Source organism: Protopterus annectens, chromosome 5.part1, assembly GCF_019279795.1.
Source record: "Protopterus annectens isolate FY-2018-M chromosome 5.part1, PAN1.0, whole genome shotgun sequence".
Lineage (NCBI taxonomy): Eukaryota > Metazoa > Chordata > Ceratodontiformes > Protopteridae > Protopterus > Protopterus annectens.
Genome location: NC_056736.1, coordinates 302,705,253 through 302,777,341, shown reverse-complemented (window position 1 = coordinate 302,777,341; position 72,089 = coordinate 302,705,253).

Sequence of the window (72,089 nt, the reverse complement as noted above, 5' to 3'; positions counted from 1 at the left end):
AGCCTCATCCACCTCACCTGTGGTAGTGGTTTGATATGAGAGCAAAGGATTATTGGCTTCAGACACCATGCTGAAAAACCTTTCATAGGAGTTAGAACTTATATCTTGTATGTGTTGACTTGATTCGGCTCTGCTGTTCAGCTCAGAACCCATCTGTATAACCTCAGGTCTGTAGTTCAATTCAACTACAGTAGTTGAACCTTCTGCCATGTCCCCGTGGAAAGATGCAGCCACCAAAAAGTAAAGGGAATATACAACAAAAAAGCAGGCTAAAATCCAGGGGGTAGAAGCTGTGCTTAAGAAAATAGGAAATATCAGTCCATACCTAAGTGTACCACTTCAATGACCACAAACTCAAATACGTGTTTGTGAAAGCGCTAACCTACTGAGTGCACTAATAAACAATAATTTTTATTTTTACTACGGACTGGTTATTCCTTGGATTTTATGTAATTTTGCAACATTTCCTGGACTGAACTCTGCATGGTAGCTGTTGCTTTATACTGTGTTTTGGTGATCCCAGGCCTTCCTTACAGTTTTAGCATTTTAGTAACCATGGCTAAGAATGTTTGGCCTTAGCATGTGTTGATGTGTTCTCCTTGTACAATTCATCCCAGAATCTTATTTGCCTTTTGCATTGCCTATTCACACTGCATGGTATGACTGAATTTAAGTTATCAGCTCCTAACTATTTTATCAGGCACATCTGTCCTAAGTGCTGCTGGCCCTTGAATTGAATGGAGTGGCAATCCACTGCTTACTGATTTTTTAGTCATTATTTACCTTTAGCAGCTGTATTCTTTTTCTGATCTAATAGCCAGTTTCCAGTCAAGTCTACACATTGCTGTAAGTTTTAACCTTCCCACTAGCTGCCTGGGAGATATATTGTCAAAGGCCTCATTGAAGTTAGTATTAATCACATACGCAATATTTCCTCGCACAAGTGAAAAGAGGATGGTCAGCAGGACTTTGGTTATGTTGTCTATTACCACTCAGTGACTTACAATTCCCAAATTACACCAATCTGTCATGCAGAATCTTCCCTGTGACCTTTCCTGTAATGGAAATGAGCTTAACATATCTGTAAATACTATATTAATTGGCACCGAGGAAGTACTAATCCAAAGAGCTGCAGTCTAATGTAATTACTTAGACAAATACTGCAAACATTAGAATATCAGAGAAAGATGATAACATAAACAAACCTTGTTTTTTCCTTTAGCCATCATAGACAAGGAGTCACCTTGTACTGCCTTTCATCAGGAACTGTTTTTCTGTTTATTTTTGGAGCCAGTCACCAGTTCAGAATGTGCAGAATGTACATAATAGGTGGTAATGCAATATTATATTTAAACTGGTTTGTCTATGGAAACACCTGTTTGGATTTTTTTTTTTTTTTAGTACAATTCACTCTGTGCCAAATAGTGGCATTTCTTGTCATTTAGCTGCCAAGTGCATATGACTGGGATTGTCTACCCTGTTTCTTCAAGATTACAGTGGAGGTTAATCTAAAGCCACTGTGTCACTATTTCCTCCTTAATTACTTTAACGCTGCTGTGGATGCAGCTCTAACTACTGGGTCATCACCTGTTGCTGCTCAATGTGGCAAAAGTTCTGCCTCTTGCTATACCTTTCAAAAGGTGTACTGTAATAAAGGACATTTCCAAAGTCCATAGAGAACCTAAGTTTAGAAGGTAGCCATATGCTATATTATTTTTATAATACACTGTATCTTCTAATTATCTCAGGCAAGCATGGCAAGATTTACAAACTAAAACAAAAACAAATCAAACCTAGCTCAGTAAATGATGAGTGTAGACTGCAAACGATCATTGCAGAAATGAAGTATAGCTCACCCCCTAAAAAAAATATTAAAATGCAGAGTTTGTATAATGGTTGATGTCTATGTCTCTCATGGTTCAAGAAGCCTGGCCTATGGCCAAAATGTTTGTGTATAGTGTGCATGTGCTCACTATGTCTCTGAAGGCCCCCCCCCAAATCTGGATGTTTCCACCACAACGTTATCCCAATGAAACAGTTGGCTTCGCAGTATAAACCCCTGGTGGCCACAGTCAGCTGCATGCATTGGTCGCAGGAGACGCTAAGGTCAGCAGTGACAAGGCTGAAAATCTGGAAGTTGACTGGAGTGAAAGTACAAAAGTTCAAAGAAATACTCAGAGCTCTAGCACCTCAGGAAGAAAAATAAAAAGGTAGAGTTGAAAAAGAATTGCAGTGTCTCAAACCAGCATGTGTGAGGGGCGTAGAAACATATGTGGCTGAGCGAAGCATTATTTATTTATTTATTGCCTTTTGTCTACTGGGATGGTCCAACTAGGCATTCAGGCCCATTTTCAGTGGAGGCCCAGGGAGAAAAGGTCCATTATCATTCAAAAAGTACACTCCATTAGCTCCATTAGCATTACAAAAATTGCAATGAATTTACAGAGAAAAAAGAATCAATTTCTTAACAGAAGGAATGAGTTTTTGGAATCATCCAATGAGTAATACAATCACGACAAAGGTTAATACAATTTGATTTCTGTAGGTGTGTTTTACAATAATAAACAAGTTGCATTTACATATACAGCAATGTGCACATTTTATTTAAATAGGAGTGATGAAAAGCAGTATACAGTTATAAACATAGATAGGATTTATTTATATTTACAGGATAATGCAGGAGAGTGGTAAAGTCAGTCTAGAGGTCTCGGAGAGAGAGAGAGAGTTAGTCAGGGTGTGAACAAAAATGTAGTCAGGAAGAGTGTAGGTGCTGTTTTATGTTGTGCTTAAAGCTGTATGCACAGCTGCCCTGTTTTAGTGGGATAGGCAGGGAGTTCCATTGTTTGGTGACATAGGATGAGTATAGTAAGTTTCCAGATGTATTATGGAATCTGGAAGTTCTAAGTAGGATCTGATTAGTTGTCTGGAAGTTCTAAGTAGGATCTGATTACTTGTCTGGAAGTTCTAAGTAGGATCTGATTACTTGAGCGAAGGCAATGTGGTGCAAAGAAGCACTTGAGAATGTTTTGTAAAAAGCAGGACCAGTATGGTCTGTGCATTATTTTGAAGCTTTGTGAATGTAAGGTGATTAGGTAGTTCTAGCCAGTTGAACTTCTGTACTTTTAAGCAGTGATGTCTATGGTAGGATGAATTGGCTGCAAAATTGGCTATTTTGTTAAAGCTACCTCTAATTTATTTAGTAGCGTGGATTAAATGTTGGTTACAATTATAGAGATAGAATAAGACACATAAGGAAAGTGGTTTACTATCATTAATTCAGCAGAGGCATTTGAGTCCACTTGCATAAGGTCCACATTGCAAACATCAGAATGTCTAAAACTGACATGACCAACTGTCCAAACTTGCCCCCTTCTGGACCCATGGTAATGCTTATTCCTGGATCCACAGTGGTGGGGAGTTTCGGTGTTTGGTGTTTGTGTGGGTATACCAGTATTCAGTATTCTGACATTCATAAAATTATTTTGGCCATTGGTGGACTCGCCCTCCTGTATGTCGAGGTAATGATAGTAAACCAAGGAAAACTGATGGCACTAGGCAGAAGTGTAGGAAGTTATGAAAAAATGGGATATAGAAAAGATGGACCAGTGCTAAATGGAATATTGGTTGGCTAACAAAGAGCTAAATGAGCAGCTTCTTGAAAGGGACTCAATGACTCACACAAAGAAACTTTATCAGGTTGCAAGGCAAAGACTGAAAGATGCCTTTTATAAGGGATGCCAGCAGTGCCCTACTCAATAGTCCTCAGGACATTAAAGGCGGATGGAAGGAGTAATTGCAACAGCCCCACAGAAACTGAACTGCCACAGACACAGCCTATGATGAAAGAGGAAGAAGAACCCAGCCAATAAGAGGGACGGACAGCACTAATAAAATAATGTCAGGGAAAGCAGCTGGCTCAGATGATCAAGATATGATCAAGATACTGGGTGAGTAAGGAATGAAATGAGTCCGGAGGCCCTCACAGAAATATGGAGAGAAAGGCATATCCAAGATATCTTAAGAATAAGCATTCTAGTGTCAGTGTGAAATCACAAAGGGGAAATTCACAATTGTGGGCAGTATAGAGGTATCAAACTCCTGTTACACTGCATGAAAGTGCTGGAGAGGGTGATTGAAAAATGAATACACAGAGTAAGGGAAAGCAAGACGAGAGATGAGCAGTTCTAATTCAGATCATTATGCAGCACAACTGACCCAATGTTTGCAGAGAGACAGATAGTTGAGAAAAAGTCCAAGTGGGCATTTCGAGCCTTGGAGAAAGCATATGACAAGGTCCCAAGAAAGCTGATTTGGGCAATCCTGTGGTGATTTGAAGTCCCAAAAATGTTGATAGATTTAGTGCAAGTTATGTACAAGGATCCAATGACTAAAGTATGAACAGTGCTCATTGTCACAGAGGGATTCCAGGTGGGAGTGAGGATTCATCAGGGTTTAGTTATGAGTGCACTGCTTTTCATACTGGTGATAAACTACATTACCAAACAAACCCTCAAATGATCTGTACTGGCACAGATCCGAAACCACACAAACTGGTATAAAAACACCAAATTTTATTGTGTGCGTCAAGTGCTTTCATCCATGTAGGATTTCATCAGAACTAAATTTAAGCACCCACAGTTAGTGAATTTATGCTAAGTGACATCATTCAATTAAATATTTAAAGTGACATACTTTCCCTTTAAATACATATCCAATAAATCTTAATCTCTAAAACTCAATAAATATAACAAAGGTTGCTAATAAAAATGCAAAATAGATAAATATTCTTAAGAAATGTTGAAGTTCATTGTAAAACTTAACATTTGCATTTGCATGAATGCCATTATAACTTTTCACTCTGCCTTTTCAAAACAGGAACAATTGAAATATGATCATTTAAACTAGGGTAAAGACCCAGCATCTAGAAGTATTTGCCACACTAATTCCTGATATTCCCCCCAGCAGCCACCCCTACGATCAAAGGGGACTAGCTCTAATATACGAAATAAAAATTTTATAAACCCTTTACAAGTCAAAGTATGTCTATACAGGGCATTGTTTTTGCATTTTTTCTCAATGTTGTGATGGTGTTTGTACATTCTTTTGTTAAGTGTGTTCTCAGTTTTTCCTGCATAAAAACAGAAGCAGGTGGAACAGGTTGCCAGATACACAACTCCCTTCCTTCTGCAATTTCCTTTTTTGAGTGTAATGATATATAACCCACCAGAAAATCTCAAATTATCAATGTCTGAATCTGTAATAAGAACAAAATTTAAATGCATCACATTCTGTGATGCCCTTAGACTGCCCTGTTGATGCTGCACTGCTGTTCAGGAGACACCCAACCATTTGTTCTCTTTGGCATTTGGGATTCCATCTTGTGAGCTGTTCGAGCTATTGCAGTTGTCAGTGAGTCACTCCAAGTCTTTTCTTCATCGGAAGTGTCTTTCTTAATTACATCTCCAGAACTTACAGGCTGTTGCTCCCTCTTTGAATCAGAGATATCTTTGATGACTTTTCTCACAGCTGATAGATGTTCCATTTCATCTTCATCATCACTGAACTTGAATTTACCTGAATAGTCCACCTCTTCATGGAGACCTGCCCAGCCATTCTCTGCTTCATTGTTTAGTTCATCTAATTCCTTTAAGTTAACTCGATTAATAATAGCTGGTCGACGTGTTCCATCTCCTGGTGGCCTTATCTGACAATAGGGTTGAGCTACCATATGAGGATATCTACTTTCCCTTCTGCTATCCCCACCACTGCATTTGCTGGGTACAAGTACCAAAATGAAACTTGGGGTTCAACCCTTGATAAGTCTGGAGTAGGGCCTTGTTCTGTTGATACTGTGGCCTCACTAGGTTGTGTCTGACACATAAATACTGGCAACATGTCATGGTGCAATGGTAGATGGTATCTATTCCCCATGAACTGGGAAATACCGATCCCTTTTTCTGGTGGCTGAGATGGGTGGAGAGATGGCTCCTTAGGTTCGGCTGCAGGTGCTGATGTTGTGGACCATCTCTAGGGATAGGGGATTTGCTGTCCAGCTCAGTAGGGGAGGTGGATGGTGGTGATGATGTTGGATTAAGATTCCTACCACTGCCCTCCCTCCAGCTCTTTACATTCTGTGGGTGGAGGCTTGGTCCTGGCCCATACGACAGATCTAAGATGCCCTTTTCTTTGCCAACCTTGTCCTACTATCCAGTTGCTTTCAGTGTCAGAAATTCCTCAGGAGAGAAGGCCGACAGTTGGTTTGAGCCCTCTAAACCACCATCTTGTCTTGCTGGCTTTCCATTCACTTGTGCCAATGACTTTGGTCCAGCTTGCACTAAATGTGCGTTCTCCTGGCTGGCTGGCTGGCTATATCTGTTTCTGGAGCCTGGAGATAGATTTATGTGAAAGCAGCTGTTGCTGCAACTCCTGCTGCTGTGCAGCTAACATACTGGAACTCTTTTGATCTGGCAGATCCTGCTTGTTTGCCCATCCTGTCCCGTCCTTGGGTACAATAATTATATTTGGATCATTTCCCTTATTTTCAGATTTTAAACTTGGCAGATTTGCAGGGGGTGGCATACGCCAGGCTGCAATAACTTTCCCAAGACTCTGTAAGGCATATCAAGGAACAAGTGAAGTTCTGATAACTTCTACTGACTTTCCCTTATATTTCTCAAAGAGACTGCATGTGGCATACTTGCTTTTCCCATCCGTTCCCTTGCTTATTTGCCCCAAACTATTGGACATTGCGATAAACTGTCATTGAGTATGGAAATTTCTTAACACCACTCCCAATGTACCTAGTCTTTTATCAAGAGATTGTCCTTTTGAATACAGTAAGTTAAACCTTGGAGTACAATCTATGTTAAACAAATGGATACAGATTGTTTGGAGCTTTCTTTTCGACTCTCCCCACTTGTCCTGCTTGGTCTGCCAATCCCCGGTCTAGCTTGAACTACTCAGCCTTCCTAGCTATTCCTTAAGTGTGAGAATGACACCTGATGGAGCCCCACAAAGTTGCCGCTGAATGTGAGTAGGGGGTTTAAACACCCATAATTCTATCATTCTACCTGTTATCAAATCTAGTCCCTTTTTACAATAAGTTCTTCAAGATACTCTCTGTTTTATATATGAATAATTGTTTTTCAACAATAATTTCAGAATCTGGATCACAAACATTTAAAATAGTGCAGCACTTTTTGATAATGTTTTCTACCTATTTCATTCTTGTGTTGTATTCTAACACCGATGCATTATTGAACATTTTATTTTTGTATTCTGTCTTATCTTGAATCTCTTCTTTGTTATTCCCTTCAAAGGTCCCATTCCTTATACTTCATTTATCGGTGGGTAATTGACCTCCAAGAAGGGGTTTGAAATCTGTTGCCCTTCTTCTTTTTACTTCAACAATTACATCTAAAATTAATTTCCTAGGATAACACAAAATCAGCTTAGCAGTAAAAACAAAGAACCAACAAAAAATCTGCTAACCACAGCAATTTAAATGAATAAAAACATTGATTTTAATATATTAATAACTTTTATTGTTAAAACAAGAAATAAGAAATAAATTAAGCGTTTTCATCCTCACATATTAGGATTTCATCAGAACTGAGCATCCACAGTTAAATGTTTAAATAATAAAAACTATATGATATGATATCCTGTCTAACCAAAGTTAAAAACTAATTAACATGTGTATAGAATCATAAATGAACAGGCAATAGGAAGTAAATGGAAATGAGTCTTACTTTGATTGGTAAGTACAAGCTGATTTTGACCAATAACTTCAGCAGATGATGGGGCAATGGAATGCAAAGCTGAAGGCACATGGGATGAAACCTGGCAGCATGCAAGACAGCTGTCGTTGCAGCAAATAATGAAAATCAGAAGAAGCTGAAAACTGAGATCGCAGGGAAAATAGTGGCACATCTTAACAGCTTTAGGTATCTGAGTGGGGTGGCTGAGGAGAGGACAAGTCTGGATGAGGGGGTCAAAGCTAGAATCAAAGGGATGGCAGCCAAATGGCACCGAGTTTTTGGGGGAAGTGTATGTCAGAAGAATGCTAAAGAATCTGAACAGTGAGGTCTACAAGACAGTGGTGTGACCAGTTATGTTGTATGGTACAGAAACCTGGGCAGTGAAGACAAAGCAGATGAGGAAGATAGAAGTGATGGAGATGAAGTGCCTGAGATGTGTAGTAGGATGCATGCTGTGGGACAGGCAAGGAAATGAGAACACCAGAGAATAATCCCAAGTAGCTCTGATTGCGGGAAAGGTCAAAGTGAACAGATTATAGTAGTTCAGGCATATGTGCAGGAAAGCAGAAGACAATCTGGGAAAGAAGATTACGGACAGACAGGAAGAAGGGAAGAGAAAATAAGGACAGCCAGCAAAGAAATGGATGGATTGAATGAAAGAAGACCTCCGACAATCAGGCATGACTGTTGAAGAATGTAGATGAGTGGCAATGAATTGAGAGAGATGGTGATAGTTGATGCAACACCTTGATTCCATGTAATAATGAGAAAAAAGGGGTTGATGATTATGATGATGATGATAAAGGTAAAATATTTAGTGCATTTATAAAAAAGAAAAACATTTTAACAGTAGTTCAAGCGATTAGCACTTTCATACTCTTTATATTTGGACTTGTCTATATTTTTTGGATTCACTCATTGCATGTATCTAGAGGCATAATGTACTAAGTTCTGGTACATAATTTAACATTTTTTAAAGGCACTAACCACACCTTGCCACTGTTAAGTGGAGTGAGGCTTCCCAGGGAATCTCTGAGCTGTTGCTACCTCACCCGTTCTGAAAGCCAGCTATGTGGAAATCACCTTGGATTAGATACAGTGACATTCCAAGCAGCTGGGTCAAGCTTGTATGAAAGCCTGAATATGCAGTGTTAAGACTTGTAAAAAAGCAGATTACTCTTTATTTAGATAGCGTAGAACAATGCAGGAGTTACGTGTTTGTAGGGCACACTAGAATTATTAACATTGAGCATCCCTCCCTCTATAGGAACTCCTGATCCATTTCCCATACTTTCCAGGTGTTATGGCCAATATACTGTTATTCATATGTGTTAATACATGCTGCAGATTGCATTTTGAATAGAGTTGCCTTTCCTTACATTATTATTTTACACACTTAAGCTGACACTTACCCTATACGCAGCATGCCTTTCCATTGGCACCATTTCCTATCTATCTATCTATCTATCTATCTATCTATCTATCTATCTATCTATCTATCTATCTATCTATCTATCTATCTATCTATGTATTTATCTATATGTGTGCGTGTGTGTGTGTGTGTGTGTGTGTGTGTGTGTGTGTGTGTGTGTGTGTGTGCATGATATATATATATATATATATATATATATATATATATATATATATATATATATATATATATATATATATATATATGTGTGTGTGTGTGTGTGTGTGTGTGTGTGTATGTGTATAAGCCAGTCCTGTGTCAGACTTTCCAATTAACACTCAGAACACTCCCAGCACTAAATACCTAAACATCAAGCTACTAATGTTTGTCAGATCATCCTCCAACAGGGCCTTAACCAAAGTAATGTCTGGTGCCAGAAGCATGACCTCAAACTGAATGCCAAGAAATACATCATTATCCCTTTGGGGAATATGGTGTCCCCACTAATTATCACATTGATAACAATGTACTAAGCATGTAATTAGTCATGAGGGACTTGGGCACCCAGGTTGATTGTAACCTGGCTTTTGACAGCAATGTTGCCTCTGTTGTACTCAAGGCTTTCTACATGGCCTCTCCTCATAAGTAAGGGTATTTTATCCAGGAACAAGGAGGTCATAACATCCCTGTACTCTTCCCTTATCAGACCCATTATCAAGTACAATGCCCCTTTTGGCATGTACCTTGCTAAGCACATGCAGTAGTTGGAGAGACCACAGAGGTTACTGACTAGGAAAATCCAGGGTCTCAAACACCTGTCCTATACAGATAGGTTAAAAGCCCTGTCACTCTACTCAGTCTTGTACAGACTGCTCAGAGGTGAACTGCATCTGGCATACAAGGCCATCTCAGATTCAGCCTTGATGGAGTTACTGCATATCTGAAAGAAACTTCACTCGCGCTTATAAGAGCCTCCGGGCATTGTCCTATGAACCTATGCACCTATGAACCTAAGATAAATAATGTATTTGACTAAGTTCACCTTTTTGCCCCAGCATAACCTAGACTTATGTGTTTTCATTGAAACATGGTTTAAACCACACACTATCAACCATTAAACTCACTTTCCCTAGTACATCTTTATATGGTTAGATGGACCAGGCTCGTAAATTAAAGGGAACTGCGTGCTGCTAGGTAAATCCTTCCTAATTACCAAATCATAGCCAATTCTTCAACTATTGATAAACTCAGTCCTAAATGACCACTGTTAGATATCTTACTCCCTAAGTATATTAAGCTTTCTATTTTTACTGTACACCCCCCCCCCGGTCTCTTACTCAACATTTTCAAGTTTAATACAAACTATATACCACCGGGCAACCGAGCATGACAATAATAACATTCCTATTTTCACTTTCCTTATTATCAACTTTCTAGGCCTGCAGAATCACAACCTTAAAAGTGTCCTCCCAGATGGTAGCTTAGATCAATTTATGATTGAACCTCCTAGACCAAATCTTCATTAGTTGACAATACAGTTACAAAGCAACATATCAAAGCCAACGCCAAAATGGCCAGTCCTCCAAATAACAATGATCCTGTGTTATGCACTTCAGGTACTTTTTTCAGGAAACATAAAACTGTTCTATAACACTTAGTCACTGTACAAAATATCTATAAAACATTTCTAATGTTATACTGACCAGTGTTTTACCAATTAAAGAGTATTTATGATGCTGCTGCTTTCCTCACTAGTGCTGTCTCAAGCACACAAGGACAATTTTAGCCTCAAACTGTTTGACTATATAAAGCTGGGCATTTGCCTTGGATGGCATCTGACCTTAAAATGCTACTCATGGAAAAAAGACAACACATGGAAAACTTGATAACAATCTCTGCCTGTAACTGACCACAATTAGCATTGCAAAAAATGCACATATAAAGGGGAAGCCATCAGGTGACTAAATGCAAATTACCACTGTAACAGACAAACCTCAACTTTCTTCAACCATTAGCAGTTTTGGAAAGAAGTAAGTAAAATGATAGGCTGTCTTAAAGCAAATAAATTCTCTCTTACCACTTCTGAAGAGTTTGCTAAGGAATTCCATAAACTCCCCTAATCCATCTCACTTGGAGTCATATATCTTATATTGCTAAATGATCTCCCCTTTAAAAACCACCCATGTACTACTCTCTTTACAAAAACACATATCGTCTCGATCTGCTGGACCCTTTTTCTGGTTTCTGAAAGTATCAGCAAAATATTGTCTCTATTTATATGTTATTCATTTAACCTGTCCCAAATAAATCCCAAGTATGTGGAAGAAAGTCATAATAACTCCAATAATGTCCCAATGTCACCAAACCTCTTATTTGTACAGTACTGCTCTTATACATCACCTAGGATAACTCCTACAAGTAGTTGTATAGAATTCACTTAAAGATTTTATGAACAAATACAACATACTTTTACAATATCTGCATGGGTTCTTAAAATATATAAGCACATAGACTAACCTACATATAGTCTCTAAACAATCCTGTCTTGGTTTGTGATTAACTGTGGTATTGCCAGGCAAGATAAATTTTATTTGATTTATATTTTATTTAGCTGTTTGTAGGCTGGAAGAGTTAGCTTGTAGACAAAAAGATTTACTTTGATTTCTATTTTGTTATTTTACCTTTAACGTTTCACTATTTGGTATTAGAAATTGATAGGTTTAAGACACCCAAACTCTAGCCATTCTAAGGGACCTAGTCAACTATAAAGTCACAATAAACTGCAGAGAGGAAAATCCAGAGCTCATCTAAACAACCCTGCTTTGGTTTGTGATTTTTTTTTATCTTTACTGTCAAAAAGAAGTATGACTGCGAGCAATAAAGGAATTCAAAATTTTGTCTGACTTTCAGAACTTATACAGAGTAACAACATTGCTGTACCTAATTTAATATTTAGTTGTATATTATTTCTCTGGTTTTTCTCATAGCAGTTGATTTACTTTCTCTTGGAATTCTGCGGTAAATGAATTTTATTATTATTATCTTTTAGAATTTTTTATTCATTTGTAGTTAAATATGGATTCCTTAAATGAGTATGCCATTAACAATGTGCTAAAGTACAAATATCTTGCACAGTATAATAAACGCTATGTATATTTAAGGGTAACCGCTGCTAACAGTGGTGATCTGTGTTCCTCGTGTCAAAAGCTGGATGATTTTCTTATCATTAGTAGTAAATCTAGACTTACTGATGACAATTTCACTTGTGCAATTGGCACGGCTTGGAGAATATTTGTTACATACAATAATGACTGGAGTGGTGAGATAAATAATGTTAGGCAAAAAGCAAACAAAACACATTTAGGAAAGGATGCGTATAGTGTCTGTAAAGATCACATCCTCTGACAACGTTGGAATTCTGAATGCAAGTATTCAGCAATCTCAGGATTCAGAACATTTAGAAGGAAATAAAAAAAAACAAAGAAAGGAAATAATTTACAAAAAAATAACAAGGAAGGAAAAGAAACTGATAAATGTCTGTAAAGCAAAGACAATACATACTAAAAAGGACACTGCTTTGTTATGGAACGCATTAGACTACAGGGAATGATAACATTTTTCTAACAGAAAACCTACAGCCTACATAAGAAAGGCAGCATTTTCCTAAAAGAAGAGGTAGAAAAAAAGAGGCAAGGGGCAGGTAAAAAGGAAGAAAATCAAAATTTAACATGGAAGGGTTGAAGAACATTACTGTCAGGAAAAGAAAATATGATAAAGACAGGTGTTCACAATGTGGCTCAAGCTGTGAATGTACAAAATCAGCTGGATGAGAACTGTATGCTGGCAAATGTAATACACAATGAAAACAGTGGATTAATAAGACTAATGGTGAAGGAGATCATTCCTTTGTAACAACTGATAGAGCAGATATTACTGAATTAGAAGTTTAAATTCTTCAAATCTGGTCAGAAAAGATATTCTTGTAATTGGAGATTTAATTATTAGAGGAATTGATACTTACATTTGCAGAGAAGAGAATGAACATCAAATAGTGTTATGGTTGCCAGGAACAAAACTCGAGGATGTGAGGCAAGCCTTAGAATGCCTTATTATAAGAAAGCATGGATCTGTTTTCAGTCATATCGGTACAACTTATCTCATCTGCAAGGACTCTCTGACTGTTAGTAGGGAGCTTACAGCCCTCTTAGACAGCACAGCTTGTAGAAGTGTTAGGACATATTCTTCACAAATCACATATAGAAAGGAAATGCAGATAATCATGAATAAAAAGATTGGGTAAATACCTACATGAAAAAATGTCCTGTTTTATAAAATGGAAATGTGTAGAGCATCCAAGCTTAATTTTAGGCACACATGGTCAGAAAAGATGGTGTGCACTTGTCAAGATCAGGGAAGAGAATTTTTGCAGCAGATATTTTGTAGTATTTGACAAACACAAGGCAGGAGTTTTGACAGGTCAAAAATTTAACAGTTCAGAGATAGCAACATCTGATGCATCTCTGATGGGTGTTAATGCTAGGTGTATTAATAATAAAGTTTTTTTTTGAAAATTCAAGGGAAGGAACAGGAAACTGTGGCAACTCTAATGCAGTCAACATTGTGAAGTGATGGGCCAGTGAGTTCCCATATGAAAGAGCAATGGATGACACAGGATGAAACTGAAGAGAATGTGGCAAAGGAAGATGCTCTGAAACTTTCTGTAGAATGCCTGCAGGAAATGGAGAACAATGAATGTACCTTCAGTTTAAAAGAAAATGATGTAAGAGAAGAGATGCTTGATTTAATAGAGACAGACAGAAATATTAAGATCAGTGAAAGAAATAGACTACAGAAAGTCAATAAACCCAAAAAGTTAGAAGTTGATAAAAAATGAATGCAGTAATTAGGGCTGTTTATAGAAATTCATGCAATGTAACAGAAGTAAATAGGATATATTACTGTGCAGCTAAATTAATAACAGATAAAGTCTTACCACAAAAACACAGGGCAGTAAGGGAAAGGAAGGGGAAAAAATGAAATGTCATCATGTAGCTATCGAACAGAAAAAAACAATAAAGCAATTAGGACAAGAAGTGTTACTACTGGAAGTGTGTAGAAGAGGGAACAGATCAACAAAAGTACTCAAAAAGATAGATGTGATGAAAGCAATGTACAGTATTAGAACAGATCAGGATCTATTGTGCACTATCACAATAATAAACTAAAAATATCAGCTCAGGCAAAAACAACTTAGATGATATTTAGATAAATATAAAGAAAACATACAAGATAAGCAATTTCTTGATGACTCAAAAAGTTTTATAGAGAATTGGAAGCCAAGGCAAAAGGAATTTAAACACCACCAAAAAAAGAAGAAATAGATACATTTTGGAGAAATATCTGTGAAGATCCTGTGGAACATAACAAAGATGCTGAATGGATAGAATTAAAGAAAGAATAAGAAATTCAAATGTACAGGATATGAAATGGGAAGAGTAATGGACAGACAGATTGAAACAAAGTTAATAAAAGTTCCTAATTAGAAATCCCCAATCCCATATGCAATACCTAACATGATTTGGCTAAAAGTATTAACATCTTTACATGAAAATTCAGCTATAAGTAAGAACTATTTTATATGTGCATCCTTAACAGATGCCAACCTGATTAATAACAGGAAAAATATTACTCCTACTTAAGTATAAACCTGCAAGCTATCCTAAAAACTATGGACCAATAACTTGCCTTCCAATGACATATAAACTATACATTGGAAATTATGCCAACATAGATTATAGCCATTTAGAAGAAAACTCAATCATGGCAACAGAACAAAAGGGTAACAAAAGAAAGTCATATGGAACAAATGATTATTTGTTGTTAAAGTCATGACTGAGAAATGTAAAAAGGCGAAGAAGCTAAGTATGGCATGGACAGACTACAAAAAAACATTATCTCACATTCATGGCATGCTTAAACGTTTGCAAGATATACCCTACACTAATCGATCACATTACAGCGACCATGAAACAGTAGCAAACCACTTTGCAGTTATGCCATGATAAAGGACAAATTATTATTCCAGGGATAAAAATTCAAAAGGGAATATTTAAGGGTGACTCCTTGTCACCGCTGCTCTTTTGTCTTGCCCTTAATCCATTAAGATGTCTACTATGCATACTGTTTGGCTGCCAGAAAACAACAAAGTGTAAAGATTTCTCATCTTTTTTTTATGGATGATTTAAAACTGTATAGCTCATCAGATGAGGAACTGAAAGCACAACTGCAAGTGGTCAAAACTTTTTCAGATGATATAAGAATGTAATTTAGTATTGATAAATGTATAAAAGCAAACTTTAAAGCAGGAAAGCTACAGCACAAAGAAAACATCAGCCTGGGGCAGGAATGTGACATAAAAGAACTTGCCAAAGAGAGAGGGTGTGTAAATATTTGGGAACCGATGATGGATAAACAATAAAACATGAACAATTGCAAATTAAACTTAGTAAGGAATATTTCAGAAGACTAAAACTAATACTGCAGACAGTGCTGAAATCTGAAAACAAAATCCAAGATATAAACCAATTTACTTTTCCTGTCCTAATATGCCATTTTGGAGTAACTGACTGACCCCAAAAGATGCTGGATAAGTTGGACAGGAAACTAACAAGGATGCTTCATGCTTATCAAATGATTTATAAAAATCAGTGTATGTAAACACTATATATTCCCCGTTCTGAACAAGGCATAGGCCTCCTCGTAACTGATTACATATTTAACTCTGCAGTCATGGGACTGCATACCTATTTAATGATCTCACAAGACCCAAACATAGTGAAAGTTTTAAAACATGAGGAGAACAAGAATAAGATGACTTCACTGGTTAGTTTAACAGAAGTGTATCGGTGTCAATCAGGAATGGAAATCAAGCCAGAAGTAGATAAAAGTCAGGCAGCAACTGAATGTGCTAAAAAATAAAAGAAATAATATAAGGTGAAGGATCAGATAAGAAGGCAAGAAATGTGGAAAATGCATAAATATAGTTGGAAGTACAGAAAACTCTTGAAATTGATTCATGTTGATCAAGATCAAATGCAGGAATGCTTAAGGAGACATGAATTTAACCAAAAGACAAAACTTTAATATTAGTGGCCCAAAACAGGGGACTACCTACACATTGGTTTACAAAGTCTATTGAACATGTGGGAGAAACAGACAAATGCAGGTTTTGTAGAACAGAATTGGAAACAGTCGTACATATTATTGCTGGTTTGAGAAACTAATGGCAGAAGGAATAAATAGTGAAAGGCATAATAATGTGGCAAGACTGGTGTATTGGGGATTGTGCAAACATTATAATATTGAGATAGCTGAAAAACATTGGAAACATGAGCCACAAAGTGTTGTAGAAAATGTTACTTATATCACATGGGATCACCCATTACCAACAGTTCAAAAAACAGATGCGATAAAACAGATATAGTAGTCCATGTAAAGAAGACAAAAGTAGCATTGATTATTGATATTGCTACACCTAGTGACTACAGTGTCTTATGTATAGAGACACAAAGACATAAAATACCAGGATTTTCAGGCAGGAATGGGGGCAATGTGGAAGAAGGATAGCCAGGCAAATCCAATAATAGTAGGAGCAACACGTCTTATAAAAAATAATTTACATTTGTACTTAGATATGTTACTGATACATGTATGACTGGCAGAAGGAGCCAATAATGGACATACTGCAGGTGCTATGAAGAGCACTTTTGGCTAACATCAAAGATTGAAACAATATTCATTTTATGAACTTTAATCATACTTTGACTTAGGAATGGGGTCCATTCTTGTCATTGATTAGAAACCCAAAAGACTTGGAGAAATTAAAAAAAATGAGGGACAAAAATATAAGAAATGGAAAAGAGAACTAGCTATATCTTTGAAAACTGAAATAAGCTGGACAAACAAGGTAAGCATAGCGAGAGACAAGATCAAGAAAAAAACTGAAGAAAATCTATATAAAGATATTGAACATAATAGGAAGCCATGTTTTAGATACATAAAATGTGGAAGGAGTAAGGACATACAAACTGATAAACTCTGTGTAGATTCTAAAATTTATTCTTAGACACAACATATTATAAATATATTTACAAATATTATGTGAAACAGTTTGGCTCCACAAAGTGGGTGATAAGTGACATCCAGGTAACCACAGATACTGAAATCAAATTAGATTATACTGAAAAAGAACTATGAAAACTGGATCCAAGCAAAACACAGACAGGAGATGGAATTACTAGTAGTGACATGAGAACACTTCAGCAAGAACTAACAGTACCATTATATCTATTATTCACTTGGTTGTATAAATATGGGGAGATTCCTCAAAATTGGAGACACATGCTTATTTAACCTGTCTTTAAGGGAAAGGGAAGTAGGATAAACCCAGAGTCATGAAGTCCCTAAAGTCTACTTTCATGTTGTGGAAAAATAATGGAGATGGTCATATTGGGTAAGTTATTGTCAGAACTGGAAAGGTTGGGACATGAAACTATATATCAGTTGGCATATGTTGAAAATAGATCTATTACCGTCTGTGCCATGATGTTCTATAACAATATAATAGCAGCTGTAAATGAAAAAGTGTGCTGTGATGTAATTTATATAGGCTTAACTTCAGCATTTGTCAGGGTCATACACACTGAACTTAGAACAGCTATATATTGTTGTAGCCTTGATAAGATGGATAGCTGAATGACCTATTAATAGGACATGGCAAGTATATTCGGCAATTGGACAGATGAAATTCTTGGTTACAGTAAAAGTGTCCTACAGGGCTCTGTACTATGCCCATACCTGTTTAGATTATATCTTTCAGACCTATCTTTTTCATCTGAGGTGTTCTATAGTCTGTATGCAGGTGAGTTGGAATTGGGTAAACTGACTGCATGTGTTACAGATAGGGCATGTCTGCAAAAGAACTGGACTAAATTGACCATTTGAGCACAGGAGAAGAATATGCTGACAAATACATCAAAAACTAAGCATATGAGACTTGGTAGACATAAATTGAAAGGTGAATATTTAATACAGCAAACAGTGATTGAAACTGTAGATTCATTTAAAGGCCTGTGTATATGGGTAGATCCAGCTTTGAGTTTTTCTAATCATATTAACCAATTGGTTAATCATGATTACAGAACTATAGGTTGAATAAAAAGATTTATACAGTCTAGGGAATCAGAAATGACAAAGTCATTGTTTGTTAATTACAGTAGAATGAAACTTCAGTATGGAATAACAATATGGAAACCTTATAAGAAAACAAGTATGGGTAAACTGGAAAGAATACAATGGAAATATACTAAGAGCATCCATGGATGTGAAAATTTCAGTTATTATGAAAGACTGAAATATCTGAACTTGTACAGTGTCTCTCACAGATATCTAAGAGGAGATCTTATTCAGGTACATAGGGCATTTAGAGACAACTACCTCTGGGAATGTTTGGGGTTATCAAAAAGTACTAGAGAATCATCAGACAAACTATGCAGACGATTCTCTAGGAATGAGAAGTGTGCTAATTGGTCCTCTGACAGAGTAGCTGATGCATTGAACAGACTACCAAATTACATTAAAGCAAGTACTAGTTTAGATAAGAACAGCCTGGACACTTGTGAACAACTGTTTTGTTATATTGGCAGACTAGAAGGGCATTAACGCCTGTGCTTAAATGTTTTTTAAGCTATATCAAAATCAGAAGCTTAAGTATAAAATACAATAACAACAACTTCACCTGTCACAACATCACACACAGAGTAACCTCACGGCTCTGTCAGAGCACCAGTCCTCTTTAGCAACTGCATCAACTCTTTCACTATTGAAATCATATTTTCTAACCTTTTTCTGTATGCACTTGATCTTGTTTGAATCTGCCCCCTAAGCATACAATAACCATAGACAATCTCCAGCAAACTATGAACAAACTCCATCCCTTGTTAAACACAAAACACCTCTCCTTGAAAACTCCAAAAACAATAGAAATGTCCTTTGTCTCAGACAAGACTCAAAAATATACATATTCTCTTTGCCCCTTTGCTTACAATAATCAGCATAATAAAAATAATCTATACCTTCATATACTTAGGTAACACTCTTAACCCAACAGTCACTCTGTCTGTTTACATCACAGACACAAATTAGAAAATGAACTCACCATTTAATGGCTGCCACAAAATATCCTATTTTCTTTCTCCAATGGTATGAAATCACCACTAGAAAAATACCTCAGAATGCCAAGTTGAAGTATTTGATTAATTATCTGTTTTAAAGGCAAACAATCCAGTAATCCCACAAACCAAGGTGTAGTGAGTAATTCAAGTAAATCCACAAAGAATCCAGTAGTGAAGGCAATGGACAACATCTTCTAAAACAATATAACTTTTATTCAGTGTCAAATTATCTGTTTTACTTTATTTGTATTTCAGTGACTGCCGCCAACTAGCCAGTACCGTGAAGCACCCCACCACTAACACCTGCACCTTCACCTGCCTCATGTGCACCCTTAAAGAGGTTAGTGTCAGCAATTTGCGCTCTTTGTCTCAGAAAAAAGTTAATACATTTTTATCAAAATGATAGCCAGTTCTTTATTAGATAAAGAAGAACTAGATTAATTGCCTTCAGAAAACTGCATATTCATCACTGCTGGATTCTCTGCAAACTGGAAAACATGCCTGGATCTCTGAAATCCATAGCTCACCAGAGACTGTAAAGTTTTCTGTCATGTTAATAAGTGCTACCTGTCAAGACAGTATTTTGCCTTGGTCATAACCAGTAATGATTGATAAGAATATTGAAAGAGCAAAGTTTATTGCATGAACTAAGAACAAAACTTGCAGTATGAAGAAATATTAAGAAGTGAGGTGGTTGTGTAATGGTAATGTAATGTGGAGAAGAGGGATCATACCACTACTGAATGTGCATCACTGTTAATGCTGCTAAATATGCATAAAGGTAGGAGCAGGCAGAATGTCTGAAGACTATGGGCTGAGGAAAAATACAGCAGTCTGTATGTACAGTGTTAACAGGAGCAAATCAGCCACTACATACTCTGTATTGTTCAGCATGGACTACCCAGTAGCAAAGAGAAAGAATGTCTACACGGGTACATTAAAAATGTTTGTTGTATGCTACAACATAGAAAAGACACAATATTGGTTAATGGAATAAAAAGGAAATTAATCTTGCTTTAGCCAAGGACTGCATTTTCAAGCCACTTGAAGGAGTCAATGCCGGAGAAGTCAAGAGTAGGATGGAGGATAAATGGAAAAATGCTGCTTAAAAGTAGCCACCATAGACTCCTGTTTCCTAGATGCAGAGCTTGTATGGATCCTTAAAAGGTTTGTCAGAATTAGGACTCCTAAATAAAAGAAATGTATACCTAGATAGCTTAATATATTAAGCTACAAGAAGCACAAAAAGAAGGGGATATTATTTTGAGATAGAATGAGAGAATAAGGCCGACTTGATGGGTTGAGAGAGGAAGTCATTCCACCAGAGAAACAGAAGATAATGGCTAAGCAAAAGTATCATTGTGGGAATCAATATAGCTAAAGACACACTGTTAGGTAACATCAATATAATGCACTACTTATAAGCGCAGAAATGGAAAGTTGTAGTAGCAAAGTCATCTTCTGGAAACAGCAAAACTGACAGGTTTCTATACATTAGAACCTCAAATGTTCAGCAACAGAAATTCTTTCAAATGTCAAGACTGTACAGTAAATAGCTCAGAAGCAATAACTACAGAAATACTATGCAACATTGATTGAAAACCACAACAAAATGCTATGTAAGAGCAGGACAGAATGTGCAGTGTAACACATGAAATGTTACTGTACAATGCACCTGTCAGTACTCTGTGGTGTGTGTCATTTGCAAAAATGCAGCAAAGCTATTTGGAAACTACTTTCTCAATTCATCTACAACAATGCACTTAATTCATAGAAAGGCAATAAAGCCACATTGGATCAGTAGCACTCTGAACAAGAACAGGAGCACATTTTCAGTTGTGACTGTAGTTTTCTGCAGTTTGAATTTCTAGTACTTCTGTATTTCTTTGCATAGTTTGCATTGCACTTTTTTAAATTGTATTTTGCTTAATTGCGACTTCATTTTTGGTGTTTTTACTGCTTTCACTGCTTTTTTCTGCACTTTGAATTTCTAATACTTCTGTATTGCACAGTATACACTAGATTCAGATTTGCTGGATCTAGGCTGTTTGGTATTACTTGACCACTAAAACCAGTCATCCAACATTAAGAAAGCCCTCCTGCACCCTTGTGGTGGAAGTGTGTGGTCCAGGACCCAATTGAGTTGGGGATTGTGGGAAAAAGGCTCAGTTTTGGGCTTTCCTGTTGGTTAATTTCTGTTAAAACTGTTTAATGTCGCTTATATTTTAGCTAGAGATCTGGAGTGAATCTGAACTAAATAAAAGGCATCCACTGTGTTGAAAAGGTTGGTATAATGGTTAAGGTGTTTACCTGACAGACACAAGGTGCAGGGTTTGATTCTTACATGGGGTAACTGGCTAGGCTTATAATGGCCCACAAGGGCAGTTAGCCTTGTAGTAACCTATATCTTTAGGGTTGGGAGGGTGGCTTAATGGCTAAGGTGTTTGCCTTACAAAACACAAGGTGCAGGGTTTGAATCTCACAAGGGATAATTGGCTAGGCTTAAAATGGCTCGCAACAGCAGTTAGCTTAGTACTAAAACTATGAACCTATGAACTATAAGTATATTTTAAGCTTGCATTGCACTTTTTGAACTGTATTTTGCTTAATTGCTGCTTCATGTTTGTTGTTTTTACTGCTATGACTGTTTTCTTTCTGCACGTTGAATTTCCAGTACTTCTGTATTTCATAGCCTAGATTAGATTCAGATTTGCTGAATCTAGGCTGTTTGGTATTACTTGTACACTAAAACCAGCCATCCTACATTAAGAAGGCACTCCTGCACCCTTGTGGCAGAAGTGTGTAGCTCATGACCCATCAGAGTTGGGCATTGCTTGAAAAAGGCTCAGTTTTTGGGTTTTCCTATTGGTTAATCTGTGTTAAAACTGTTTAACTTCACTTGTGTTTAAGCCCCAGGTTTGTGCATAGCTGTTTTAACTGCTCTGCGGGGTTTAGCACTGCTGTGTATAGACACAAGTGCTTAGAAACCCAATTTTCCATTGATATCTGCTAGACAGCCCTTCTTAGCTGCACTGCCTGTCTGTGCGAAATGCAATTAAGCATTGCTACCTAGTCAGCAAATCAGTTGCTCATTCTGAGGCGCTGATGCAGTCTTCCACCTTTAGCCATCCACAAAATAGTTGCCTCTGTTAGTGTCACAAGCAAACCCTGGTCCATTTAGCCTATCCTCACTAGTTACTACAATATATACCTGCCATAATGGGTGAACAGTTTCCTACAGTTTCTCCAGCCTACCTGATTGACATAGGCATCCTGAGGCAATGTAGTAATTGCCTCATGTATACTGATAACCACTTGCTCTTAAATCAAACAAACATAGCTTGTGAGAGATGTAAGTATATCATGAAATTAGAAACAAACACAGCAGGTGAGAAATGTAACTATATCATGAAATTAGAATAAATCCTCTCACATAACAATATACAAGACATACAACTGGTTGTCAGAACACACATTTCCCCTGTCACAAAAGATAAGGTCAAAACACATAAACCCACATATGTGGAAGTACCTACTAAGAGCCTACCAAAAGACCAAAGACCTCCCAAATGTAAACAACATACACATGCTGGTACCCAAACAGAATCCACCAATACACATGACAACACACATATCAGTGCTCAACAATTAAGCCCCAAAGGCAAAACACCTCAAAACCTAATACTCTGGTCATAGATTCAATAGTGAGACACATAGATATCCCCCTTATCAGGTTGAACAAGGAAAAGGTCAACGGTCAGCTGCCTGTCAAATCACACACACACTCAAGTCGCTCAGCAACAAGTACCGTTATGTCTCTGTTATAGCACATGTTGGTGTGAATGACTTGAGATGTACCTCTTTGGACTATATGAAGAGAGACATGACCAAGCTCTCAGATTATGTTTCCTAGGCAGGAATGTCCCTAGCCCTAAGCAGCATTATATCTTAACCTAGGATGATGCCATAATACAGACAAAAAATGATTGATTTCAATAACTGGGTTCTGGTGTCAGTCCAAGGGGTTCCAGTATATGTCTGCCTGGGAAGACATGGTTGACAGTTTATGCTGTTTTGCCAAAGAGATGGCCTTCACCTGTCTCCTCAAGGCTTTCATATACTGGCAAAGACATTTGCCTCCCCCATAGTGCCTTTTTTAGGTAATGTCCAAGCAACAAAACGTCCGACAAAAAATCCACTAAAGACAAACTCAAGGTCATTCTGCTTAATGCTAAGGGCTTAAACAGTAAGTTACACCCCCTGAAAGCACTCCTCACCTTGGAACATGCTGATGTTTGCACAGTCACTGAGACTTGGTTCAGTGCCACTGAGACTACCCTGGCTGTACAAAGCTACAATGCCTCTCACACATTCAGACCCCAAAATGAGCATGAAAGAACCAGAGGTGGAGGTATATCCATCTTCATTAAATCAAAATACACCACAAGAATGATAAAACAGTACAACTTTCTTGAGCTACTCCAGGTCTAATTAACTATAGGTAAAATACCCCTCCACATCATCGCTAGCTACAGGTCCCCTACCATGAACCAGGAGAAGTACACTGCCTACCTGGACTTGCTAGAGTCACTCAGTATACAGGCAAACACCTTGGTCATGGAAGATTTCAACTATCCTTCCATCAATTCGGTGACTTACATGAGCACAAAAATGATCACTATGAGGTTTCTGGACTTTGTTAATTCAAATGATCTGCAATAGTTGGCCCGCACTTCCATAAGATGCTCAAATGTCCTGGACCTATTGGTCACCAACATGGGGGCTGTCACTGCACTACCCCCTGTGTGGTACCCTCTCTGGTAAGTTCAGACCATAAATCTGTCTTGTTTGAAGTAAAGATCAAACCTGATACTCCCACAGGAGTAAAAAAACTGAAAAATTTCTCCAAAGCAAACTATTGCCTACTAAGCGATGGTATAAAAAGATTCAAAGCCCCTGCCAACATAGCCAACAATGATTCCTATGTAGAGGAATACACAAATGCCCTTACAGCTACTTAAGCAAATGCATTGACTCGGCTGTACCCAACTGGAGCAAAGCCAGATCTTCCTGAAAAAGCAAGTCACCCTGGTGGACTGTAAGTATAAATAAGCTATACAACCAAAGAAAGAAACTGATATCTAAGAACATGGAATAACTTACTCAACAGTGGAAGAATACCCTCCACAGCTTGAACAAGCAAATCAGATATCTTTTTCAGTCTTCTTAGGCTAGCTATGAGTCTAAATTAGCATCTCTAGCTAAAAACAATCATACACAATTCTTTAGCTACATTCAGAACTTAAAAGGGAGTGCCCGGCTGTGTGTTGAACATATAGTGGATAGTGCCACTCACACTGAACCTGATGAAATTGCCAACCTGCTAGCTGACAGATTTGACAAAAACTTCATCCCCAACTTCATCCCCCTGTCCCCACCAGACATACCCCAAAGTATTCCTGACACCAATCTTCTACCTAGTATCGCCAAAGAACAGGCCATACAAGCAACAATAAAACCCCCCTAAAACACAGCCTCAATGGGGCCAGATAACACCCTAGGCTGCTTATTAAACAATCTAACACATGACCTAGCAGAACCACTTGCCAATCTTTCTTTAACCATAACCTGAGAACTGGCTTTGTTCCGGCAGAGTGGAGAACAACAACAGTAATCCCCTTGCACAAAGGAGGTCCATCAGCTGACCCTGAGAGCTATCGCCCCATAAGCCTAACCAGCCTTATCTGCAAGGCCATGGAAAGAATCATCATGGCCCTTATCCACAAGTACATAGGTGACCTTCAAACCCTTGATCTGACCCAGGTTGGTTGTGTCAAGGGTAGAGCTTGCTTATTAAACCTATTGACTTCTTTGAGAATGTCACCAGTGCCCTGAATTAGAGCAAAACAGTACATACTGCCTATCTTGATTCAGCCAAGGCCTTTGACACAATCTCCCATTCAGGTATAGGTTCATAGGTTCATAGGTAGGTACTAGGCTATCTGCCCGAGGGCATTTATAAGCCTAGCCAGAGTGTGTCAGCTTTCGCCGCCCCATTGATTAATTAACTGAGCCTCTGTCAAGAAGAGCCAATGAAGTGATCCCAGGGGTGTATTTTCTGTTACCCATCCACTCATCAAGGTTTCTCTTGAAGAATGTTAGTGAGGGACTCTGCCTAATGTAGTTAGGAATTTTGTTCCAAAGCATGGGGAGTCTCTGTGACAGGAATCTATCCCTCCAGCATGTTCTATTTATTTTTGTGGTGATGTTTAGCTCACTAGAGCGAGTGGCTCGCAGTGACTTGGATTTCTTTAGGTGGAGCATGTCCATCAATTCTGAGTTGAACATGGCTTTGTAAGTCAGGCAGAGATCACCTCTGAGTAAGCGATATGCCACTGAGTACAGCTGGAGTTTTACCAGTCGGGCTGCATAGGACATATGTTTGAGACCAGTAATCCTCTTGGTGAGGTACTTTTGTGATCTTTCCAGCTGTTGAAAGTGTCTTGTGAGGTACATCCCAAACAGGGCATTGTACTCTATGATGGGTCTGATGAGTGACAAGTAGAGGGGCACTATAACTTCTTTATTTCTAGATGCGAACCCTTTAGTAATTAGATGGGCTACATAGAAAGATTTCCTAACTACTTTGGCAATATGATTGTCAAAGGAGAGATTACTATCTACCTAGGTCCCCGGATCTCTTATTACCTCTTCTGTATTAAGGGGGCTGCTACCTATGTGGTAATTCATGGGTGTTTTGTTTTTCCCAAACGGGATGACTATGCATTTTTTGGCATTTAGCTTGAGACCATGACTTTGACACCAGGTGTCCGTCTCAGTAAGGCCCTTTTGGAGAATGTCTGTGTCAGCCGGAGAGTCAATTATGGCTCCCAGTTTGAAGTCATCTGCGAACTTGGTTAGCCATAGTCCTCCTATGTTTGCCTGTACTTCTGAGAAGTATATGCCGAACAGTAGGGGTCCCAGGACCGAGCCTTGTGGGACACCACTTGTGACTGGCTTAGAGTCGGACCTGGAGCCCGCTATTCTTACCATGTGAGTTCTGTCTGTAAGCCATTTGGCAACCCATCTCATGACGTAGGGGTTTATGTTCAGGCTGGTGAGTTTTTCTATAATTCCCGAGTGGGGAATGGTGTCAAAAGCCTTGGCGAGGTCAAGGTAGGCTGTGTGAACTACCTTCCCCTCATCATAGAGAAACTCTCCCAGCTGAGGATTAACTCATACATTACTAGATGAGTAGAAAATTGGCTTATCAACAGAACTCACACTGTCAAAGTTGGGGAGTCCATCTCCACCAGTAGACCCATTACCAGTGGGGCACCACAAAGATCTGTGCTGGGCCCTCTACTGTTTGAAATCCATTTCTCTGAAGTCCTGGTGAAGTTAGATGGCCTGTGGCTTACCAAGTTTGCAGATGACAGTAAACTGAGTGTAATCACAGAGTCCACCAATGATGTTAACATATTACAGAAAGAGCTGACACAGACAAATGATTTTGATCACATTTGTCCGTAGTGGTAACAAAAGCATTCTACATTGGACATCTTGTAAATAAGGGCATCTCATCCAAGACCAGGGAGGTTATAGCTCCGCTGTACTCAACCCTTAACAGACCACTAATTGAGTGCAATGCTCCCTTCTGAATGTACCTCACCAGACACCTGCAGCAACTGGAGTGACCAGCAGAATCCTAGACCTCCAAAACATGACATTCATAGAAAGACTGAAAGCCCTGTCACTTTACTCTGAATCATGCGGGCTGTTGAAAGGTGACCTGTGCCTGGCCTAGACAGCAGTCTCGGACCCTGCCCTAATGGAAATGCTGTGCATCCGCAAATCAAATGGGACAACAATAACTCACTCCAGGGATCTCAACCTAGCCTGTGACAATATTGGTTACTGTCCTGTTATTCCCATCACTTTTAACATTTCCATGAAATCCTTCCTGAAAAACTAGATTATCAGTAGGATATACTTTATGGGCTTGGTACTGTTTAACATCTCTATCTAACTTCTTGGTTTTTTTCTTAAAGATATCATCACATTTTTGGTCCACCCTACTAATAACTTTGTAATACAATTTTTCATACTGCTCAAACAGCAAATCAGTAACAATTTTTTTCATTTAGAGTACTTACTTCATCACATAACCTAGTTTCCATTGCCTCATAAAAGGAAACAGTATTGTCTAATAATTCCAAACCCCATTTGTTAAACATGTCAGTATATATCTTGACAATATCAGCATCGTAATATATTCCATAAGGAAATTTAAAAACTCTTAGTCCCTGTGGAACTATTTGTCTTTTGATACATTCATTTAAATAACACACTTCCATTTGGCACATTTTTAGTTTAAACAATTTCCTCTCAAAGGCATAAACCATGTCTCTTAATGATTCAAAATTGTATTGTCCAATTTTCCTGTTAACAGATACTCCATTACTCCTTTGTGGACTTGCATCAGAAAAAATAAAATGTTTATGAAGTAGGTTACCAAAATGTTCATAATTTTTATAAGTTACAGCTTCTTTACAGTTGCATGACCCACAATTTCTGTTAGAATTCGAAAATTCCTTTCTTCCAGTAACCTTGCTACTGGTGCACAAGTTGTTACCATTTAAAAACTTGCTATTTGTGTTAGTATGAACAGTACCTTTAGGCAAGCCTTCCTTGCGGCAAGTTTTCTTCGTATTAGGGAAGTCCACTGATGCAGGTTCGATATCTCCTTCAAACTGCACCACACAATTACTTTGATATCCATTGTTGCAACGAACAGACTCCTGTACATCACTTAATTCAATAAAACTATTGGCGTTACAAGGAGAACGCCTTCCCTCACCGCCATTATGAATTTGCGCTGCCGTTATGACGTCATCCGTTTTCTTAAAGCGGCAAGACGAGTTGGAACCATCAAAACAAAAAGCATTACCAGCAACAGCTCCATCACCCCTTTTAGAGCCATCTGAAGCAGTATTACAGTCAAAATCTTTTTTACAAGGCTGTGTAAAAAGTTCAATAAGCCTAGTAAGCTCTCCCTTCAATTCAGCCACATCCTTCTTCAAGGATATAATATCAGCCTGGCCTGAATCCACAATTGGAGAAAGACTAAACGATTCTGGGGACCCCATAGAAACAAGCACCAACAAGACCAAACAATATAAAAAATGGTGCTATAAGTGCTCGAACCAAACCAAGAAAAATAAAAGAGCACAGCGTTGCGAGTCCACAATCCTAATTTAATGTTAAAAAATATATTAAAACAAACAGGTTAAGCGCTTTCATCAATTAGTATGACTTCTTCAGAACAAATAGTCATTGTAAATTTTACATTTAAATACAAGTTGCTGGTCTGCCATTGGTTCTAAACCAACCAATTCCATTGATGGAAAATGAACATACTGGAATATACAAGCAGGAGTTAGGTGCAAAAAAAACAGATAATTTCATCAGAAATAACCATATCCACATAACATAAGCAGAAAAGCATACAAGAATATTATCCCAAAAGCACTTAGATATAACAAACATTGTTAACACTACTAGACTAGATTTGCCTTTTCTTTAAGAATTGGCATTATAGTAATATGCTCATTAAGCCCTGGTGGATAATCAGCAGCTAATCTTAACTGCCACAATAACTCTTTCTTATATAATGCATTTTGCCAATCACCACCCCTTGCTTCAACTGTTACAAATTCAAGTATACCAAACTTAAAACATAAATAACCATTGCATACAATGCTATGCTTATATAAAGCATTAGTATCTTTTTTATTTTTGATATCATAGAGGTGTTCATATATTCTAGTTTTAAACATTCTCTCTGTCTTACCTACATAGAAGGAAGAACAGGTATTGCAGATGGCTATATAAACTAACTTGTTGGAACAACAACTACCACTTTTTAAGAAAACATGACTTTTATTTTTATTGTCAATGGAAATAGAAGAATCTTGTAATATATATGAACAATAAGAACACCTCCCACATGGTCTACTTCCACATATTTTATCATGTTTAGTACTACAACCACTACCTCTCTCTAATAAAGACTTAAGGTTAGACCCCCACCTTTGTAGAAAAGATGGGTTTGTCACCCAAGGTATGAAAAACATCAATATTAGTTTTAAAAACGTTCCAATTTCTTATCAAAATTCCTTTGATCTGGGAGTATAAAGGATTATACTGCACTACACATGCTTGTTGAAAATTGGGCACAGACTGCACTGTTGTCTCTGGAGGTTTATGTTGAATGTTATCTCCACCAGTGCCCAATAAAGGTACATAAATATTACCCCATTTATCAAGAACATCCATAAGTATAGGCTCAATAAAGTCACCTGGGTACCCTCTTTCTAGAAACATTTCCCTTAAATTTCCAAATTCTGCTATAACATCATCTCTCACAGTTGTCATCCTAGCAATTCTTATGGCTTGACCCTTTATAATACTTTTCTTCTGATAAATAGGATGATGGCTAGTATAATGTAAGTAATTATTACAAAATGTATTCTTACGGTAGATTTTGGAAATGAAGCCATTCTGATCTTTAATAATCTTAGTATCTAAAAAGTTAATTTCTTGTTCATCAAACTGATATGTAAACCTCAGATAATCTGTTGTTAGATTTAAATACTGAACAAATTCTGTTATTTTTTCTTTACTTCCTTTCCATAAAATAAAAATATCGTCCAAAAATCTGCCGCAATAAGTAACATTAGTGGAAAACAACTCATTTTGGAAAACATACTTGTGTTCCCAGCCCAACAGGACTAGGTTCGCATATAAGGGGGCGCAAGCTGCGCCCATAGCCACACCCTTGAGCTGCTGAAAATATTCACCTTCAAAAAATATGTAATTGTTTTCCAATATAACACTCATTAATTCACATATAAGCAAATTTTCATCAGTAGTCAAAGATGAATAATTGAAAAGTACCTCCTCAAATAGGCACAAGCCTTTTTATGGTCAGTAAGGGTACTCAGGTTATTACAAGGCTAGGTTTGTAAAGGCCCTAGGTCCATTAGCCTAGTAACCTCATATGAACCTATGAAGCTATCATACTTCATTTCCTTAATGCATGTTTTCCCTTTAAACTCTATGATTTATCAGTTAAAGAGTTCCCTTATTTATCAAAGGAAACGTGTGCCTGGATTTTGTTTCTCTGTGTTGTAACTTCACAAAGTGTAGAGCCCATGGACAGATTAGCCTTTCTGGACAACAGTTCTCCACTTTCGCATGCAGGGGTTTGAATGCTCCTACCATTGGCAGCCTCAGTACAACAATTCTCATTTACATGTAAGCAATGTTGCTTCTGGAATTTGTAGATGAAAACAATACTGACTACAGCAAGGACTTTATATAAAGTATTTCTGTTTCCTGTTTTACTGCTAGATTCTACTGTTACTCATAAATGACAGATGTGCTCTGGAAATATGTATCAAACAGAGTAATAAAAGAGGATACATCTGATCTTGTAATTTCATGAAAGCCACATATGGTTACAGCATGTTCAATTGTGTTTTAATTTTGTAATGCAGAGGTTCCCATCAGCAATTCTAATTTGGTGAATTAGTAAACATTACAAGATTCAGAAGTTAGCAAAAAGCTGTTAATTGCTCTGAGGCAATGTCATTAGTTAATACATTACAGGAAGCAGATTTTGGTATTGAGTGCTAAGACTTTAAATTATTTTTAGTTCTGTAACTTTATGCTGCATAACATTAAGTGACAGATAATACCAAGTTCACAGATGGCTTTTCAATAACAACATTTGAAAGGCTCTCATGGCACTAGACCTATTGTTATTTCTGTCTGTCTCCCTGGATCTCAGGGAATATATTCCATTAAAAACACTTCTAGAGCATTGACACATTTTGTTTATTAAATGATTCACTGATACAAAATATAGTTCACCTTTCCAAAATGTTAAATAAGCAGACAGATTAATGTAAGGAACATCCATAGTGAATGACAAGGTTTTTGTAAGAAAGTGATTGCCATGTGCACCTTAATATGTTTTATCATAATAAAATGACAAATAGTAAAGTAACTAAATAGAAACAAATTTTATTCATTAGTGTGTATAGTGACTTCTGTTTATTTTTGCTAATATTTATGTGCTGTTAACAAGTAGTATGAGTTAAATGGCACAAAAAGTGTACACGTTGCAAATTGGCTATGTTCATTAATTTTGTGCCTTACTGTTATGTTATTAACATGTAATATATTATTATGTAGACTACATTATCAACCAATCATTGGGAGTAACAGGATGAACTATTCCTGGAGCCTGGAATCTCCAAATCCATAGGAGGAAAATGTGAATTGTTTGGGAGGCAGGTTAGTAACTTGCTGCCAAAATCAAACAAAATGCAAGGCAGAAGAATCTATATAGAAAATGGGGTAGGTAGTTAAAATGGATTGCGGAAAAGAGGAATAAGAAAATATATAATCTTTATCATACACAATAACACAGCTCTCAACCTTTTGCCTCATAACTTAGGACAAATCAAAATAATTGGGGAAAATGGCTTCTATTAGGAACATATTTAGCTGGTACTACTAAATTTGAACTTTTAAAAATGCCCAATTTGAAGAAGTACAGCGCAAACTTTTGAGCCAATATTAGTAGCATGTCGTAGAAATTATGGACGGTTTAGATGTATACATAATGATATTTTCAAAGTGCTTAGGCCACTTAGCATTTATTTTCTTTTCATTGATAGATGTCACATAAAAATCAAAGCTTTGTCAAAGCAGAGTGCATGGCTGTAATTGTGATGATGTGAAAAAAAATGGTAGCAGTGCAACTGTAGTCACAGAATACAGTTATATTTAACATGATCTAAAATAATCGCTGAAGTCGCAGTACTGTATACCAGTTACAATGTGACAGCTAATCTGTCTGGTTATGATGTGACAGTTAATACAGCATAACAAAGGTGGGGGGCCTGCTGTTCCTAATTTTTCTGGATTACTCTTATGGTTGTATCCCAAATACTTTATCATATAACTAGTAAAGAGGATCTATATCTGGTTATTTATTTAAGTTATTTAAATATCGCAAACTGCAGCAAGAAAATTTGTATTCCTTGTCTGGTTATGATGTGACAGTTAATACAGCATAAAAAAGGTGAGCGGCCTGCTGTTCCTAATTTTCCTGGATTACTCCTAGGGTTGTATCCCTACACTTCGCTTATGCAAAATACTTCATCATATCCCTACTAAAGAGGGTATATATATATATATATATATATATATATATATATATATATATATATATATATATATATATATATGTCTACTACAGTAAACCAACAGTATGCAACACCGACACCCACAACATCGACACCACAAGAACGAAACCGCAAAAACACGAAAGTTCACATGCCCAACAAACCACAATCCCGACAGTTAACAAAACAAAAAGTTTGCTGTTCCACACAACACACACAACACAAGCACACCAACAACCTAAAAACCTACACTACACCTGACACACATCTATCTATGCACTAACCTTAACCCAAACCCTAACCCTAAGGTCCATCACTATCGCACACTTACCTTACCCGCACCGTAACCCTAACTCACTTAATCCACCCCTAATCCTCAAGTCCATCACTATCGCACACTTACCTTACCTGCACCCTAACCCTAACTCACTTAATCCACCCCTAACCCTGAAGTCCCTCACTATCACACACTTACCTTACCTGCACCCTAAGCCTAAGTCCCTCACTATCGCAGACTTACCTTACACACACCCTAACCCTAAATCCCTCACTATCGCACACACACCTTACCCGCACCCTAACCCTAAATCCCTCACTATCGCACACTTACCTTACATGCACCCTAACCCTAAATCCCTCACTATCGTACAGTTACCGAGTCACGCTCACACGTTTCCCATGTCTGTGTTTTCGCTGTCGGGATTACGAGTTGTCGGTTATCTGCTCCGTTGGTCTTCTGACGTTGTTGATGTGATTGTATATATATATATATATATATATATATATATATATATATATATATATATATATATATATATGTGTGTGTGTGTGTGTGTGTGTGTGTGTGTGTATATATATATATATATATATATATATATATATATAGATAGATATAGATATATATGGATATATATAGGTGTCTGTGTGTGTGTGTGTGTGTGTGTGTGTGTGTGTGTGTGTGTGTGTGTGTATATATATATATATATATATATATATATATATATATATATATATTTTTTTTTTTTTTTATTTTAAGTTATTTAAATATTGCAAACTGCAGCAAGAAAATTTGTATTTCAAGGAATGTATTAAAGTTCAACAGGTGCCAAAAGGCCTAAGGGTATGGAAATATCCTACAGGCCTTGTTCAACACTCCTTGTTATGTAAGGAAGTGCTTGCAAAGTTTGACCAACACAGTTGCGAACTAATGGAACATTTTATTAAACATACTGTCAAAGAAATGGATGTATTACATTCAGATATGAAATCATTAGATACATCCATAACTAAAAATGTATTATATAAAAAAATACAAAATTAAACATCAATGTATATTCAATGAGATTGATAAGGAATGTTTTAGTGTTCGACAACATAAAGTTAGGAAGCTAGAATGTGAAAGAGCAGACTATTTGGCTGGGACAGCTTATCCCAGATCCCTAAAAAGGCAATATAATAAAAATCCCCAACAGGAATTCAATGAGCATCTTAACATTAAGCATTCGGCTGAAGTACAACCGCAAAGTGAAGTTGCCCCAATGGATTTTCCACCATTACGGTGGTCAAAATGGATCTGAGACAAAAAAAAAAAAAAACTTTTATATACTGTCCACAGTACAGGACTTGAATCCATACTATGTTTCTTTCCATCCTACTTGCAACTTTTGCGGGTTGAGAATGAACAAGAGAAACAGGTATGGACAGAAATAGTGACTGTTTTTGATCAAGGCTGTTGTAAAATACTAACTAACAGTAGCAATGGCTTTAAAGTATATCATTTTAGCTCATTTAATGTTAATCAAGGACATGCAGACTTGTTCTACAGAGGTTACACATTTATACCTGCTAAGCATGCAGATGTGACATGAGCTATTAGTGAATTAGAACTATACACGGGGAAATTACATTTTTATTTATTTGTGCAATATATACTTGCATATATTCCAAGTATGTGGAATATTTATTTATTATATCTATAGTGAGTATTATTTAACTCACTCTAGTACAATATTAGACAAATAACTTAGGCATTTCAGTCTATAATGCGTTTTGTATTACTTTAAACAGGGTAGTTAGTTTAACTCACGGGAGGGTATTATTTTGTATATGAGTATTGGTAAATGTCTCTGCTCTTTCTTACATGTATTGGGAGTAGTATTGTATTTGTTAGTTATGTTTATTCCTCTACTTGTATGTGTTGTTTCACTTTACTTTGTAATCTCAAGAACTGAGCTGATGCATGAAATTTCATTTAGACTACATGTGTATTGTTCTAAATGAGAATAAAGTTTACTTTGACTTTGAAAATTGGTGTATGGTAATGAAAGTTCTGATATTAGGGAATGTGCCCTCTGGATACCCAGTTAACATGGAACTTCACCCAGCTTTGTATACTTTTGAAAAAAATCAGCGAGATGGATATTTAATATTTACTTAATCATAGGCCTGTAAACCCCTGGTGTAATTTAACTTGTCATGAGCGAGCTATGTTAGAGGAACCGAAAAATACTATGAATTTAAGGCTCGTGCACCTGACAAAGGGATGGGCTAAATATTATGAATCAGTTTGACTATGTTTATGACATGTTTAATATTTTATTTGATAATACATATACTGAAGTTTCTATTAATGAAATTAATATTTCATATAGAAAAAATTGATTTGCAGTTGTATGATATGCTGATGCAAGGGCCAATTAGCAACAATAAGTTTATACACATCAATGAACCAAAAATACCTACCCTTTTTGGGGGTGCCCAAGATCCACAGGTGTATGGCTAATCCACCTTTTAGGCCTATTGTTGAGGTGGGCACCTCAAAAACTAGTTTTATTGCCAGCCATATTGATTATCAATTGAAACAAGAAGTCTTTAATACAGAACATATTTGTTAATATTCAAGGCATTTTCTGGCCAAATGGCAACAAGTCGTAGACGTTTCAAATGTGACATTTCTTACTATTGATGTTCAAGAATTATTTACTTATATCCCACATAATACTGCTTAGAGTAGTTCACAGAATATTTAGCAGAAATATTATGTTTCGAACAAGATGGAATTAATACATTGAGTGATCTTGTAGAAATTGTATTGCATAATACTGGTATAGAAATGGGGGCAGCTTGTGGGCCTCTGTATGCAAATATTACTATGGCAGCTTGGGAGCAACATTTTCCACTGAATTTAAAACATTGTGGAATATGTATATACATTATCTGGATGACATTTTCATCTCATGGGTAGAAGAAATTGATAAGATACAACAATTTGTGAGTTATATAAATAATATGATTATGAAAAAGCTATTAGACTACCTTCACCAATTTAGTTCTCAAGTACCGCACTGTTATCTTTTTATATAGATGCAGTGAGCTAGACAGTAGAGTTTGATGTTCCAAGCTAGATAGTCTCAGTGGAGAAATATTTTTTTTAGCTGCAAGGTGTAGCAGTAACAAGAAAACAATTGCATATATATCCATCTAGGCACATCTAGTCTATGGCTATGTATTTATTTATTTTTTTATGCTAGTAGCCTGCTTTTTATGTAGAATGAACAACACTAATGTGTCTTGCTTCTTAGAAATGTATAACTGTATATACCAAGGGACTAGTATTACTGAACTGATTTTCTTATTTCATAATCTTTACTTATTCTATAATTATTCCTCCACCTCTTATTCCAGCTCTCAGCTGTGTGCATTTACCTCTTTTTCTGTGTTCCCTCCCACACCTGAATGCTCCTACTGGAAGCCTTTGGGAAAGCATCAACAGAAACCAAGTAAAGAAGAGTTGAACTGAAAGTGTTCAAATGTAGATTCTTCCCTTACGGAAAACTTTATATATGGTACTATACAGTTAACACTCATAATAATAGTCTGTTGCTGATGATATAATTACATGAATACATTTTGGTATACATCACCAGGGACACCAGTTTCCTAGACTCCTCCCCTTATTTCAAGTTATAATCAGTATCTACTCTTTAATGGAAAGTGCGTATACTGAATTGTGCTTAGCAAGTGGCCGACCAAAGGGAATGATCATTTCATGTTGGAAACTACAAGGTAGTGCCTCATGATCTGACCTATATACTGTTACTAGCTCTACCAATCCACAGTTAGCTCACCTGACATTAAGTACATCACCCCAGATACCTCATACTGTATGCTACTTTAATTTTCATGGTGATTCTGCACCTACCTTCTGGCCACTGCCATAGATTGTTTTTGGTGCACAGTCAGGTTTTTTTATTTGGTGCACAGTTAGAATCCAGGTGCTCCTCATGCTGCCTGGACTCACTCTCCTCCCCTCCCCTACCCTAACCCCAATTCTCTCCCTCACACTACTCCTACTCTTAAACATCAGTGACTCCTCCCCACATTTGTATTCTACCAATCCCACCTTTCTTTTATGCTCCTATTTGTCTAGTCACCTCCCCACTTCCACTCCCACTGGTCTATACTCGCTTCCAATACACTTTGTATCACAATACCCACCTATTAGTGTCCTCCAACTATGATCACATTTAATTATCTCCTCTCCTCACTACCGGTTCCAAACATACCGTACAATGCAATCACCAAATACACATCTTCTAATCTTATCATCTCTCTCCTTACTCCTCTGTCTGCCAGCACATATCACTGTCCTGAACCCCATCTCCTTCTCCCCTTATTATTCCACCACCTCCACCTCTCTTCCAACACTCCTTGCAAGCTATTTATGTATATCTCCCCACCTTTACCTAATAAACTCCTTCCTCCAGTACAAGCCAAAAATTGTACCTCTCACACTTCCACTCTCACTGGTCTACACTCACTTCCTATACACTCTGTATCATAATACCCAGTTATTACTGTCCTCCAGCTACTATCACATTTAATTATCTCCTCTCCTCACTGCCACTTCCAAACATAATTACAATGCAATCAAAAAATACACATCTTCTAATCTTATCACCTCTCTCCTTACTCCTCTGCTTGCTAGTACATCTCACTGTCATGAACCCCATCTCCTCCTCCCCTTATTTCATCACCTCCACCTCTCTTCCAACACTCCTTACAAGCTATTCCTATATATCTCCCAAACATTACCTAATAAACCTCATCCTCCAGTGCAAACCAAAATTTGTACCTCTCACAAAGTCTTCATAACCCCAACAAACTACAGCATGAAAACATTTCAAAAACTCAACCCCAAATCTAACACAAAGCAAGAGCTTTTATTTTATGTGTTTTTCTTCACTACTCTGTCTCTGTCAGGAGACATACATCCACCACCTGGAGCTAATTCACACAAATCCATTCACATGATAACTATTAATATTCAAAGTATCCACAATAAAAACAACAATTTTTATATTTGGATAGCCCTCACCCAACCAGACATAATTGCCATCACCGAGACCTGGTTAAAACCATGCATTTAAGACTGAATTTCTCCCCCCAGATTTTCAGACCATCAGATCTGATAGACCTAACAAAAAAGGAGGCAGGGTTGCACTAGACTTCCAGAACTCCTTAAACATAGTACCCTACACAAATCCAATTCCACAATTCAACAATGCAGAAATCACCATTGCTCTCCTAAAAATTAATAACCATAAAAATCTTTGTATCATAGCTCTTTATGTAGCCCCTGGAAACAATATGCCTCTACTAAAAGAAATTCTTTCCTGGACCTCTACTGACATTAAAAATGAAACTGTTATCCTAGGTGATGCAAACATTAACTGGACCAACCTCAGCTCTAACTCCCATAACACAAATATTAACCTATTCAACTTTACCCAACTCATAAACACCCCTACCAGACCTACAAAAGATAACACCGCCAGATACACCCAAGACTGGATTCTCGTCTCCCACCCCAATAAAATATCTGACACAGGCATTCTTCCAAATATACTAAGCGACCACCTCCCCGCTTATATCTACCTTGCTCCTTTATCCCTCCAAAATCAGCACCTGTAGAAGCAGACAAGGAATCTAGCTAACTTTAACCCCCCTAATATTTACTGAAACTCTTGAAAATATTAACTGGCACATATTAAAAAATCTCCCACTAGACGAGGCAGTAAACTATTTCAACACTACATTCCTTTCCATTCTAAATGGCCTCCCACCACTCCACATGAAATGGATAAAAATCAACTATGCTACCTGGCTAACCAAATCAACTAAAAATCTGATGGACCTTAGGGATAAAGCCTGGAAACATTACCAAACCAACATAAACCAGGACAACCTTACTCACTTTAAATAGATCTGTAATCAGGTAAAAAAAATGGTTCTTAAAGACAAAAAAATCCACTATGCAAAATTGCAGTCTAAACATAAACAAAAACCCCAAAAATTCTGGAAATCCATCTCCTCTCTTCTGAACACAGACACAAACCACAATCCTTGTCCTCACCCTGACAAATCTACACATGAAACAGCCTCCTTCTTTAATTCCTTCTTTATAAACTTTATAGCCAATATTTCTGCTACCTTCTCTCATACCAAATGACAAAAAAGTGACACTGATTCATCAAGAATCTCCCCCACCTTCCTTCCTCCACCCTTGAACCTTACCCCCACTCCACACCTGTTTTTACAATAAAGCCCATTTCTACTACAACTATTAAAAGACAACTTCTTAAGTTGAAACCCTGCTCTAGTGTCCCAGGCAACTTACCCCCAATATTTCCTAAAGATTGCAATTAAAGCCATTAGCTTCCTTATAAGCATCTTAATCAACAAGATGCATTAAAGAATCCTATGTGCCCAAGTTATGGAAGAAAGCCTTCATTTCTTAACAAAGGAGGTAAAAACAATGTTATCTCTAATTTCTGCCCTATTTCTATCCTGTCCCCTATCTTTAAGATCTTGGAAAAGTGCATTCACCTACAGCTAATGTCCCACCTACTTCAAAACCATCTCCTGTCCTCCACACAACATGGCTTCAGACCTGGCCATGGTAATACCACTGCTCTCATTTATTTCGTGGATACTGTTAACAGAACTTGTGATAATGGCAAAATAGTATTTATCATATTGTTAGACCTTTCAAAAGCATTTGACACAGTCTCACACTCATTACTGCTATTACAACTCTCCTACTTGGGACTATCCAAAACTACTCTTAACTTGGTCTCAAGCTATTTAATAGATAGACAACAGACTGTCAAATGTCAGAAATCTACTTCTCCCTGTCTTCATACCTCTACTGGGCTTCCCCAAGGATCCATACTGGGTCCCCTCCTATTCAATATTTTCAGTAACAATTTTCAGACATCTGTGACCAATGGGACCCTAATCCAATATGATGATGACTCTACCATTGTTTGCTTGGCTGACTCTATCTCTGAATTCCAACTTAAAACCCAAGCTGCCTTCTCCACCACTGAGTCCTGGATGTATAATAACCACCTAGCCCTCAACCTTAATAGATCCAAAATCATTCTTTTCACCCACAAAATGTCTACCCTGTTGGACAAAGACACCTTTAATATCTACTCCCAAACAAAAGCCTTGACAGAAATAGAAAATGCCAGCCAAACAAAACTTCTGGGAGTAACCATCGATAAACAACTAAAATTTGATATTCCCATTAAAAAAAAAAAAAAAAAAAAAAAAACATCAAATACTTGGAAAGCTCTACAGGCATATCCAATACTTTACCCTCTCTTCTAAACAAACACTTGCCTCTACTTACCTACATATGTCCCTTATATATGGTGCTCCACTACTCATCATCCTCTAAACCTCTCTAAAAGCCAAACTTGAGACTTGTTATAATAAAATTGTAAAATACTGTACTGCTTTTCACCCCCTAAAATGGTTCAGACTTCCTCAACTACCGGCAACTTAATACTGCTCACAAACTTATCTTTAAACCTTCTGACTGTCCTGTCCTTAGTTCTATCTTCACTTTTTACCTACCAAATAGGTCCCTTAGATTGTACAATCAGCAATTTCTTCAGGTTCACAAACCTAACCTCCCACCAGGCCAACTTCTCTTCTCATACTCTTTAGCCAAGAACTGGAATGCTCTCCCATTGCCTATCAGAACAATCCAAAATCTTGCCCACTTCAAAACTTCTCTCCACACTTATCTATCTTCCACCTGGAACTGTTCCTGTACTCAGTTCCCTTGAAAACTCATCTAAAATGACAGACTCTCTCCTACTTTCTCTATGCAATACCACTGTACTGCTAATTGAACTTACAATCTCAGTAGTCCAATCTTTGTTAAAAAAGCTATACTGTCATTGTATATAATGGTATATACATTTACTTATACTGAATGCGATCAGAATTCTGTTATTACTATAATGTCCGTCTATGTTAAACTACCTATGTACAAAGTTTTTATGTTGAATGTATGTTTTTTACTGTACTGAGGAGCTTTTCTCCCCTAGCCTCTACTGAAAACGGGCTCTGAAAGCCCCAGTGGACTTTCTCAGTTAACAAACTGCAAATAAATAAATACATAAATAATGCAACCTCATTTCTCAAGTTTACTTAAAATACCAGACAAGATACTATATTTCATTTAGATGTTAGATTGACAAAAGATGTAATAAATAATTGCTTAAGATCTTGTGTATACAGAAAATCCACCTATTCAAACTCTTTTCTGGATTTTTCCATTTGCCACCTTTACCATTAAAAACATACAGTTGTAAAGGGACAGGTGGAAAGGATGGCAAGGCTGGTGTCAGATTATCGTGGTTGTATTAAAGAATGTGATTTACTGAGGGATATGTTTGTGAAAAGAGGCTATCCCCTGGCTTTGGTTAATTCTAGCAAAACAGAAGTAATTTACAAACACAATATAGGTGTCTATGTTCCATTGTTGCAAAGAGTTAATGCATCTTTGACACATATTGATAATATTGCCAATACTAGTATTAGATACAATTATCAATCAGAAACAATGAGCACAATAATAATGAAAAACAGAATAGACAACTTAGTCATACATTTGTCACTAAGTAGTCTGTTGATAGTCAAGATATACACAATATTTTAATGAAGAATTGGCATTTAATTCAGAATAACAGTGATGTTAATATTAAGTTGAGTGAGCAGCCCAGTGTAGTTTTCAAAAAGGGTATGAGTTTTAAGAATGTTGTTGATAATATCTCAAATGATCTTAAAGTTACTATAGCAAAAAACGGCCAAGTGTGGTACATGTAATCAGTGCAAGCTTATCCAGACAGGTAATAGTATTCAGATTAAATCTAATAGTTTCAGGGTGCTTTACTTACAATTCAGTGGAGTGGTCTACATTGCATTGTCAAAAATGCAATGGATTTGATATAGGAAAGACTGAGAGTAAGTTCAAAGACAGCATTTATGAACATATATATGGGCTTAATAAACAAAAGTATACGTATGTCTTGTATAAGCATATTAAAAACAACAGTGATCATTATTTCATGTTTTCTTTACTTAAATGAGTTGAATAGAACCCTCGGGGTTGTCCATGGGGTATTGTTCTCAAGCAACGTGAATTATTGTGGTAACTGCATCTTAATGCCTCAGCAGCCCCCAGATTAAATGATGGGTTGAACAGAATCCTCGGGGTGGTCCGTGCGGTATTGTCCTCAAGCAACGTGAATTATGGTGGCAATTGCATCTTAATGCCTCAGCAGCTCCCAGATTAAATGATATTATATCCATTAATAGTCTGTTAAAATTCTGAGCTTAGAAAAAATAGATATATGGTTTCATTTTCTATTTTTTTCCAGTAATGAATGAATTGTACAGAATTTAGTACTAAATTAATATGCTGACTTTAAATCAGAGTTATGCATTGATGTTTTATTCTTGTTGGTTCTTTGTAAAACTTTGTAAAACAAATGTTTTACATTGTATAAAATCTGACATATTTAATGTTACTTTGTTTCTTTAGGTCAGCAGTGGTTTGATCATGTGATTACTGCAGATTTTATAAATTTAGTTCAAATGGGTTTTTTAATTATCTGATGAAGTCTTGATACTCAAGACAAAAGCAATATTTTTTTACTGAATAAAGCCATTTTTGGGTTGTGCTGCATGTTTTCTATTATTTTATCAGTTGGTTTAGATTGGGTTATGAAGATGTAAAATTTGCTTAGAGGTGGCTTTTGAGAACTAAAAAGGTGGAATGAAATCAGAGGGTCAGTGTGTCTTTGTTGTGTAGTTGCATTATGGGTAACTGAGGACAAGACAAGGCTTTTGAATTTTCTGAGGATTTAGAAGGTGCTCCTTTTGGGAAGATACTCCCATTAGTTTGTTTACTCCCTGCAGAAATGTTTAGGGGATTAAAGAAGGGAGGTGTATTTAGATTTTGATTGTTTGGTTCTTTCTTTTATTTGTTCCATCATTTGTATGTGAGTTCCACACACTGACCATCATTATGTTATTTTGCGTTAACGTCTGAGCAAGCTGGGCTTATACACAACACTCGACTAAAAACAGTTTTTATCAAAGAGTGAATTGCAGAATCAGAGCGATTCTGTTTTACCTTCTGACAAATTTTCTTCTACTCGACAATGATTTTCACTGGATTTAACCACAATATAACTCAAAAGTGGAAGGACTAATACCTGGTCCACGTAAGCAGTTTTTTTCACTGTTGCAACATGCCTCACTCAAATTTACCTTCCATAACTTGTTAAAATTCCTCTGTATAGACTATAAATTTGCATACTCTGTACTCAGCAATTTGTTTCTGAATCTTTCTTTCACTGAAATAAATTTATTTTGCTTTGGCTCCGTTTTCTAAAATGTAGTTCATTCAGATTCAACAAGACTTCACCAGCAGACTCTTTTGTTAGTATACCTACCTTCTCCTGTCACAGTATTACCTGTTCTTGTTTAATTACAGGGCAACCAGAACAATAATTAAATGGTACTTGGTTTATATTTTGAGTATCAGTACTTCAATGGTTTTAGAACACCATGTGACATAACCTCTGTTTTATAAGCAATTAGCACTTCCATCAAATGTTTAAGGTTTAGTATAGAACACATAGTGCAGGCCACATCCACCAGTGCAGACAATTCAGAATTGTCTGACTTATTTTCCCAGAACCTAGTTTGTAAAACTCTTGAACATGTTTGTTTAACCAGTGTACATGGACACATATTTCTTGTTACATCAGAATTTTCCTTAACACATTTCTTTCAGCATCTCAGTAAACTGACCACTCATCATCCCTTCATTAAGCAAGCAGTCAGCAATGTCCTGAATAAATCACTTTATTAGAGACATCTATAGCCATTTATTATGCAATTGATTTCAAACTGGTTTTGTATTAGGTTCACCTAATTCAGTCTCAGAGTTCATCTTCTGTTTCTGACTGAGTCTATGCTTTAGCTATGCTCATGAGAAGTGCAAGGATTCTGTTTATAATACCCTTAAAATATATGTTTGAAGGTTGCATTCCCCCTGAGGTTACTGAACATAGTTTAGACAAAGTGTACTTCACAGAGAGCAATTACTCAAAAAAATACTTGGATTACAACTTATGGGAAAAAAGTACCTTTATTGTCCATTGAAAGCTATCAATGTGGTACTTTATAAATCATCTGATATTAACTAATCTTTACTATTGCCTTCACTTTTTGTAAACATGGGATAATTCAAAAGTGGAAAAAGCAAAGGAGAACAACCAGTGCAAGAAATACAGTTCGTCATGCCCCTTCATGCTCAGCAGCTCCATTTAACAGTACTTTGTGTCTATGGGTCTTATATTGCTCACTGAACTGTTTTTTAGTTTCTTCTGTCATTCATTGGTCAACGTTCTAGCAATTTCTCTTGACATAAAATAGTTTTGGTCCTTCACAGGAACACTGTTCTCTCTTCAACTACAGCTGAGTCTTTTTCTCTCTCTCTTCCTCTTTCTCTCTCTCGCCTGTTTTCTCTCTCTCTCTCTCTCTCTCTCTGCCCCCTCCCTCCCTCTCTTTCTTAGTTTGTCTATCTGTCATATCCTCAGTCCACAGGAAACTCTCTGGCCCTAATACACTTTCTGTATTTCTAGTTAGAGATCCAATGTTGGCTAGGATCTCAAGTCTCTATCACTGTTACTCTTTCTGCTTTTCTTTATCTCCTTTTCACAAAGGGGGATATGACTTCCGTCTTTCACAACATATGTATCAAAGCCTCCTGCCCCTGCTGAAGCATCAACCTCCACATTTCTTATAGCCATTGCAAGGGAGAACTACACACTATTTTATTTAATTTATCCTTTGTTGAGAGGGTTAGTCCCACTAGGTTAGTAGTCTCTTTTCAGGGAAGACCCAATGTGTTATTGATACTCCTAGGGGGAATTTGGCCAAGAAATCTGGGAACTTCCCCTACTCTTGGTAGTCAGGAGAAGGATTTATGTATTACACATCCTGACTTCCTGTTTCCTGTCCAGGTGTGGATACAGCCAGGAGGAACAAGAAGAAAATATGGCTGATTCAGCTTTGGCAGAAAATGAAGTGAATGTTGATGAAAATGTATTTAAAATGGTAAAATCGGTACCGGAAGTTTTTTTCTGATGCTGTGGGTGCAGAAAAAACAGTGCTATTGGAAGAAAATGAGATTGTAGCTGTGACAGAGATGGATTCAGAGGAAAACATTCAGAGGAGATTGTTTGAAGAAGAGACAGTTACCTCCGAGAAATGCATAATTACAACCCTCCAATTGGGAGGGTTGTGAGATGATTATTTGGAAGAAATGGTAAACCAAAGTGAACCAGAAAGTGGAGCAGCAATTTTATGGAGTTACATCATGGAGAAAATAGAAGAAGAAAGAAGAAGAAAAAGGAGAAGAAGAGACTTTGCCAGAAAAAGTTCAAGAGAGAAAAACGTTTGCACAAACTGTGGGAGAAGGAGCAAAGAAGAAAGAAGAAATAAAAGAAACAAAAAAAGTATACAGTATGTGTGAGCTGTAAAAAAGAATAAAGTTTGGACAGGTATAAGGTTTGGGACTCTGTCATATCACTTCTGCGTGTCAAAGCAAAAGAGGTAAGAACATTCATTTTAATTAATAAAGAGACTTTTTGTGACTTGATATTTGAGACTGGGCAAGCCATGGAAAATTTTTTGGGTGCATATGAACAAAAGAAAAATATTTATCCATGGTCAGAATATGTCATGCAAGCTTTTTACAGACAAAAAAAAAAAGAATAATGATCCAGTTTAGAAGTGAAGTTGAAGCAAAAGAACTGAAACAACATTGATTAACTGTGTGTAAAGAAGTAATGGACACTACAAAAATATATGATGAAAGAGGACTATGGACTGGAGAATGGGAATGTGTAGTAATACGGAAAATAAAAAATGATAATGTTATGCACATCCCTACTATTATTGATGTTCATGGTAATAGGAGTTTTGTGAAATACATGGGTCAACCAAATTTTTGTGGAAAAAATGATCATATAATCAATGAATATGATAAAAAAGATGTTATTTTTGTTGTAAAACAAGGCATAATGCAAAATAAAATGTTATTTAAAGTGTACAAAATGTGGCAATACTGGTCATTCATGGCTAGAATGTGAAATGAATGTACAAGAAAATTAAAATGAAGTTATACAGGGTAAAGAAATAGTAGAATGTGTTATACAAGAAAATGTACAAGAAAGATGTAACTAATAAACAGGTTATACATGAAGTTAACGAAAGTACTAAGGAAAAAGAAACAGAGGAGACAAGTGAGGAAGATGCTGATTGGTACACAGTAAGAAATAAAAATAATTTGACAGGGAAAAGAGATAAAGAAAGAGAAAGAAAATGCAAAAACATAATGCTTAGAGAAAATAAGAAAGAAAATAGATAAACATTTTATTATAGTAACTGTTCTTAAAAGCTAAAAATATTAGTTTTAAATGTGAACAGTATGAAAATCTTAAAAGGAGAATAGGTATATTACAATGGTGTGCTGCAGTAGATGTACATCTTATTGTTTTAGAAGATATTGGATTATTAAGAGAGGAAGAAAGAACACAATCTGAAAAACTTTGGAATAGTGTGGTAGTTTGGAACATGGGGAAAGAAACATGCTTGGGCATATGTATATTATGTCAAGAAAGCATTAAAATATTACATGTAACCATAATGGAACTAGGCTGAACTATAGTAATAGATGTGAGATGGAAAAATATGTGTAAAGAATTATAACTTTATATGTATATGTAACAAAAAAGAGATAAATGATGCTTAAAATATTCTTGAATATGTGCAAATATGAACATTATAATGGGGGTGATTTTAATTGTAAAAAGGAAAAATAAGAGCAATTGTGATGTTAAAATGGCTAGAGAACTTATGAGAAGTGGAAAGTTAAGTGTATGGGAGAATAACTACTAGACCTATAAAAGGAATAAAATTAGGACAGAAACTGATTTTTTTTAAAATATCTGATAGTTTAAACATTATAAAAAAGGGAATTAAGTATGCTGGATTTTCAGATCATGTGGCAATATGAGTGAAAGTACAGGAAAATGAAGAATATATAAGAACAGGAAAATGAATACACATAATTAATGAAAAGGAATTAGATTTAGAAGAGAAAAAGAACTTGTGGAATTATGGAAAAAATCATACAACTATGAGTGAGTTTTATGGGAATTGGACTGTTTGGTGCCTTCATTTTAAAGAAAAATAAGTATTTTTAGGATGTATAATGAAGAAAAGAAGAAAAGAAAAAGAGAGATATAAGATATTAAGTTAAGAAACATTTAGAGACTTAGAGAAGAAAAAAACTTTTATGAAAAAGAAAGATAAATATATAAAATGAATCAAATTAAAATTAACAACTTGTTATATAAGCAAAAATATTGTTTACAAAGAAAGAAGAAATAGAGCCATATTTCAGTAAAATAATAAAAGAAGGAAAATAAAATAATTAAAAAATAAGGAAGGTAAGCAAATAAGACAGCAAGAATGAATATATGAAATAATTAAAGAATATGTTTTGGAATTATTTGTTAAGAGTGAAGAAAACATAGAACAAATTTATAAAGGTGAAAAAAATAAATAAGGAAGATAATGAATATTTAGAACAAAAAATAACCATGAAAGAATTGAATGAAATTCTAAAAAGATATTAACATGAATTCTGCAACAGGACTGGATGGAATTGAATGTGGTATGTATAAAGAAATAAAAGAGTGGCAAAAGATAATTTTTATAGAAGTTGTGAATGAATGATTAGAAACTGGAATTAAAGAGAAAGAGATATGTACAAGAGTTATAAAAATTATATTTAAAAAAAGGAAATAAAGAGGCGATAAAAAAATTGGAGACCTAATACAGATTATAAAATTTTTATGAGAATAATAAAAAGGTTACAGAAAAAAATGGATAGAATATATGACCAAAATGTATTTGGCAGAAAAGGAAAAAGAAGTTAAGAGTATTATGGATAATAAGAGAAATAATTGATGATATCATAAATAAAAATGTAGAAACAAAGGTTGTGTTAGGGGATATAAGTAAAGCATATGACAATATTCAATACAAATCATTATGGGGAATTCTGCAGGCATATAATGTAAGCAAAAAAAATTACAAGTAATAAAATCTGTTTATGAAAGGAACTATGTGAAACTAAATGTAAATGGCTGGATTGGGGAAGAAATAAAAATAGAATGTGGAATAAAGCAGGGCTGCCCAGCTAGTAGTGTAATTTTCTTATTAATTTTGAATGTAATAGTGAGAGAAATGAATAAAATGTCAAGTAGTGGTGGAGACAAAATGATGAAGGAAATACAATTGCCAATAATGTATAATTATGTGGATGATATTGTATTAATTGTTAAAAATAAAGTATGGATGGAAAAAGTAAATGAAAAATTATGTATAAATGTTTAAAAAATTGGTTTATGTATAAATAAGGAGAAAAGAGTTTGGTTTTGAAGGTATGATAGGAGGTGTTGAGTTCAATGGAAAATATATAGATATATTAGGAATAACATTTGGAAGGAATGAATACAGACAGCAACAATGGGATATATAATGCACTCAAAGAAGTAAAGAATATAAGTCATTTTTGGAAATCATATAGATTTTTATATAGAAAAAAGCACACTTGTTGAACACCATGGTAATAAGAAAAGTTGCTTATGTTGCTAACATCTATATGATTCCTATTAAGTATGAAAAGGCATTAATGATGATTATATTCTATTTTAATATTGGGCTCTAGACTGAATCCAGTCAAAAGAGGGATTCTGTATATGAAAGAAGAGCAGGAAGTTTGGGTTTAATAAGCCCAATAGTACATGCATCATCATTAATTTTATATAAGGTATTCAAATGAAGTATGACGAAAAATAAAAACTTGATAGAAATGATACTAAATTATAAATACAAAGAATTGTGAGAAGGAATGGAAGTTAAAAAATGAAGTAAAAGCATTGTGAATGAAGAAATGAAAGAGTACCAAAACTAAATTGTCTTATAGAAAATAAAAAAGAATATATGTGATAAAAATAGAACGGAATGGTACTTAAATACTATGAAAGTATTTTATTGTATTGATCCATGGAAAGATTTAGAAATAGATAAGAAAAAAGCCATAATGATGGGATATAGTAACTATAAAAAGATTAAAGAATGTAATGATTTTTATAGAGACTGTCTATTAGAAAATTGCCGGTTAAGGCAAATATGCCATAGGAAAAAAAAAAACAAGATAGAATATGTAATAAATGTAGAGGGTTTGAGACTAATGTGCATGTGTTTTTAAGATGTGAAAGAGTTAATAATTTGTGGAAAGAAATATGTAAAGATAATAGGGTGAAAAGTTTGTTTAAAATTTGAACAAATAAATATGGACATAATAGAATTTGGTTATTATGGTTGTGTAAACATGATGAAGTGAAGAAAATGGACAGAGTGATATTTTATGTTTCATGGAATATATGGAACGAGAGACTAAATAAAATTAAATACAATAAAAAATGGACTTTGACAAAGATTTTGGAAAAAATAATGTTTTGGTCGTGGATAAAAGAGTGGCGAAGAAATGCTTTAATTGAATTTTATAATGTATGGAGATTTGTAAATAGATGTAAATAATGTAAATATGTAAATATGTAATGTATATATCAATAAAAAGCTACTGTTTTTGATAGTTGCCATGGGATCTCTTACATTAATCTGAGCTACCACCAACTCAAGCAGATAGGGCCTCAGGTTAACATCTCATCTGAAGGGTGACACAATGTAGTATCAGTAGTCGATTTACCTGGTGTGGGAATAGAACCACATTCTTCTGAAGCAAAGGCAAATGTGCTACCTGTTATGCCACTGTCACTGAAACTGATCACATGCATAAACACACATACACACACACACACGCACACACACACACACACACACACACATATATATATATATATATATATATATATATATATATATATATGGATTCCTATTACAAGAACGAAAGTTCACTACTTCGAACTTGTAATAGGAAGCCTCACTTCTGTGAAAGTTCACTTTAACTTGAGTTATTGCATAACTTTTGCATAAGTACACTTCACCAAAAACACCGCATCACAGTGGAGGACATAAAAAACAAGCTATGTCCTCCACTATGGTGCGATAGTCACGGACCTTAGGGTTAGGGCACGGGTTAGGGTAAGGGGATAGTTAGTAAAGGTATCCCCTTACCCTAACCCATGCCCTAACCCTAAGGTTTGTGACTATCACACCATAGTGGAGGACATTGCTATGTCCTTCACTGCGCTGCAGTCGTCATGGACCTTAGGGTTAGGGCATGGATCATGGTAAGGGGATAGCCCGTGCTATGACCCATGCCCTAACTCTAAGGTCCGTGTGTACTGCACGGAAGTTCAGTACAACACCCCGTTCATTGTACTGAACTTTGCGTAAGTGCGCTTTTGATTAAGTGCACTTTGGTTGCAGTGATCAAAATTTGATCTAGTGTATGGAACCCATATATATATATATATATATATATATATATATATATATATATATATATATATATACATATATATTTATTATACAACAAGATATAGATACATTATAGAATTATATAAAATGAGGTTGGAGAATTACAAGACAGTGAACTCCTTACTAATGATTGGTAACTGCAATCTTAACCATGCCTCTTCCATCTCAATACCTTACCTACAACAACAGGGAAAACCTGAAGTTTATGAGCCTTATTCATAAACAAGGGATGTAGTACTGCTATAATAGCATAATCTAATCTATCATAAAAATCAAAAGCAATTCCTAGACAAAGAGAAAATGTTATCTACAATTAAATGAATACTGTTTACCTGTTATGAGTAGTGGATTTTATTAAAGTAGTTTTCTAGTTTTCAGCCTATTGTGGCTTCTGTCTCTTGAAGAAGTCAGATTCTGAATCTCTGGGTCTAGACAGGGGTCTGAAGAAGAATATCTCTGGGGAGCTATGCATGAAAGGCAAAGGCAGTGTGAAATGTATAGCAGTTGTTGTCCTGCAAAGGAGAGACTAATGGAATTATCCCTTATGTGGTAAAGCATGTTGAAGTAAAATGGCTGCTATTTGTAAGTATTGTTCAGGAAAAAAGTCTGCTGTTAATAAGAACTGTTCATTTTACTAACCAACTTAGGAAAAATCCATGTGTGGTTAGTATGAAACAATACTGTTGTGCTGACTGAAAAGAAACTACAGTAAGCTAAAAATTAGAAATAATCCATATATACTGTTGTAAACTGGATTTTGTGGATTTGCATTTTTAAGACCAGCTCCTTGAAAAGTGTTGGTTAAAACGCATTAAAGTGCATCTGAGAATAGGCTTTTCTACTGCTACTTCCAATATTTTTAAAACAATAGTTTTATATTCATCCTTTTAATAGCAATCAGTTGAAAATTAAAAAAAAATTATTCCAGAGATTGTTTTTTTTTTTTTTTGCATTATGACTACACACATAAACATAGGTGGCCCTTTGCTGCATCAGAAACAATTAAACTTTTCTTTTACATTTCAGTACAACGCTTATGTACCCAAAATGAAAGAAAACTAGAAATATCTGAGAAATACAGCTATGTGTGTTATGTTGAAAACTACTTTAATAAAAGTGATACTCATAACACATGAACAGTGTATGATAATTATAATTTATTTTACTTATCACACAAAGGATCCATTAGTACCCCCTACATTCCCTGAAGGAAAGGAAGGTCATTTCATTTAGGTTTATATTAATAGGCAAATCAAGATGAAAAATGTCTAGTTTCAGAGGAAATCAGATACAATTACATGTGTGGTACAGATAAGGTGTAAATTCAAACCACATGTTTTCAACTAAAGTGATAAGAACCAGATTATCTAAAGCTGACCTCATCCTACAGCTATTCAACAATAATAAAACCACTTCAACAAACCTGGCTGCTACACCAAAAAAATATAAGTATCTAAAGATTCAGTTCACTTCAGCAGTCCTTTGCTAGTCATCTTAGTTAATAAATTGCACAAACAGAACAATACATCTGGGGATGCTGTCTAGCAAAACAGGCTACCAGATCAGTAGCATGCTTAATCAGTTCTCGTTAGAAACTGACATCGCTTGCACTGCATTTTGGCACACAAAGCACCCAGTCATGTGCACAAGTTTTCAGCTGCTTTACCCAGTAAACTCCTTTACTTTGAAAACAGCAGCTTACATAGTTTCCAAGGTATTGAACCCAGTGGTATGTATATCAACCTTTCTTGTCATAATAGTTTAAGAACTAGTCTTTTGTGTTTGCTCAAAATTTAGGCCATTGATTTCCCAACAATCCAACCAATATTCAGGGTTAGAAAATTTCCATAATTTTATAGCCTGAAGCAAATTATTCTGATATACTGCCCAAAGTATGTCTTTCTTTAGTGATTTTGGTCCAACCAAAATTAATAAATTTAAGGACATGGTCATCACCCTCTGTAGATATATTTTAGTACAGGTCATCTCTCAAAACACTGCTGTTTTTATGATAGATTAGATGCACTACTGTTATACTATATTGCATCAGTGGTAGCTGATGAGATAAATTAGCAAATAACATCACACAGTAAATTGATTTGACACGTACTGTCTTTAATGGAAGATAGTCACATGAGGATATTTTTAACTACATATTTAGGATGACAACTAGAAGCTTCAGAACAAGATTTTCTGTAAATAGATTTTTCTATATAAATACATTTCGAGTATACTATAATTATCTAAGTTATTATAATTGATAAAAACTTATAAAAAAAGAAATGTATGTGTAAATTGAATATTATATATGTTTTTTTCTCAAATAGACAACAGAGAGATGTAAATCAGTAGCAGAACATTCCCAAACTATTCACCAATAAATGTTTCCCCACACTTATAAAAATAATCCCTATAAATGTAAGCATGGGGGGAATGGGTGTACGCCTTTTTGCTGTACCATAAATCATGAATTATTTGAAGAATAAAAATCAAATGTTTTTTGGTAAAACCTGATATTACAAGAATTAAGCTCAAGCATATTGATGTAGGAAACTTCCAACCATTCAGGCAGGGTTTCCAAACCTGCAACATGTGGGCTACTGTTATTTAATGCTGAGTGCCAAAAAGCTAAAACAGGCCAAAAACAACACAGAGAAGAGCAAAACTCTTAAATGCTTCTTCCCATTAAAATTTCTTTTTTCAGGAGGGCACACTCCCACTGCATGGGGACAAGCCCCCCCCCCCCCCCTGAACTCACCAATCTAAGAGAAACGTGAATATTCCAAGAAATAACATCTTGGACTAAGTATATGTAAGTCTGATGTTTCAGCAATTCAATCTCCATGTTTTGGGACTCACTGTACCAGGTCCTAATATTTCAAATGGTTACTATTATTATATAAAAAGTAAATGTCCAACGTACAAATACGGCAGTTACCTTCAAACTGTGTATCCATCATACCATAAAAACTGACCTGCAGTCTTGGTTGAACTAAAAGTAGAACTATTCAAATTGCAATTCTAAAAGACAATATAAAGGTTCTGAAGGTTCTGTCAATAAACCCTGTTTGCTTATTATAAGGTACCTTAGGAAGGAAGTTAAAAAATATATGTATTGTGTATTAAAAAGAAAAACAGAGTAGGGATCCTTAACTTGAAACTTAAAACACATGATTTAGAAACTCAGAAATATTTCACTGGCCCGTGACAAAAAAAAAAAATATTTCTTAAATCATAAATTTAATACTCAAGTTATATGGTAGTTTGAAGTAAAGAATGGCATATTATATTTCTGTACAAAGCTAGGATATCTCCATTTTTATTAGCATCAATACTACTAACTGTTCATTGGACTGCAGGCTTGGAAGAATGAGTGAGCATATGTTTTAAATTACAGGTAGTTGGCTGAGGTTTACTGACCCCACCTCACAAAAAAATAATACTGATATTATATAGTGGTAAATAACTATGCTAATGACTGTTCTGTCTTCTCCAACAAATTTTATTGGCTAGAAATGTTCAATTATTCTTTATATATCCAGAACCCACATTGCCATATGAAATTGCTCTGTCCGTTATGTGTCTGTCATATGCTGGAAGAGTTTAAATAGATGTGATAGAAGTGCTTCATTAGTTATCTCTTCTGAAATAATATAAATGTCTTGGTCAGTCTACTAATCCAATCCACTGATATGTCACTGTTGTCTAAGGTTTTTTTTCTCTGTAAGATTGTTTTGTGGTTTGGTGTATGGTGTAGTAGTTTTATGTGCATTATGTTTCTCATGTCTGGCTTTTTTGTTATGTGAAATATCTTTACAGATAATTAAGCATTGGGTTCAATATTCATGGATGTTTGTTTTCTCTTGGTATTAAAAAAAATAGTTTTATACATTTATCAGTAGAAAGCATGGAAACATACCTACCTGATAGAGAAGGGAAGTGCAGGACATTACAACATCAGACCAGTGGTTGTGTAGTTGAATGTGTCCTTTGAGTGCTACAACATACAAATGTCTGCATCCGGATCACAGGAAGATGTTGTAGGATTGCAAGACAAATGTATCATCATATTCAGAAGTGCTAGTCAGAAAGTGATGCAGGCTGCTAGTGTTAATGGACAGAAGGTGAACAGAAAATAAAAAGGGGAGTGGTCAGTATAGGCATCATGCCAGGTGCGTTAGAATGAGTATTACATGGAGGATAATGGAGTAGTAAGTCCGTACTACTTCCATATCCCTGCAATTTTTATTCACAGCGATTTACCTCTTATACTAAAAGATTTGAAAAGAGAAACTGTAACATCTTTGCAGATACTCTGTATATATATCTGCACCTATAAGTTTGATAAGAGAAACTGTAACATATTTGTATATATTTCTGAATATAAACTGTATTCTTCATAGGCTTGAAATGTGAAACTGTAACTTGTATGTTAATAGAATATGTTTGTGCATATACTGTAACTTGCTTGTCTTTATCTGTTTGTAAGTTTGGAGCTTTTCTCCTCGGGCCTCTGCTGAAAATGGACATGTATCCAGTCGGACTATCCTGGTCAACAAATGTAAAATAAAAAAATAAAAATAAATAAAATAATGCCATTGTTCAAATCATGCTGAGCGGACTCAAACACTTTAGCTTCTCCTGCTTTATAGACTGTACATCCAGAAAGACACTGAGAAGACTCAGATGATCTTAATGACCAATGAGAGGCATCTCAGAGCAGCCTAAAAAAGGACTGTATTTCCTGTAGATAGAAGAAAGGAATGGTAGCAAAAAAATAAATTGTCAAACATGCTATAATACACAGTGTGCAGGTGGTTGGAGCATTACAACAAAAACACTGCAAAATAACTGCACAAAATGCAGCCCCAAAATGGAAGGCTTATTGAGTGCTGTAAATATCATTAGTACTGCAGTCTGAAGAATAGGCCATAAATCTGCAGACCTGACAGGCAAAATTAGTGGTATATGGAAAACAAGATGTTGCTGTACAAATGAAAGGAACTGCGATAACAAATTGTCAAGGACTTCAGTCACTAAATAATGACAGTCATTTGAATTTCAGACTTCCTATACTCCAGAAAATGCCTGATAATGGAAAACATGTTATTCTAGCAACTTCCTAAGTTTATTTAAGCATTTTTTTCAATCTGTCCATAGTTTTGGCTTTGTTCATGATTACCTTCCTGAGATTTAAATGTGTCATTATAACCGTATGTAGCATGAATTCAATTGTGTGATTTCAAACAGATATTAACTTTACTGCTACACCAGGTGGTTACATCACACCAAGGTCTATTTCAGGCATTACCCATTGTAGTTATTCAATCTTTGCTGTATACAAGCAGTTCTAACTTTGTGCAGGTATCGGTACTGCAGATGTTACATAAGATAAAGTCCATATATCTGCAGTACAACTATTTGCATACAACCACAGCAATATCAAATGTGAAAATGTGTACAAGAACCCTAGCTGAAGATTACAAACACATGCAGCTCTGTTTTTTATGAACCATCCCTATGTAGGAATGAAACAACTCAAGTCTTGATTTCCTTTTAAATTTTGACGGCACATCAGTAACAGAGCCTCACAACACACCCCTATTTGTAGTTTCAGGTGTAATAATGCATGCATAACTGACTTTTACCTTTCATACATGCATTTTCATAGCTATCATAAGTTGGTGCCCTAGAGAAGGCTGACTTTGCAGGATTTTGGTAGTTATGTTGCTCATTCATTGATGTTTAGAGTAGGACAAGGAATAGGTAAGAATTATGAACATAGCAATGTCTGAGTCTCATTACCTGTCCAGGGCTCAGGTTGTAGTCCATTGACTTGATGCACTGGTACAGTATCAGGTTTACATCAGTACGTTGCGATTTTTATCATTAAGAACTCAAGGAACACCTTTTCACCTATGCAAAGTGCAGCTTCACTGATTCAGGCCACGTTACGTGTACCCTGCAGCTCTCTCACACACCCCTTTATCCTTATTTCTTCCTTTCTTATCTCATCTTGTCATCCCCTTACTTACTGCCTGTCATTAATCCTACTTCTCTTTACATCTCTCTTGCACTTCTTGTCCTTTCTATTCCTGTTCCCTCTGCATGTCTCTCTCATCTTTTCTCCGTCTTCTCCCCATGGTATCATTTCTTGCAACTATTCTCACTTGCCTCTTCTAATGTCTTCATACCTCTCTATATGATTGATATGCTGTATCCCTGTAATATAAGCCATCTCAATCAGTATGGTTACATCTTATCTCTAAAGCTCTGCTAAGCCGACTTTCATTTTTCCATCCATGTTATGGCATTGTTAACTACTGCTTCTTGAAATAAATGTTGTAGCATAATATTGCATGTGTAAATATGTGTATATATATTTCTATGTCAGCATGTCCTTGTGTTTGTAAATAGGTTTTATTAATTTTTATGTGATCCTCTTCACCTGAGCTGTACCAGCAGATGGTCTACTGAGATCAGTGCACTACCCGGATCAATAAATAAATAAATAAATAAATACATACTTAAAATTATGACATCATACTAAGGGGACTGAATGGGATTTATATTTTAGGGTAGTACTGTATGATGGTGAATGCCCTCCATAATGCTTTACTGCTTGTTAAAGAATCCAGCCATAAAAAATGAAGAATATGCTTGCATTGATCCCTGAATTTGCTTAAATTTGTTTTGTCAAAGCTTTAGTCCGTTAATTATATGGCAACTTATACAAGTTTTAAGCCAAATATTTCAGAAAATTATTTTCTATACTTCAGTAATCAAATAAAATCATATCTACCATACACTTTTAGTTATTCTTTTTCTAACCACTATGCATTGTATGAATTATATTTTGCTTTCTTAAAGTATTAATAATAGATGCAATTATTAATTTGTGCCATTCTATTCAGTACTAACAGCTGGACATATTTCATTTTCTTAGTGCTGTCTTTCTGGCTACATTTATTTTGTTTTAATCTATTTCCTTATTTTTTAGTATTAAATATGTATCATAGGTCATTCTGTTATTCGAATGAACGCATTAGAGCTTTGCATACATTCAGTATTGTGATTTTTGCAACACAAAAGGTGAACAATTTCTATACATGATTTAAACAACAGCCTATGAATTTCTACATCATCTTTAGGAAAAATGGTTATTATGAAATTAAGTTCCAATTCACTTCCTTTTAATGGACTCTTGCTATGAAGATCATTTGACTTATTCAGATATACAATAAGAATTGAAATTAAAAATGTCAGCAAATATAGAATAGTCTAATGAAATAATTTTTTTATCATCTATTCATTTTAATGTGGCATTTATGTACTTTAATGAAGTATACTGAAATGCATTTAATTGTTTATAATCAAAGTGTTATCTAGTTTTGTTTTGTTACTTTAAAAATCCAGTTTCGCTACTATTTTACAGTGACACTATCTGATACACTTAAATTCTCATACAATGTACTCTAAAACTGCCTGCTTTATAATTAGTTTTGACATCTATTGATGAAACTTGTTGATATTCTTGTTTAATTTCAGCAGATTCCAATAATTACTTATTGGCCTTTTATAACAATGAGTTCTTGTATTGTCATGGAGTTCAGCTCAGTTCAATTTTTGTTTGCTTTCCTATTATATGTATACTACAAAATGAAAATCACAGCTTATATGGATGAATGATCACATGTTATGTGTGAAGTCTGGTTTGATGCTTGTCTGTATTATGGCTTCACTTAGTGTAAACTAAAAGTTTTTGTTAAAATATCATATGTTTTGTCTTTTGTATGTTAGCGGTTAGACAGCTTCACCATTTTAAGTATTTCAGTAATCATTTATTATGACCACCCTTCCTTTGGGAGAAACATAACTGCCTGTATTTTTTACACATGGATGCTATGATTTTGTTTTCCTAACTTTGCAAAATTAGTATTACATTTAATACCATTTCATAATACTTACCTCACTGACGAGAATTGACTTCAAAAAGGACTTAATAATCTTGTTTTAATCTATTAGCTGTCTGCCCATCTGTCTGTCTATATATCTTCGTCTTTTTACCCTACCCTCCAAAAATAACCACATCATAATTTACTGCTGTATTGCCAGCTTATTAAGAACACAGTAGTGCCACAGTGATGCAACAGGTAACATTGTCTTCTCACAACAGGATGCCCAGTTCAATGTTTTCAGCTAGTGTGTCTTCTGTGTGGCTTCTGCATGTCATCCCTGTGCTCCTGTGTTTTATTCTAGGTGTTCCAGTTTCCTCCTAAATTCTATATACATGCATTAGAAGTATTATGAACTCTAAATTGTCCTCAGTTTCAAGTCTGTCCATGTGTGATATGGAAGAGAGACTGGGAAACCTACTTCCATTCCCCCTCACTTTGCCTCACAAATCTTTGAATATTGATGATAGTCTATCTGGTCACTCTAGGAGTCAAATATCATACAAGTGGGCGCAAGTAATTAAGCATGTCATAGATTATATTTAAATGTATTTATTGCATATATTTCCAAGTACAATCAATTTCAACTTTTAGTGATTTTCTTTATTGTTTTTTTTCTTTTTGTTTTGTACACCACCTTTTGCCTTGCCCAAAGTGTTTCACATTATGGATAACGACTCCTAACTAATAACTTGCAGTGGCTGGACTGACAAATTCTTTTGATTTGTCCTAGCTAATCATCTCTACTCTCAAGAATTTGGATGTGACAATTATTTTCAGGCTACCAATGCTAATGGATGTGTAAATTAGTTTGCTTGTTCAGTTGGAGTGAATTGTGAATCCCAGAAGTTGCCGTTATCCAACAAAATTTCCATTAGAAGCATACAAAGCTGCTTTTTAGACCATTCGTTGAGTGGTACACCCGCATTCTATTTAACTCACAATAATTTCACCAATTTATCATAAATTTATATTAATCATCTTCAATTAACTCCTTATGCTAAGGCATTAGGACTTATCCATGCAGAACTGATCCTACGTTGAACTTGTGTTTTGCCTACTGAGCTATTTTCAGGACTGGCATATGAACGGCAACCTACTCTCCACCCACACCCCCTCATGCTCTTATGGAAGGCAATGCTTTATTTTTATTTTTCAGATCAAACTGCAGACACCTTTTACTTACTCATGCATCTTTTCTTCCTCTGTAGTGTTACATGTTTAACCATTTAAACTGTTTTTCAGGTCTGAAGGGCCATCCAAATAAGTACATTAAGCAGATCCAGTACAAATCTGTGAGCTGTATCCCATTCAGCCTATGCCATGCTAGAATATATATATATATATATATATATATATATATATATATATATATATATATATATATATATATATATATATTTACATATGGCACAGTGGTGCAGTGGTAGTTCTCTGGTTCAATTCTTGGCTGGAGTGCTTTCTGTGTGGAGTCTGCATGTCCTCCTTGCATTCATGTGGGTTTCCTCCAGGTGTTCACATTTCCTCCCATGTTAAAAGCCATCCATCTGGAGTGTTTCTCCCTAGGACTCTGCTGAAAATTGACTTCATTCCAAGTTGGACTTTCCCAGTTAAATAAATAAATACATTATTTATATATAAATATATATATATATATATATATATATATATATATATATATATATATATATATATATATATATATATATATATATATATATATATTTATATGGGTATATATCAGAATCTCGAAGAGGTGTTTCAGCGAATACTTATTCACTGACACATTCTGAACAAATGCACTAAACTGCAAACGTTCACAACAGCAATTTCTTTCCCTGGGAAAGAAATTGATTAGCCATCTGTTTTAGTTTGCCATTTTCTCCACTGTAGTGCAATCTCGGAGCGGGTATATTTAGTTAGAAGGGGTGTGGTGGGCACATCCTCCCACGTTGGAGGGTGGGGGGGGTGAAGCCCCCCCCACTTTGTTTTGGTTGAAGTCGTGTATTTGTGGTTTGAGGGCAAGTGATTTCTTTCCCAGGGAAAGAAATAGCTGTTCTGAATGATTGCAGTTTACTGAGTTCATTCAGTATGTGTCAGTGAAGAGGCATTTGCTGAAACGCTGCTTTGAGATTTTAATATAGGCCCATACATATTTATATATATATATATATATATATATATATATATATATATATATATACATATATATACATATATATATATATATATATATATATATATATATATATATATATATATATATATATAGTGGATAAAAAAAGTGTACACACCCCTGTTAAAATGCCATGTTTTTGTGATATAAAAAAATGAGACCACAATAAATCATTTCAAAACTTTTCCCACCTTTAATGTGACCTATAACCTGTACAATTCAATTGAAAAACAAACAAATCTGTTAAGGGAAAAATATAAAAAAAATAAATGTACAATATGCTGGTTAATACTCACCTGACCACAATCCTCTTGATCATCCTTGTTTAAGTGATTTCCCTGCAGTATGGCACCCAAGGGAGATGCAAACATAGAATCAGTAAGCCTTTTTCCTTTGTTGTGACATTTCAGTGCCATCACTTAACTCAATGAGCATTACAAGTTAAATCTTCAGTTTTCAAAGTAACATGCTAGCCCCTTCTGTCTTGGTCATTTTTGGAGTCAGTAAGCCACAAAACTACTTGATATCCCATAATAATGATGCCACCCCCATACCATGGGGTCTAAGGATCCCCTCATGCTTCATTACTTAGAAGTTCACTGACACAGAATGTTTCCCATCATATAAAAACTGCGAGTAGATGATGCTGCATAAGTCACATAGTCACTATATACAGTAAGGAGGCCCCACAGAAGCAATAGTAATCCAGCAATCCACTAAGCTGACTTTGGCCCTAGTTCTTGCCTTGCGACCTTGTTTACACCTTTAGCATCCTTCTTACCACCCAGTGCTTGGTTATAATCTACTAGCCTCTGCCCATGAAATGTGAAGCTTAATGCTGTGCTGTGTACTTTAATGGTTCTGACAGTATCTCCCTCATGTCATCTGTGTATTAAATAACTAACCAATACCCATAATTAATAGTGCCTACTCTGCCATTCTGTTGACTGCAATAATTATATAACTGATCTACATTCATCATTATAAATTTTCCAGATACTTGGTGCATAGGATTCTATCAGCTCCCTACCATCCACTGTCCAGTTTCCATTTAAACAACAATCTGCTGACTCACTGTCATCTGTGCTAACTTCCAGATCCTGTGTAGCTGCAAATGAGAAAGGCTGTCCGATATGACATGCAGACAATAAGGAAAATCTCTCTGTAGAAAGTGCTATTAAACATGAAACACTTTAAAGCTAATGTCACTAGCAACAGAAGTCTGATATATTTTTATATTCTCTTGTTCAGAGCTTGAAACACTGCTTGGCTGCCTTTGGAACACAATCTTTCTATTCTCTAAGTATCATCCCCAAAACAGTGTTGCTACACAGCAAATTCATCCCACATCTGACTCACTTTGACCTCCAAGAAGATGATGTTACATCATGAGGCTGAGTATTGGCAAGGTGCAAATGATCTTACAACGTACTTGAATTTTACTTCCAGTGTTTCTATGTTCCTATGATCCTACGATGGGCATTTACTCTAAAAAGGTAATGTCACTTGATGCCGTTATTGAACCATTGCTCTTCACTTAGTCATTCTTTTGAAAGGAAGTCGCATTGAAGGTATCCAGAAACACCTTACAGATCTTTAAATCCTCCTTGGCCTACCTGGGGAAGTAAACCATATGATGATTCCACTTTCAGTTATTCATATGCACTGCCAGTGATCTATTAAACGCTCCTCTTGGCACTATCATTCTGCATTCAAAGGTTAACATTTCCCATAAGGACTTGATGTCTTCAGACCTGCATTTTCTTCTTCTTGACATTGATTGCCCCCTAGTAACTAAAAACCTTGATCTTGTACATCTACTGCCACATCCAGAAAGATTAGCTCCTTAACTGATCTTTCCTACTTGTTGGATGATAATGGGACACCCTACCCCTAGCTTCTTACACAGCTGCACAATTGCTGCAGTGATGCAGTACCCTCCCAAGTCTTTTAATTACCCTTAACCATGGTCAAGCAGCATTTCCCATATCTCATGTAATGCACCGCACACTGCTAAATTTCTCAGTAGTGGCACATTCCACTGCAGAACCTATTGGCATGGCATTTGTGATATAATACATCAGGTCTATATCACATCATCGAAAACACTATTCAGCAAACACCTGTTCATCAACCCCAAAACAGCAAATGCTCTTTTCATTGAACCAACACATCATCAAACATTTTCCTAAGGCAAACATTTAGCTGTCCAACATGCCAAGCAATGCACACAGTGCAGTATATCCCTCAGTGTGGGGGACTGTGCCCCCCCACTTGTATATACCAACTAAGAGATCATACTACAGTGGGGAACAGGGCAATTTCCGAATATTGGACAGCTACCTCTTTGCCCTGGTAAATATGTTCACTGATGTGAACATTTGATGAAAAAGGTATTCGCTGTTTTGGGGTCAATGAATAGGTGCTCACTGACTAGTGTTTTCGATGATGTGATATAGACCCAATACATCTCCTCCAACAACAGCAAGTACCAGTTCTGCTGCCAGTTTAGAAGGATCACAGTATATGTAATTTTGTGAGCCATTGGTAATGGAGTGACCTGATCAGCTTAATTCTATTACCTAAGGAAATATACTACACCATGGAAAAAGTGTGTATTCAGAGTGTTTGTTGTGGACTGCTTGAATGGTGTGAATGGTTGATAATGTTTGAGACAAGGGTTTTCTATGCCGTAACACAGATTTGGTTTTCTACATTTATGGGGATGAGAAGGCTTGGCATCTGTGTTAGAAGTATGGGTAGTATGTTTTGGTGTATTTTAGATTGTGTACATGTACCAAGTGTGTGGAAGTGTTTGTGATTGTGCATGCATGTGCACACGTGTGTGTGTATGCATGTGAGTATACACACATGCACATTCATAAGTAAGTGCACATGTGTGTGAGTTCATGTGTGTTCAAAAGGTTGCTGTTTTGATTAGCACACTATTTGATCTCTGGGTTTTACCAACATATTTTTCTTTTTCTTACTAGTTAATGAGCAATTAGTGTACTGTTAATAGATTAGATGTAATCCATGGTATTATCAGGTATGTATCATGTCATCAATGTTCTGTTCGTATAGGGAGAGCTTCTCTTTGGCCTGATTTCTATACTGCCTTTATGGCTTTGTCCTGCCTGGATGCCTTCTTATTCTTCTTTCGGCTTTTCCCAGTTAGGGGTTGCCACAGCGGATCACCTGTCCGCTCATGATTGGCAATGGAGTTTTATGGTGTCGAGTTGCCAGCCCGGTGCCCAACCTTCCACAGAAGGCACACACACACACACACACACACACACATACACACACACACACACACACACACACACACACACACACACACACACACACACACACACACACACACACACACGCACTCATGCCTAGGGCCAGTTTACAGTATCCAATCCGCCTACAGCATGTCTTTGGGATGTGGGAGGAAACTGGAGCACCCAGAGGAAACCCACTTGACCACAGGCAGGACATGTAGACTCCACACAGAAGGCACCCCAGCCAAGGATCGAGCCTGAGAACCTCTTGCCGTGAGGTGGCAATGCTAATCCCTGCACCACCGCAGCCACCCCCTGCCTGGATGTCTGATAAGCTCATTTGTTACCTGAGCTGTGAACCCTAATGGCTCTTTTATTTACTGAAGTGAAAGGTGTATGTAGAAGCAGTGGAAGATGTCATCTGCATGGCTGGGATTTAGGTTTATATGTAACCCCTACAGTCCTCAGCGGTTGGAGGGTGCTTTAATAGTTAATGTGTTTACCTTGAAGACACAAGGCTTTTATTCTTAGCTTTGAGTTGGGAAGTTTGGCCAGGCTTAAAATGGCCCACAAAGGTAGATAGCATAGTACTAATCTATGACCATATGAACATGTCTTAGCATCCACAGAGTAAGGTGCACAATGGGTGCCAGTGAAATGTATAGACACTCTCCATTCACTCATTCATGCAGCAACTCATGGTATTATGACAGGGAAGTGACAGGACAGGAATACCAGTATGTCAGCCATTGATTAAGCATCACAATGTTGGCTAGTCCTGAAGTAACATGGGCCTGATAAACGAGAATGTCTTAAGTACAGAGGGGATTGCAAGTAAGACCACATGGTTTTCACATTATTGCAAAAAGAAAACGTAAGAACCTAAATTGTCACTGGTGACAAAACCAGTGTGATCACTGCCATCTACCATCACATTTGTCCTGCCCAGTAATCATGGCTGGGCTGCTCAACTTGGTATGCACATTGCATGCTCTGAGTACAGAACAAGTTCCTGTGTTATACAGAGAGGTAAGCTGTCATTGATATACTTGATATCATGCAGGGCCAGTGACTTCCATGGCCTTACCATCTTCAAAATGACAGTGGTGTCACTTGATATTAGTCAACATACTATGCAATCTTCAGTTTTATTAATACTTAAATTGATTGCTCTTTGGAGAAGCTAATTAAAGTGTACTTTTTATCAGGGCACTTTTAAGGCTTCTGATGTGTTCCTTTTTGTTACCCACAATGCAGTGCAGCATGCAAGTATGACATTTTTGTAGGTTCATAGGTGAGTACAAGACTAGTTGCCCTTATGGGCCATTTTAAGCCTACCCAATTTCACTGAAATGTGAGAAACAAACCCTGCACTTTGTATATGTAAAGAAAACCTTAACCATTATGCCAAAACTGTAGAATAATTAGGGCAAGCTGTTTGATATTTATAAACATACAGATGCAGATTCAGAAACAAGTGCAGTTATTTATATATAGTAAGAATTCCCTCAAAGAGTCTGACTGAGCTTTATGGACTGCAGGAAATTATACAACTGAAAGAGCTATGATGAAATGTGAGTAACTGAGAGAACATCCTTTTGTCTTGTCTTGTACCAGATTGTTTTTTATTACATTGTACTGCACTGTATCATATCCCATCTAGCCAGACAGCCCCTGGTGCTTGCCTCAAAAACCAGTTTTATTAAAAATTTGCTACCTTGTTTCCTTGCAGGAACAGAAGTAGCACTTTATTACATTCTGCTATTCAACAATCTAAGTATTTCAATAATTTAATCATAATTAAAAAACAGAAATAAAAATAAAATGCACGAAAGACTTAAATCCAACTTAATACAGATAAAGAAAAACAAAACTCTCAATATGTGTAATATGTTTGCCTCTGTTAGCCTTCAATACCTTCAACCTTCACCATCTTATTCTTTTCCAAGTATATATTTTATCATGCTACTTTTTAACTATTTTAGCATTATGAATATCTAAGTGCATGTACTCTGTTATTTGAATGAAAGGTACAACCACAGATTATACTTACTTCAAATGAATATATCCACTTTGATTCTTATAGCTATCCATTGTTCCCTCTATGTATCACAGATATTAATATCTGAGCATATTTTAATACCTTCACTGCATTATGTTTTAAATTACTCATGGAGAAAACCAACTAAAGCTGGAGTCACAGCAAAAGTTTGGACCATTCACTGATGATCAGGGGTTGGCATAATAATTTTGGTCTTTATCTCATAGATACAAGGTACATAGGTTTGAATCTGACCTCTGGTTGTTGGCTAGTCTTTCAGTAGTCTGCAGACTGATAACCTAGTGTTTACCTATGAACAACTCATAAACAAATGATCTATTGTTACTTCTTTTTCTGAACAATAAAAATGAAAGAGCCTTTTTTGTATATATTGCACTTCCAATAACCTACCCAGGTGAGATTTTGTAATTTATCATGTCCACATATTAATTTAATCCTTTTTTTATCCATTCCATATAGTCTTTATTTAGATTTTCCTTATAATTTATAACAAAATTTAGTTCCAATATCAAATTATATATTTGGGTATTAGCATCTATAAATTCTTCCAACATTAAACACCAATTCCTTCGGTCTGCTTTTTCTTTCTGACAAATTTTCATCTCATTATGCTTGGCTAATTCATCTTCCATCTCTCTCTCTTGCATTTCATTACATAAATGCCTCATTTATTTCTCTCTCAAGCTCTCCATGTCTTTTTTTTCCAAAAATTTGCTATAGATGCATAAAAATAATGTAGATTAAAGCATACAAGGATTTATTCTTTTCACCCAAACTTTTTATCAGGTATAACATAATTCCATATCAAAGACTGTCCTGCATTAACCTCTTCAGACAAGCTGCCAACTAAAGCAGTAATATCAACCAAAGGTATTAGCCTCATCACTGATGACCAGTTATAATTCGATAAAAATACACGTGAGGGTGTGTCCAAATCAATGAAACTCTAGCCAGGCTGTATATATTCAATTAATTTCTCTTCCATAACAGTTAATTATTTACTGCTAATGTTAGATTTGGAGAATTGTCTAACTTCTCTGTAAGTCTGCATTGGATTCTATTTGGGAAGTTAGAACTGCTGAAGGGCATACCTATAGAGCACACCCTTGCTTAGCACTTTATAGCCTAATATGAATGTTGTCAAGCAGTAAATGTCCCTAATACCATTTTATTTATTTATTTTACATTTGTTAACCTAGTAGTTTTGAAAGGTTCTCACAAAACTGTTTTCAGCCATGACCTGAGCCAGATGTGAAAGCAAATAACAAGTGCAATGTTCAGAGATAAATGTTTCAAACATGGAACTAAGAAAACGGATGTATTTAACAAAGTGAACTTTTATAAACATGAACATTATTTGCAGAAATATATTTAAACTAGTAAACGTACTTATTTTTCACAAACAAAAATATCAAATAATAACCTTTTTAAAGATTAAAGAAATAATACACATTTCAAAGACTAATCATAAAGATTATAGGGAAAAAATAGGCAAAGAAGTCAAACAAAAATTAACAGAATAAAGCATTAGAATGGAAGGAAAATTAGTATGTAATACATACTGGAGACATGCAATTTCAATACTAATAAATGTAATTAATTTAAGTACTACAAAATAATATTTGTCAATGCTAGCAAAAACATGATGAGAGGGGAACAGCAGCTATTATGAATAACCATGAAGAAAAAACATTTTGAAACATATTACACAGATGGGAATTTACTTTTATAGTGGTAATAGAAAGTTTGTTGATAGAGGTGACAATCTGGTAGTGGGTTCAATTAAGGAATGGGCTATGTTACTGAAGGTATTTTCACACATATTAAGTAAAAATTCTGGACTATGAAGTTTAATATTCTCTTGCCTCCACAGCAAAGGAGAAGAATTCCAAATAATGAGTCTGTCAGGTAGGGGAGGGCAATACCTTTTAGTAACCTATTTAATTGTTAATGTGTTTAGCAGAAATGTAGCTCTGGCTATTACAGGTAGACATTTTTTTTTCATTTAGCATAACAGGAGACTAAGAATTGTGTTTTTAGATGACTGTAAAAGAGACATAGTGGGCATAGAGAGAGGGGTGGTAACTGGCAATGTATATTCTAATATGGTACTAATACATTAATAGATAATGGTTTGCAAAATGTAGTAGTGAATAGAGGCAGCTTTAATCTAGTTTAATGCTGAGGATGTGAGTAGTTCTGTGTGCATATAAAAAGAGAGACTTTGATCATGATAGACACCTACATATAGCTTCTGTTGTTAAAGATAGTTTGTTATGAGGAACATGAGTTACAGGTAAATTCTATGATTTAATAATTGCTTGGATATATCAAATAGAAAATTTCATCAAAGTAGATTTTATTACAGAATTTATTGAGTTAATAATTATTTTTGTTGTTAGTAACTAATTCCAGAAGTAGGAGAAATACGTTTGTAAGTTGGTGTCTAAAGACTTTGAAGATTTATAAGAATTTATTATAATAGTTTCATTAACATACATAACTCAGTTAATACATGACAAGTTATTTATGGATAGTGAGGAAGAAGGATGTCTGAGTACAAAACTCTTGGAACTCCTTTACAATGATTACTTCACTCTGATAACTATAAAAGTTCTATTTCCTAGGTAATGCTGAACGCATGTCACAGCTTCTGTGGGAAAACGCATTCTAAAAATATGTCTAATAACAAATGTCCTCTATCAGTCTGGGCATATAAACTTGTCAATATCTAGACAAATGTGGTGAGCAAGAGGGAAGAGACCTTTCAAAGTGTTATATTTTGGATGATAGTCATGCCATTTGCCAGTCATAAAATCATATGTCTGAGTGCACACCAAGCCAAGGTTGTTCATATATTATTTATGCCAGTGGCCTAAAAATCTGTTGCTACAAATGATAAAGGATCTTTTGGTAGAGGAATAACAACAGAGTACTTAAAATTGCAGGGAACTTGTTAAAGTAAATTTAATACATATACATTAAATGTTTGCTAAAGACTAAACCTCCTCCTGTAGAATTCTAGCATGAAAGACATGACATTTTGGGCTATATATATAATTCTTTTGAAGATGTTCACAACTGTTTTCTTGTTGATTGTTTTAAACACAGATAATCAACTATTTTTTCCATTATTGGGTGTTTTGTTTGTACATTTCAAAACAGTAGTTTTTTAGGCAGACATTGAGCTGAAATGGTTTACTTAGTACTATTTAATATATCCAAATACAGGTTATTGTAAGAAAATAGATCAAGTTTAATGCTTTAATGCTATTCTTAATATTTTTGGTGTCACCAAGATGGTCTATTCATAAATTTCTATAGAAATTAGCTTTACATGCATTATTTTGCTTAGTATTATGTTTAACTCTTTGATAATGTACATCCTTTGTCTTAAATCTTATTTTTTAATGATCTTAGCCATGGAAGCTTGTTGCACTGTTTTTTTTTTTCAAAGTGAAATATACTAGATACTCTGGAGTACTTGATTAGTCCATAGTAGAATAAAATAGATTTGCTGAGTTTTTGCTGGAAGTACAAATGCTCTTACTGACCTAGTTAAAAGACGTGGACAGTGATCGCCCACCCCTGGATTCAGCAAGTTCTGCACGGTGTGCCAGAATAGTGCAAGAGCTGCTGCACGCAATATGGCCGACGAGTGATCCAGGATTGAGCTCCCGTGATGTGCACCAGCGCTCCTGTACTATTCCTGCACAGACACCACTGTTGTATGCTAATTACCTAATTTGCTGGTGAAAATCATGCAAATGAGATGAATTAGCAATCCAGGAAGCAGGCAGGCATCTGTGCAGGAACAGTGTAACCTGCAGAAATGTATTTGGTTACTAACCGAATACATTTCTGCAAATTACAAAATGGAGGCACGACAGGTCAAAAAAAAAACATGTATTCAATGTAGTAGGCAACCAAATGGCCAAATATATGGCCACTGGCATGAAAAATAGTTGAGATTTTATAAAAAACAAGTTTTTTTTTTTTGGCCGATCTCGGCCATTTAAGTGTAGGTCAGTGGTGGGCAAATGGGATTGCCACTAAAATAAGAAAAAGGTGGAAATAAGCTTTTATACCCAAATCAGCATTTTGCCATGATAGTCAATGGCATGCATAAGACAACAATACCAGGGAATAGTGGTTGCTAAGGGGGAAGTCTCAGTGTGAGTGTGGTAACTATAAATTATTATTGTGGTTTATGCAAATGAGGGGAATTATACTGAATCACAGATTTCCTCTCAGTGTTAGATAGCTTGCACCCAACTGTGTAGGTGCAGCAACATCATTGTATAAGTATAAGAGTTGGATGACCTCATAAGGGGATGTATCATGCATACTGTAAGTTTATTGGAGCTCTGTGGCCCATGTTTGCCCTTAGCTAACCACAGCTAAGGAAGGGGGTGTGTCTCACATTGCTGAGCACTGTTTTCCCTGCTTAAACGGGTGTGCATGCCATGCACCGGGTTTTAAGCAAACAAACAAAAACAAAAAAAAAAGGAAATAGCAGCACTGTTCACATCTGAGCAGTGGGTATAGGTGACGCACCTCGGGTCTTAAACGGGAAGGCAATGGGAAGGGAAAACAGCAGTAGGAAGGCAATCAAGGAGAACTAGCATAGCTGGCAGGTGAAATGTATCAGACTCAGCCAGTTACACAGGCAGCAGCCCAGCACACTACTATAAACTATGCAAACACTTTTCAGTCTGGTTTTTCCCACAAACTGTACACCACCAGTGTACACAGACGGGGAAATTTTACCTGACAAAACTAAGAAAATGTTAGGGGTTGCTGTCGCTCTTATACATCAATATGTGGAAGAGGCTGAAGGTGGTGAGGTTGTGAATGCTGATGACCATCCCACAGTGAGGAGGAGGAGAAGAGTGTACAGACCCAGGGTAACCTATCAGGGGCTACATGAGCTGCAGATGGTGGAGCACTATAGGGTTGACAGGGATATTCTACAGCAAATTGTTGAGCTGTGCCGGCCCCACCTCACACACAGAAACAACAGAGGGGAACCCATCCCAGTGGATACCAAGGTATGTATAGGCTTAAGAATACTAACCACAGGTACTTTTCAAAGGGCAACTGAGGATATCATGAGGATCTCATAGGCATCAGCATGTACTCCACCAGTTCCTGGATGTCATGTCAGCACATGTCAGTGAGCACATATATTTCCTCAACACCCATGAGGCATTGACCAGCAATATGCATCTCTCCCACCAAACAGCAGAATACCCTGAGGTGGTGGGTGCTATAGACTTCAAACATATACACATCAAAGCACCACCCTGTGAGTGGGGTAGGGTCTACATAAACCACAAGGGCTTCCCCTCCATCAACTGCCAGATCGTGTGTGATGCCCAGGGCATTATCTTGAATGTGTGTGCTGGCAGCCCTGGAAGCTATCATGACTCTCACATCTGACATATAACACAGCTGTATCAGTCATTTGCCAGAGGGGACATCCCATACGGCCACTTAGTGGGGGATGCTAGCTAGAGCCGTGGCTGATGACACCCTTCAGATATGCACACACACCTGAACAAGAACTCCATAATGAGACGCACACACAAACTAGAATCATAATAGAGCACGTGTCTGGGATGCTCAAGTCATGTTTCTGCTGCCTGGACATATCCGGTGGAGCCTTGCAGTACTCTCCAGCTACATGTACACAAATCTTCATAGTATGTGACATGTTACACAATATGATCCTGTGGAAACAAATGCAGCAGGAACATCATGGGGCAAGGCCACACAGCCCCCCCCACCATTGCCAAGGCCATCACAGGCACAGAGTGACTCAGAGGAGGAACTACCTAAGCCTGCCCATGTAGGCAGAAGGAGGTGTGCCCAGTATTCCCAGGCATTGGCAAAGAGGCAAGACATAGCAAATGCACTGATACGGTAGGGACCCAGGGAATGACATGTCTCTCTGACTCTCACATACTGTAAAAGGGATGAAAACATGACACTACCTGTGCTTTACCAT